Genomic DNA, 72,089 nt, shown 5'->3' on the forward strand with positions numbered 1-72,089 from the left:
CACCTCAACTATGGCTTCCTATGTCGTATTCCTGCTTTCTGGGTAGCAGGACAGGTAACACAGAAAGGTGCAAAAAAAAGGAAAAAAAGCAAATGTTAAATACCTTACCTTGCAGATCACAAAACTGGCTAAATAATTTCAGTTCAACAGGTCAAATAGTTTACCTATATGTATCTCAATTCTGTATTCAACTGTTAGTTTCCTGGGGATTCTGTTTAAAAATCGCACTTTAAATTTTGAGGTTTTACCTTCAGTGTGGTAACGGTGCTTGAGAATTTTTCAACACTGATTGGTAAATGTGAGCATGAGCTTGTAAAGCCAATCAGTGTGTACAATGATGCATCATGGAGGTATCATGGAGAAAATATAATAAATACTTTTATTTTAGTAACTACTACATATAAATGAAATATACCTTATCAGTTGACTTTTTTTAAATAAAATCTATTTCTAATTACTTATTAACCCCTTAGTTAAACTTAGTTACACATCCTAAAGTAACGCCTTCCTCCCCTTCACACCATAGTTTTAATTTCTGTTTATTCTGGTAATTTCTGTTCCTCTGTTTCCTTTTCAAACACTGCTAATTTGAAAAAGCAAATATTCTATTTTTTGTACTTAAATGTATTTGGACATGATTAAAATTGCATTTAACATATGTTTTTTTTTTCCAGGTTAAAAATGTATCACCAAATAAATAGACCGATAGGGAAAATTTAGTTGTGTTAATCATTTATTGTACAGCGCTGTGTAATATGTTGGTGCTTGTTTGTTTGTTTCACATAACCTATACCCACTTTTTCAGCATCAGCATTAGGAGGTCCACTTTAAGAGAATACCTAACATTAACCAGAGAAATAATTGAGGTGAAAAACAGTTGAACTGGATTATTTTCTTGGTATAGTGATTCCAGAATTGTCACAGATTTATGCTCTTGATTAAAGTCACCCAAATACACATGAAGGTCCACACTACATACACATGGGGCCCAATTTGGTTCTATAGAATAGAATGTGTGCTGATAGGTAAATGATGACTTTTGCCACTTTGATCAGTATCAGTACTAAATGTCAATACTTGTAAATGAAAATTGCAGCAGTCAAGGAGTTAAGTTTAATAAAAGGATCTTTCTTTTTTCCACCTCCCCAGAGAGAGAAATCTCACAGTTCCAGGCTGGTTTCCATTCAACACCCACATTCCAATGTGTGAAGTGTGTTTTCTATAAGGAGGCAGATTCTTTGTTTCTTGCTCCCTTTAAAAATTCACTTGGCTGATGTTTCTTCAAGAATGTCATCATACAAACTCAGAAGGGAAACCACTGCAGAAGAGAAACCACTGACACAATCATCTGTCTTTCTATCCTGGTCCTTGAAACAATGGTCTGGTTTCCTCCCCAATTAGATGCATGTGGCACAGAGAAATAGTGGGATGTGATGAAATATTGGTTCTGTTGTAATGGATAATTAATCAAGCTAGGAAAATGTAGATGATATGTGATTTATAATTTTTGTTCTGTATATTAATGATTTGAGTAATTATTCATAATAATATTATTACCGATCCTGCATGGTGCAGTTACCACTGGAAACACAATTTTTTATTAGTTCATAGTGAAAACACAGGTGTTGATTCAACCATAGGCATTTTAAATTCTTTATTTTACAACACAGAACACCCATAATACATAAAATTTGTAACAGTGTTCAGTGTGTGTTCAGTGTTCGGTTTATGTATGTGTAATTAGGTTAAAGTAGAACTTTACCCAAAACTTTGATGAAGAGTGGAAAAGGTATTGCTGTTTATTTCTTCTTTAATAATATCCTCTTCTAGTCCTGTTGATTTCTGTGTCCACATCATGGCTCCAAATCCTGGTAGAGGGGGTGGTTAGAAGGCCCTCGGGGGCAGTCCTAGTGTGGGTGATACTCATATGGGTTGCAGGGTACAGCCTTAGGTGTGGTGACTCCAGTGGTGCTTTGAGAGAGACAGAATGGCAAGTGGGGAAGTTGGTGGGGCTGCTGGTGGGCCTGGTAACATCCATAAGGCAATGTAAGGTGGTTGGGAACAAGCAACTGAGGTTGGCAGCCCCAAAAACGTTAAAGGTTGGTGATGGGGATGCCTTTGAGGACCTACAATTGAAGTGTTTTTCTAATAAGGGTCAGGGAAGTTATTGTTGTCATTAATAATAATCGCTATTATTATTATTATAGTTATTATATATACTGTATATATATATATATATATATTTATTATCAAAAAAATTGTAATAAACTGCTGCTACAGCCATTAAACTGCACAAGAGTGCTGTTAGGTTGTTTTCTTGAAAGTGTGGTAAGGGAGGTGTAGCGGTCGGGAGGTAGCGGGTCATCTGGGATCCCTAAGCCAAGATTTTTTATACAATTGACCTACAATTTTGTCCTGGCTACTGGGCATTTAGTACTTCAAAATACATCAATGACTACAAGTCAAGTTAAATTTACTTCTACTAATGTAGTTGTTTTTGGAGAGTTTAACAAAATAAATCATTTGTAAAGTTTATAGAAAGTAAAAGGAGACACATGGGGTACATTCTCTGCATTTTCTGCTGCAACTATTAGCAGAACATAAATCAGTGCATCAGTGGAATGTAAGTTGTCAGTCTCTGGTATCAATGGAATGTGAGTTGCCATTGTTTTGTATCAGTGGAAAGTTTATTGTCATTGTGACATCTGTCTTTTTTTGCCTATGCATTTCTGATTTATAGGTATAAGCAAAGCTAAATATTTTATTTGCAGTAAAAGACCGTTTACTTTTACCAATGTGTTTCTGGAAACTCTTTTTCACTCTTGTATATGACACTATAGATATTTATCACACCCAGAATTTGCTGCAGCCTGCAGCTGTTTATAATTTCTGTTTTTATAATTGTCCCCCTTCTCTCACTTCTACACCAATACACCATATGAACATTTACAAGCACATGAGTACTCTCACTACAGCTGAAGTATAAAGAATCATAAAAGTATATGTAAAGCCCAAACGTGTTCTGTAAAGAATGTGGAAGAATCAAGCCTCTCTCTATTTTAATTGTCTGCGTCCTCAGAACACATAAAAGCAGCAATGGGCTCTGATCCTAATCTTCTGTGCTTCAGTGACTGTCCCTACCACTGTTCCTTTTGGCGAGATTCTTAAACCTTCCTGTCCTTATGATCACACAGCAGGTGATAAATTATCCCAATGAGTATAAAGTTGGTAAAAAAAAATTAACAAAAGTTGTTACTCTTTCTATTAAACAATACAAGCTTTGTTTGGAGTTACATATTATAAAAGTTAAATGCCATCTAGCATGCATGTCTTCAAATGTTTTGTTTAGAGAGGTAGTCTACAGTAAAATCATTCTGCCTTGTAAACTAAAGTGACACAAGAGCAATTAATTCACAACAAAAATGAGAAGGGAAATTTGTCATGAGTCAGGGAAAGTGAAGGAGTTTTGAAAAACTGTGTCACAGTGAGACAGAACAAAGGTCTGCTTCATTCCTTTTGAAGAGAATGGATGCTTTGTGGGAATGCAGTGCCATTGTGTACCAGACCAAATCAGGAAGCCGGACTCAGCACCGCCATGATAATCAACAAACACTTACTGTCCTAAAACACTCTGGGTTTTATTAACTCATGTTCCAAGTTCCCTCACTGTATCCTGTGTGATACAACAACTAACGTTACATCAACCTTTCCACCCTACCTGCAAGGTAAGCCGTCCAAACACTTTTCTATCATTGTCATTTGCTATTTTAAATAAATAAATAAATAAGGTAAATAAGCATCTGGATGGAAGGGGGCTGGGATAACACCTTACCCTAATAATTTCTTTTATGACAGACACCTATACCCATAATCATAGGAGCTGCACTATATGCTTTTTGATTGAGTAGGGTCATCTTTTTCTCCTTTGCCATAGTTTATACTTTTACTGTTATAAATGCATTTTTATCAGGTGTGTCTCTCTTTACTGTACAATGCTGCAAAATATGTTGGTGCGTTAACTATAAAGATAGATGATGGTGATAATATTGACAGGAATAAATTATAATACCCACCTTCTAATAGAAACAACCGTCCAGGGCACATCTGTTATACTACTTCAATTGGAAAAGACTGTGTAAGTCTCCTTTTGTCAATAGCGCTTGCCATCCCCCCCCCCCAACCCAGCTAATCAAGGCTTCCATAGCCCCAAAACAACACTTGAAGAACATGGAAGTGGGGGTGAAAGAGTGACAAGGGAGATCACATTGGTTACATGGCTAAGCATACACGGCCCCGAGGACTTCACATTATACAAGTAGTTTCATTGTGATTTCAAGGGAAGTTCTTTAGTCTATCAACCTGATCCTGACTTTATAACCTGGCGTGTCACTGTTCTAACACATGGATACTAAACAGAAGCTGCCATTTACTCTTTAAGACAATGTTTCGTGACCTTTTTAACACTGGGAAACCATTGGAATAGCTTTCAGGTCTTCAAGCAACCCCTATTGTAATTACTATATCCACAGCTCAAAGTACATTAGCATGGTGGTCAGTGGTAAGAATGTCTCCTTCATTGTCAGTAAGGGGAATGCCAGCCTTGCATTTAGCCAATAATATCGTTAGTGTCACTTAAATTGACCTGAGAGTCACACATTTCTCATTGATCAATGAACCCCTAGCAACTTTTGGAGAAATGCTAGGCTTCAGGATCCTGCTTTAGGACCCACTTACCTACTTACTACAATGAATTAAAGGTGGAAATCAGACATGGCCTGATGATCTGAGCTCAGACACATACAGAACCTTGCTACAGATATTTTGATGGTAGTATCAATTGTATACAGTTTACCAGTAGTTTAAAAAACATAAGATTTACTAAAGAGACCTGCTGACCTCCAACTGTTTGTCAGATGATGATGCAGTAAGTAAAGTCTGACCTTACCTGCATTCTTCTATGTTTGAAACCATTGACTATGAAAGTATTTATGTCACTGGATAATTATGATGGCATCTAATATTTATATTGTTATACTCTGTACACCACAATCTTCATTGCAAAGAAAGTCTGTTCCACTGATTGTATGTGGATGAAGAAGCCAACAGTATGGAACATATATGGCATGTATTGTTCCAAGAATATCACAAAGATCCTGGTTTGAGCAGGAGCATGTAAATATGTTGTTTGTTAGGGATGCTGCAGGAAAGCTTTGGGTCCACTAAGGGTCCACCATCATAGAAAACATTGAAAAATATATAATATAAATAACCAGCACATATATGAAAGCCAGTGTCAAACAAATGTACTCTATTATAAGGAGTAAGTAGAAAATTGAAAAGAGGACAAAACTAGGATCTTTTGGTTTAGAATTTTCAGAGTGTTCATGGATAGAAAACTGACTTACAAAGAATTTAATAATGACCATGATCAATACTTTATACTGTGAATGATCCAAGATTTTCAGAGGTATATTCCCCACTCTGAGGTTTAGTTTTGGGTCCATTATACTCTAATGCGTTTATACATTTAATAGAATTGCCAGTAAGTACTAATAGTGTGATTGAAAAGGCTTTGTAGTGGAATGCAATCCTGGCAAAATGCATACAGACTGAAATACTAGGTGATTGCCATCTATGTGGCAAATGAGCTTTAGTGCATATACATTTAGGGGCTTGTGTTGCAATGGTAAAGCTGCACTAGTGAACAGGCCACCAAGACAAATAATGACATTTTACCTTAAAATACAGTTCATGGAGCATTTCATGTGTTTTACTGCTGAAAATGAAGTTCTGAAAAACACTATATGGTTTATTTAGAGTCCAAAAATACACATACCATATAAAAAACATCAATTAGCTAAATTAATAATGGAGCAGAATCTGAGTATCTTTGTAGATCATAGAATAAGTAAGGACAAGCAATGCCAGTCTGCAGCTTCCAAAGTCACCCAGACATTTTCAACCACTTAAAGAAGTATAGAGCCCATTACTGACGTACTGACATCCCATTTCATCTAGAACATGTCACCATCCTGCTCTTGGAAGCTTAACGTAGAACTAAAGTTTAATCAATATATATAAATATATATTTATTTATCTGACCATTTCCAGTTTCTTTTTTTTTTTTTTGCCCGGTGCCATATATTGATTCTTCCCAGACATGATGAGGTAATATAGTCATATAAAATATCATATTTAACAGAGACACAGATTTGCCTCTGACCATCTCCTGCAGCAATTATTTCAGTCTCTAACCATCTCCTGTAGACTTTCACTTTGTGCATGATCTGATAGCCTTCTATAACATTCTATTTACTGAATATTATGTGTAGCTATTTGGTGTTATCATGAGTACACTTGATGCCTCCTTTGCCAAGAAAGTTCTGCACTGTTGTATTACGGACCAGTTTAAGGACAGGAAAATAAGTAAAGACTAAAGTTAACATTAAAGTTGTAATATGTTGTACTAGCATTAAAGTTGTAATTTTTCTCTAGAAGCAGGATGGCATTGGGTAATGTTTACTTGTACCAGTATATTTGAGAAATGAGTGTTTATTGTAGTTTTGCTTTTTGAGGATTATAATGGGGGCGTACATGAAATATGTCTTTTGTAGATGTGCTATTGATTGTCTATTTTTATCTCTTATGATAAGATTTGTTCTCACAATAAAAATGTAGGAAGTGGCAAAAATACCAAACCCCTTTACTAGGTAATCAGATGGTATTTATGATTTCAGACTCTTTTTATTACAGTTATTTTCCAAACCCACGTATTTATAAGAGCGCTCATACATTTGATTCTCCGCGTTACTATGTAACCAGCCTGCAGATTATCACAGATGTCGTTTAGATTGATTAGTTAGTCAGAAATGTAACATGAACAGCAGGAAATCCCACACCTTGCCTTTCATTATTTAGCCCACGTGCTGTACGAGAAGAATGTCTGACTTCTAGCAGCCTCAGCGACCCCGCACAGGAAGCGAAGTATGGAGAGAGAGTGGACGCAAGGGCGCCCCCTGCAGTGCAAACTTATAAACTATCTGTGATACTTCTTACTTTGCACTAAAGGTTCAGGATGCCCTTTTATGGGTCTCCCCAGGGGTGGATTAACTATTAAGCAAAATAAGCACGTGTTTAGGGCATCAAGAGAATAGGGCACCACAGAAATTTACCATAGCCGAATTTACTATGGTTCATGGGCCATTTGGTGCAATACTGCAAATGGTGCAGCTCAACCAGGATCCGCTAAAGGGGCCCCCACATTAAATGAAAAAATTACATACAGATATATACAATAATAACAAAAGCATTCAGAGAGTGCAGAAAAAATATTTGTAGAAGACAATATGGAGTGTGCCTTTCCAAATGTAGACATTGGCTTTCTTATACTTTTAACAGTAATGGTCACAAATTGCTCAGCTGAGCATTCATTTTCTCAGTTGAAGTATATTAAAAATCCTATCTGAACAACTATGCAACAAGGCAGGCTGGATGCCTTATCTCTAATAAGTAAAGAAAAGATTAGTTTTGAGGATCTGATTAAAGACTTGACAAAATGTAGGAGAAAACTTTTCAAATATTAATAAAGTGGAAGTATACAAAAATAAACATTATTTTCCATCTTACTGTAAGTTTAGTTTAATTTCATAAAAAAAAAGTTATTTTATGGATTATTATTGTTTATATTTTGAATTACATATATATGGGGGCACCAAAATCTATTAAGTGCTTAGGGCGTCTAAGGGTCTTAATCCGGCCCTGGGTCTCCCCCACTTTTTCTCTGGTCTGAGCAGTTCCAATACAGCTGCAATCATTTTAAGCATGATGATGGAGATACTGCATGTAACCGCATAGAGAAGCAGTTAACCATCCTGATCACAAAGTGTACAGTTTGGACCAAGAAGAAGAGGGGGGGATCTCTGCTGTTCTTGTAGGTGCACTAACATGGCTACAATCACCCTAAACAAACAGCTATAGTAACACGTCTGTCTTTGTATGAACCATACAGCTCAGCAATATATGAAGCCTGGTACATTTATTCTATGTTCTTTGAGTATTTTTCACATCCTAAAGCAGGGGTGTCAAACTCACATACACAATGGGACAAAATTAAAAACTTAGACAAAGTCGCAGCCAATTTGGGTACAGTAAGGGAAGGGTGAATCCTCTGTTAATGTTTTTATAATTTGTATCTTAACAGAAGACAAGGGAAGTATTTTCAGTGTAAGGGAAATCCTCTTTTAGACAGCTATCAAGGTAAGAAATCTCTCCTGTATTCATGTCCTGGTGATCAGGATTGTTTGAGAGGGTGATTATTACAAAACAAGCAGTTGTGTTAATTTGCTTTCCCTTTAGACTGTGGTGATGACATATAACTGGGGTAGGGACATTAGATTGTGAGCTCCTTTGAGGGACAGCTAGTGACATGACTATGGACATTGTACAGCGCTGCGTAATATGTCAGCTCTATAAATACAAGTAAATAGTAAATAATAAAACTCCAATTTTTGAAATTCAGAAGAGAAATACAGTGTCATATGAAAATGAAAAATCTTTACCTTGGAGAACCTAGAATTTCAATTTTTTCTGAGATATGTTAGTTTAAAACATGTTCATATTAAAATGCATTTGGAAATAATACTGGATTATTGAGTGTTTCATTTTTGTGTTTTTGCGTTCTATATTTTGTTCTTTGTTCCACTTGGTTATTTTGTTTTGTTTGTTTTTCTGTATATGTATATGCAAAACTTTATTAAACACAGTTTGAAAAAAAAATGCATTTGGGAAGGTGTTGGCATTATTTCCTAGTTTAATATGTTTTATAATGGATCTGCAGGTATAGAACAATAGAAAATAAATAATTAACAATACAAAGTGAATATTAATCAATACAAAGTAGAATATAATGATACATCAAAAGGTTAAAGTTTAATTTTCTCTAATGTACCTTAATGTTATTCTCTGATTTCACTTCCCAATGTAAGATTCACACAACGTGAAAAAAAATCTGCAGCAAGTCAGATAAAGCCTGCTTCTTTTCCTAGTTGGAGGACACCCAGTGTAATTTCCCCATTTCCTCCCCAGCCTGGCTGTCCATGACCTGTCCTGTAATTTCCTACAATCATTGAGGTTTGGTTACATGTAGAATGTGGGGGTTACAGGTAGATATATACAACAGCTTGCAGGCCCCTCTCACCCGCCATATTCTGCCTTTATTGAACAGAGATTCACAAAACCTAGTGATTATACCACCGTGTCTAAAATAGTATATTTAATGAAAAGAGAAATGATTTATTTAGTACTTTTATTATCATGGTGTAAAGGAGGAAGGATAAAATATAAGCACATTAAACTCCTTGACAACATGCTTACCTGGAAGATGTCTGATTCTTCCCCACAATTTATTTACAGATTTATCAAAGACAGGTCACATGCACATGCCAAACAAAACATGAAAAACCCAACATTCATTAAGAGGGGTATTACATTAGAGGACCATATGGTACAAAATAGCCATGAAAGATGGAGGTTAGAGTATTAGAAAGAACAATAGTGTAGTGTTCACATAAGCAGCTTTTGGTTCTTTAATCTATGCAATTGTCTAGTAAACACTGGCCCTTTATTTATATGTTTGTAGTGCAGAGCACTCATATATTTTGAAAGACACGGTCACCACAATTATTACTCTTATTCTTTATTCTGGGGCAAGGCCCGTTAACACTCAAAGCTAAAAGGACCAATAGGTCACAGAGGGGTTCAAATAGGTCCTTCCCTTACTTGCTCACCCCAAGTTTTGCTGAAGCCCCCTAGGTAGCTGCCTCTCGTGCCCAACCCCTTTGTCTGACCCTGCTGGTTTTTGCAGTTTATTGAAAAATAAGTAATGAATGCTTTTTGAAGTTGCAGATTTCTAAGAAGAATAAAGGCCAGAACAAGGAAACTATGTGTCAGATTCTTCTCTTCCATGGCTGCCCACTGACTTCCCACTTCCCCAGCCAGTACGTCACCCAAATCTGTCAGCACAGTCTCGAGATATGTAAAGTGACAGAGCAGAGGATGTATTCAGTATTGTGCTGGGACAGCTGTCTGTCTGAGTATTAAGAACTTCAAAATCAGCTTATAAATAGGTTTGTAGTTACAAAAAAGCATGAAACGCCCATATGGGTACAATAACAAGAACAATGAAATAATTTTACGAGATTGTAAGCTCTATTGGGCAGGGTCCTGTCCTCCTCCTGTGTCATTGTTTGTACTTGTCTGGTATACAGGTTTGTCATCTGCAACCCTGGTTTATTGTACAAAATGTTTGCCCTTTATAAATAAAAATTAAATTGATACTATAAAGTGTTTCAGTGAAGCTAAGATGTGTGCTCACAGTATTGTTTAACTAATAAAGTGGCCCTATGTAATCTATTCCTAATTTAACATAAAACAGTTATCTCAGGTACATTTATTAGCATACATACAACTACCCAGCATGCCATATATCCCTGTATTGTGCTCTAATCATAAGGGTACCAGCAATCAGACAGGTGACACTGCATTGGAATTCCTTCCTTCTGAAAGTATGGCTTTCTTTATATATGCATTCTTTAGAAAGATAATAGGAAATATATGTAATGCTATATATCCCACTTTTACATACAACATAAAAGAGAATTTTAGTGGGAAAAGAAGCAGAAGCAAAGTAATGAGTTCACATGCTGATAATGAACATGCTAATAGGAGGTAAAAAAAAAGACTGACAGAGGGATAAGCTCATCCATCTTCTGCTTGTCCTTCACTGCCCAGTTACTGATGGCCCATGGTGGTTCAGAAAAATTAGGAAGACTGAAGCTGAGTGTTATTCAGGCCAGAATAGTTATGACTTGTAGTGGTTACAAGGAAGCAATGCAGAAGACAGCACAAGATTGGAGGTTCTCTTTTATTTCACATGTAAGCAAGCTTTCTTTCATTTTTTACTGGACTTGTGCCCTACTTTTGTCTCACGTCCCTCCTGATTACAGTCTTCTGAACCTGAAACAAAGAAGTATGTTGACAAGGATCTGACCCCCCAGATGACATATTGGACCTCCTGCTTTATGGAAAAGATTCCATGATGAAAATGTCTTTTGCCAGCCTATTTTATTGAGCACAATGTATCAACTTTTTATTTATTCATATGAAAACCACTCCCATTCAAGCGAATTGGAGACCCTGGGAAACATCTTGTGCACATATTTGCATGCAGTTGCGTTGGTACTGTAAGGAAATGACATTTTGCTTCTGGTTTTGCAGTTATTTGTCCTACTATGGAGGAAAAACGGCTCCAGAGCTGCAAAAGCAACAACAACACATGCAAAGGCATTGACCTGTGGTTTGGCTTATCATTTCTTGGCACATGGCAGCAATTTTCTATGCACCTGGGGGCAGCTTAGTGTGGTTTGCATCCATAAATGTAACTGTTCTGCTATTGAAACAAAATCCTACTTTCCTTCTGTCCTGCTTAGTTAGACCTGGTTTTGGTCTGCTGTGGCCACCAAAATAATAAACTATTTAACTCCCCACTAAATGTTTCATTCAACATCTAAATTACAGCTTTTGTCATTTTGAAGATCCAAGGTAAAAAAAAGCATGTGCAGGTAAAACCAATGATATTTTGAGTAATAATTAATTCATGTAATGTAGGTGTTTCGGTGTTTGGGGTGTGTTGTGTGTGGTACAAGGTGCCCCCCATCTCAGAAACATTTTGTGGCGTGCTGATTAATGGCATGCTTGCAGGCTGTGGCAGACATGAAATAGTTCATTTTGGTAAGGTTGGCATATTTACTGCACAATGTTCTTTAGGTCAGGTGTGAATTGAATGTCACCCCCAGAGGTGACAATGATTTGTATCTCTGCTCTGCATGGAAAATTGATAACCTCTTTCTAGTTTTATCCTGCTGAGATCTCAGAACATGTTATTTACGATTTTCTGAAAAACAGGTTTTTCCTTGTGCATCTACTGCTGCCTCTTCTAATTCCTCCTGTCCGAGGAAAGATCAGTCACTAATCTGCAATTTATCTTTCTGTAATAATCTCTAATATCCTTTTGTGCGTATTGTCTCAGTGCCCTCTTTATTTTCTATGCTTATTTGCCCCAATACTGTATTATTATTATTATTATTATTAATAAACATTTATATAGCGCCAACATATTACGCAGCGCTGTACATTAAATAGGGATTGCAAATGACAGACTAATACAGACAGTGATACAGGAGGAGAGGACTGTATTGAGCATTACTTGTGTTATGTCATTTACTCTTCTGCATTTATACCTTACATGAGTTGATGACATTCCAGGGAAATGGTGCAGCCATACCTTGCTTGTTGTGTACAAAATGTCATATATTTTGAGCTGAAAAGAAACATAATGTGAAGATGAGGTATCTTGGCCTCCATTCACAGTATATACATGGATGGGAGCCTTTTTACTTCTTTAAGATTTGTAATTGCTGATAGTGATGTCCAGGACCTTGCCGGGTAGTACAGCCAGATCCTCAGCCCCACCAGTAACAGAAGTTTAACTAAGAGCAAATCTTCAGCCTGCTCATTGGACAGTGATGGAGCAGCTGCACACAACAAAGTCATCCCACTCCTCCGTATAAGGCAATGTTTAGACTTCCAGATTTGTAAGCAGTTAGCTGCCCTCTAATTATGATTATCATTGGGACAAGAGGTTTGTTTTTTCCCTTTTTTTTCAGGCAATTTCTTGCCATTGTGTTGCTGCACGGTTGTTCAGATGCTAGATACAGCATCACTTAACCATGCCAACTGCTTCTGCTGATGATGTTTATTCATATATAGGTTAAGTAAATGCCATAGAAGGCCCTGTGGTTGCCACCTGTAACGATTGCCAGGTGTCTACTGGCAAACACTTGGCATCTAAGAGCAGTTATTGATACATTTTGTAACTGCTAATCTGAACATGGGTTTACTGTTAGCATGTTTGCTGCAGATGATCATTACAGAAAAGCATAAAGTGCATGCCATCGCTGAGTATGATCAAGTTCAAGTTCCTACACTAGTTATCTTATGAAGGACATTTATTAAAGAGGTGTTTAAGGTTGTAAGATTATTTATTTTACAAACTGCCTGAATCTAATAGTCTCCAGTAACCCCTGCATATAAGCATGATATATAGATGGAAACTCTCTGAGCTACTAACTAGGCTCTCCTGCATTACCAGTGCTGCCTGTTCAAAGAGAGCATAGAGGTGACTGTCAGTTACTTCTGCTCTCTCAATATTCTATCACACCAACTGTCTAAATGCACCTACAGAATTATACATTCTTTGGAACTTGGCAGTTACAATATATAGCATGCAGTGTATATTTAGCTACATATCTGCTTTTACATACAGGTATAATTTTATACTAAAGCATAGGATTATTTAGGGGTTTATGTCACTAGGTGGCGCTGTGTACATATTAATTCAATAAACAACACTTGTATTCATTGTGAATGAAAATGGACACAGTGCCACCTAGTGGACGAATTTAGGAAGTACCCTTTAGATAAATGTGCCTGTTCAAAGCCATCTTAGTAATGCAGCAGATCTCTGTGTTAGTTTAGTTTCACAACAATCTAGTTTCTGACAATTGGTACAAATGCAGTAAGGGGTGCAGCACTTGCAAACTGGCTGCATAAATAATGCACGACTGTGTCCATAAATGTCCCTCATATATTACGTTTGTAAAAATACGTTTGTGGTGTTTGCAAACTTGGCACACAACTGTGCTCACAATTCTTCTTTGCATTACAATTGCTTGGATTGCTAGAACTTTATTCCTCAGATTCACATTAATTATAACAAAAATATGCAGTGGGAGCAGGGGATTCAATGCTGGTAGATGCAAATCAGACATTAATTCCCAGATAATGTGTGCAATGAGTGGGAATGGAGGGGGAAAAGTCCTTCATAATGATCAGATCTATCAAATCAATGACTTGCCCTCTCTAACCAGTGAATTACAGAAGAGAATAAGGCTTGTTGGATGTGTCCCAGTCTGGCAAACACATAAGCAGTGGGTGTATTTTTAGCTTTGACAATGACCTACCTGGGAAAATGAGCTACCGCCATTGTGTATTAAAGCTTATCTTTATACTTAGGATCTCACTTATTTACGCTCTCCCCTCTCTTGGTGCACCCCTCAAACCTTTTTCGTCTTGAAGCTACCTCTTGGATGGAAGATAAATTTACCTAAAGATAAGTAATAATAGCAGGATAAAACAATGGACCAGAAGTATGTTTAAGTTCTCGGATGAAATTCAAGATCCATTGAAATGTTTATTAACTTTTATTATATGAATTGGTACAAGAAATCATTCACATGTGATGAATCCTCAGCTGTTGGATGTGTGTTAGCAAGCAAGTTGCCATTTGAGAGTTCCGGGTGACCACAGCGTCCTACCGCAGGCTCAACCGTGCTTCCAGCTGTTCCCGTTTAACTCTAAGGGAGCAATTCAGAACCATATTGCGCACACATTTGCAACTGCGGTTGTGGTGGATTGCAGCAGTTTCTGAAAGCAACAAGTTGCTTTTGGGTGTTTAGACGCTTTTCCTCCTTTGCCGGTGGAACCACAAGTTCAAGGTCATTGCCGGCAAACACATTACCTTATATTGTAGTGTGCCGCTCCTTGGCGCAAAGCAGCGTTTTACAATATGCATTGGAGTGGCTAAGTGTGTGGTTTTCCACCACAAGTGCGAAAGGGGCTTGCGTTATCCATCTTTCTCCCTACACACCGTTAAGCACTCTACTATGCACTAAGCAAATCAGAAAAACAGTTTGATAATATCAAAACACCAATCATTTTCGGCATGAAGAGAACTTGATGGAATATGTTGTATCCTGCCAGGGAGCTGTGGTTTATGTGGGAAAAGCCACTAGCCCAGGATAAAGAGATATCTGAACACAACGTGTAATTCATGAGGTTTTATGAAATCCTTATTAGAGCACCACAGATTATCCTGCGGCTAGACAAGGAACAAAGCAAAGCAATTACATGCCACTGATGTTTTATCCAAGCGTTCAAGGGGTTTATTAAAAAAAAAAAGGCACTATTTAACTGTTATTTGGAAGCAAGAGTCAGTTATAACATAATATTTCTCAGAAGTCATTGGCGTGACACTAATATAGTTTAATTTAAATCTATCATTTTTTGGCAGTATTAGGCTGAAGGAAATTCTTCTTTTTGTTCTAAATATTTAATTATATATTTCTGAAGTTGGGTCATCCGTTCTATGAACTCCATCTACTTACAGCCCAACTCCAGCTTTTCTTTTGTAATTATTCATTTTCATGCCGTAGTTAAAATTAAAAGCAGCTGTTGCTGCATTACTCCAAGATTCACCACTCCTTTCCCAAACTACTATACCCATTTTTTTTTTTTTTTTGAATAGGGGGCCGTGACAGGGGTGGGAAAGGCCAGGGTAGTATCAGATGAGTGGAGAGTGTTTTTATAACCTGATATAAGTTACGTTTAAAGGCAATAACTAAAAGTAAAAGGAAACTTACATACTGGTCATCCTTCTTTGCTAGTCGACAATTTTGTACCTATATTTGACGGGCCAGATTAAAAAGCCCAGGGGGCTGTAGTATGCCCATGCCTAGGTTTAAACTTTAGTCAAGTTTTAATTGCTGTCTTCTAAGGACAGTCACTCTATATTTATCCTGGTGACCACTCTCAACACAATTGAAAGTGAAATATGGAATGGAAGGTAAATCCTCCAATAGAGACATTTACTGCAGTAACAATTAAGGAGCAATTTTCCTAAATTTTAAGACTGTTTTATCTAGAGTAGGAAAAAAAAGAAAAATTTCCCCAATAGGACAAAGATTTAAAAAATATTTTTTTTGGCATTTTAACCTTTCACCATCGTATATATGATTTTTAATGTGAATCATAGTGAGAATTATAAATGTTGGAAACCCCACTCGGCCACATTATTTCCAATGTAGCGTTTTTCAATACAGAGTGCACAGGTATATTAGAGGAATTTTCTGTACACCAAGAACAAATTGATTTTGTTCTTGATAATGTCAGTAAAGATGTCATAACGCATATAAGATTACATAGGAAGCTTTTGGGGGTGGGAGACAGAAGAAGTAAGGCTATCCCAAGAACATTGGACCTTCCTATAACAGGCAAAGGGGTCCAATAATGATAACAGATTTTGGTTGTAGAAAAATAGGATGTGATTGGCACAGAATATTTTATACTTTAATAACTACTGAGTGGGGATATGTTTTTCATAAATACCCAAATGAAACAACAAATGCAAAAAATTTAGTCTGCTATCTAATCGCTGATGGATTTTAAGAATAAAACTGTTACATTGTAACTAGTAAATACAATACACTCATTTAAATGCACTGTGTTTAAGGTTTAGAACATTATTTTATTGCTCTTTTCCTGGCAAATATCTCTGTCTTTTTTTTTAAAGGTCGTATCTTCTTAGAAAAATGGTTGCAGACACCCACTCACCTTCTGCTTCTTTTGTAAGAATAGGAAAACATTTTTTTTTCCCTAATACTAGATTGCCCCCCTCCCAACTATCAGAAGAAATGCTGCAAATAATAAGCACTTTAGTTCTTAATATTAATATGTTTTAAAAAATACAAATGTCAAGTTTAATTAGAAGAAGAGATGTGCTGCAAAAGTTTGGTTGTGTCAGGGATGTGAGTAAGACATGAATAAATTACCACTGCAATGTCATTGAATTCTAAACAGAACTTATCTCACACTTCATCTGCAAAGGTGTGTTTCAGCCAAATCAGAGATCAGAGAAAGACAGTATTCAAGATGCTGGGTGTTACATTGTGCAATCCAGATCACACTGCATAACATAGGAAATTAGTTTGAACTCACCCCTTCAAAGTTATTTTACTTACTGCTCATGAAAGAAGTAAATAATAAATTAGGATCAATTTACAGAGCTTTAAACATGCACAAACCCATGAACTGCACCCAGCCCACCACCCATTTTGCCGATGGTTCCATACCTGCAACCCAAATAGGTGTTTTACCTCTTCTAATAAAAGACAACTCATAACTAAAATTTTACATATGAATAAAGTATACAAACTATCAACGCACCCATGTGTGTGTATAGTCATACAAAACCTTTTTTTTTTTTCCAAAAAATTGTTATTACAAACAAGGAACCTCCTTGTTTGACCAGACCACTGAAATGAAATCAGAAATGATCCTAAATACTACGTTCACAGATCATACAAACACCTTGAATCCACATATATATATTTATGTTAGGGTACTTCTGGGTGTGTTAATTTTCTGGGACCCCCACAGCTCTCACTAACGTCTCACTTGATCATTCATCAATGCAGGTTACAGTAGTGACATGAACTCAGAAAGAAACAAGTGAGGTGAGGTGAGGTGTGTGTGTTACTGGACACGAACACTCCCAGGTGTCAGTTTTTTAGTGCACATTGTAGGCTGTAACCTGATAAACAGAGAGACATTTACATTTATTGTGATACGATTGCTTTAAGCTAAACATTTGCTTTTCCTAAACCACGAAAATTGCTGTATATAAGGCACAAAAACAACAGTGCATAACTGTAGTGTTGCAGAAAGCACCCTCAGTGCACACCTGAGGAACCAACAGTTTCTACACAAACACTGGATTTAAACAGGCATAGGCGCAGCTATCTGGCAATGCTTATGTCTACACAGGCAATTCAGGAGCCAAACCCTGCATTGTAAAATGGGGTGTGCTAGAAGTCAGACGTTTTCAGTACACAATGATAGTGCTGAGAACTATGTTGAATCCTAAGCAGCAGCAGAGCACAAATTTAGATTAAAAGCAAAAATGTTAAATATGCAAAAGACAAAAAAATGTGGTGCTATACATGCATGTCTTTTCCAGTGAATCCAGTGAAAGAGGAATTTCATTTTTTTTGAAGATACTCATAAGTGTTAAATACTTCTAGCAGGACGCATACTCCCAGTTTTTCTCATTATAACAATGGAAGTTCACATGATCATTATGAGTTTGAGTATGAGACTTGTCCATTCAGTAATCAGTTTGGAAAGGACATGGTGAAACAAACAGCTTTTTCTTAAAAACAATACAAGCAAGAAAGAATAGTTATATTTTAAGGTATGCTGTAAAACATGAAAGGCAAATATTTTGTTTACTTAAACGGATCTTTATCTTTGATACAGGGCCACAAAATAAACAGAAGGGCTAAGTCACATATATCAAATACATTTTTTATTTTTATACTTAATTTTAGAAGGGGAGTGATGAAAGTAACCCATGCTGACAGAAATGCACTGATCTGCAAAAACATAAAATACCACTGAAAGGTGAAGTGAATAACACTGATTATCATGTTACAATGGCACCTGTCAATGAATGGGCACCAAATGAACGGTCGTTGCTTGACAGTGATGTGAGGAATAAAAAAAAAAGGACAAAGCGTAAGGATCTGTGCGACTTTGAAAAGGGCCAAGGGGTTGTCTAGCAATCAGGGATTGTGATGACTAGACAACTTGGTCGAAGCATTGTCAAAATGTTTGCTCTTGCTGGGTGTTCTAAATATGCAATTGTTCATAGGGAAAGAAAAGGCAGGGCTGGCCCGCACAATCCAATCCCATGGAAGAAAAAATGAAAAACAAAATGCTGGTCATAAGAAAAAAGGCCAGCATAAATACACAAAACATGGGCTATATAGCCTTAGACAGTTGAAATGTTTATATCAACCACTATCCACTGCCAAATATGTTTGAGATGTGAGCATCGGAACTGAACCATTGAACGATGGAAGAAGGTGGCATGTATAGTGAAATCATGCAGATGGCCAGGGGCTTACACAGGTGGCAACAAAATGTTTTATAGGAAGAAGGCAGATCTGCATAAGTGTTAGATTAAAGAGAATATTTTTTGAAGGGAGTTATCTATATGGACCATTTATATATTTACATTGCAATCTCAGCAGTCTTTACCTCTTTTATTACAAGAAAGTACTTTGCTAGTTTTAGAAATTAGCTTGGCTGTCAAAGTTGGGCATCAGTATCACAACATTGCTTAAACAGAAGCACAAAGCTCTTAGCAGGTAAGACATGTAACACATACAATATGTATTTAATAGCATAACCGTTTACATGGCATTCAGTTTTGAAAGGAAAAAATATTATGTGTACCTTTAAGCTAAAATTATACCTAAAGCTGCATGTTCTACCCCGACAGGTTAAGGTTATCAGCTGTTACAACAAAGCTCTTGTTACTTATCTCTTACTAATGTGTACTAGCACATTTGCTTTTATCAAACATAAAATGAATTAGTGGGCCCTTTCACACTTTTGTTTTTAGTAACTTACGCTTTGTTACTTTTTGTTCTCATTCAGTGAAGCACACTTACCCTGACAAATGTAGATGGTAAAGCATGTAGGATTTATAGGAAGATTGTTCTGAGCATATTAAATTGTATTTTAAGAACTAGCAGAGAAAGTAATAGAAATTACTATTCTTCTAGAAATAGAAGTTTAGTAGTCTTTGTAGTAGCCTGCATATTTTTTTTGAAAATAATCCGTGCTACCACTTCACTGGAATTTGTACTGTTCCAAAGACAAGTGTCCAGTGTCTGGATTATCTTCAGATCATTTTTGATTTATTATACTTTCGGGGTTTTCATATGCAGAGATGGCATCAGGGATGTTAAACAACACTTATCCAAAGAAAGAAATTTATCAGCACCTTATGGGCATCAGACAAAACATGTGCCTTGGTTGCTATTAGCCAATGCCCTTTGCATATTAATGTTCCAAGCTACCATGTTGTTTGTATCATTTTTTTTTTTTTTTAAACAGAAAGCCTTTGTCCAAGGATTTTTTCAATGTGAACCATTTATAAATACCTCTACAAATCAACAAGCACACATTTGTTATCTGCTTACAAATAATTTTTTATTACTACATTTAGCCATGTTATAGGAAAACTTACAATATATTACTGATGCACATGTTTAAACATATATATAAAATTATATAAAATGCATTGCTAATGTGGCAAGGTTTGTAGAAACAATGTGCAACCAGGTATTGCGTTTGTAAAGCAGCTGTGAAAATCCCAGAAGTAAAAAATAAAGGTAACAGATTGTGTTCCCTGAGGAATATTGCAGAAAAGACAGCACAACTCAGCGGACATTTCATCAGCGGTAATGCATCCAAGACTGAGGTAGGTGTTAAGGTAGCAGGTGCAAAAATGGTAATAATGTAGTGTTTTCCATTTCTTTTAATGTCAAATAAGATTTTTAGTTGGAAAAAGTAAGCTAAAGCTGTTCACTGTCTGTTATCTAAACTTAGTCATCGATATAGCCCTTTATAATGAAAACAATACCATTTAAATGTCTTAGGAACAGAAGGTCCCGGTCTTATCTACATATTTTAAGCTACGTACAGACACAGTTGGAAGTCTTCCCATAACCAAAGGCACAGGACATAGAGGCAGCACATTCTGACTGTTGGCAACAATGTGAAGCGAGGTAGTAAATACAGCGGATAAAACCAAGTTATTTGATTTGAAATTACTTAAACCTGCAAATCATATGCTAATGAATATAAATCTTATCAGAAATAGCGCCAGGCATGTGTGTCATGATCTGCATCCTTAGCCACCAATAGTAATCCATAGGGTGATAGCGAGTATAAGGAGTAGTAGCAGTTAGAGCATGGGAGACAGAATTGATCACAGGTGATGTATCTGTAGAGCCGCTATTACAATATGTGTGCATTCTGGCAATTTTCTCATCAAAGTATTTTCTCCCATAGTCATTCTTCACAATTTCAGGTAATTCATTCCACATCTTATCAGCAATAGCTTTGATTCTTTCTGGACTGTAGAGGCTTGTGGCTGCAATGAAATTTCCAGGTTCAACCACACTGACCTTTACTCCCATTGGGTGCATTTCGTAGCGCAGGCAATCAGAAAAGGCTTCAACCCCAAATTTGGTGATACAATAGGGGGAACGAGCTGGATTAGCCATGCGTCCCAACATGCTGCTAATATTCACCACACGGCCTGAAGGAAGACATACCAAGATAAGATATACATACATACATACATGGCCATAATTTAGTTATTATAAGTAAACACTTGGTCATTATAATTATACAGTAGTTTACCTGCACTAATATGTGTCTTATCTATGCAATAGTGAGATATATTAACACCTAAACTATGAGAATGTCAGTAAACAATGTGTATATTTCTGAATACATTGCATAAAAAAGACAATTCTCAAGAGAGACCTTTTCTCAAGTCTGTTTTGCAACCTGTTTTAAAATGATGTATTCTGATATACAATGTCTATTTTACACATTACACATGGTTGAGACACACAAAAAAAAAAACTGATCTGGATCTTCTGGATTGTTTACATTGCCATTAGGCCGTCACATGAACTCCTTCTGGAGTTGATATGACTGCCGAATGATGTGAATACTTATTATTGGCTGTCCAACTGCTGGGAGTTGTTTAGCATCCAGAAGATGTTTCAACATAAAGATAGTTACATAGTAGATTAGGTTGAAAAAAAGACATAAATCCATCAAGTTCAACCACTAGGGAAATAAACATATCCCAGATAAAAAATTCTATAAGACATAGTTGGCCCAGAGGAAGGCAAAAAAAACCCTGGTACATTTGCTTCAACAGGGGAAAAAAAGGATGGCAATCGGATGTTTTCTGGATCAACAGTCACTGGTATTTTTTACTTTAAAGCCTTAATACCCAGTTATATTCTGTGCTTCTAGAAAAACATCCAGATTTTTCTTAAAGCAATCTATAGTAGTTGCTGAAACTACTTCTTGAGGCAGATGATTCCACATTTTCACACACCTTACAGTGAAGAATCCCTTCCTTATCCGGAGCTTAAACTTCCTTTCCTCCAGACGCAAAGAGTGCTCTCTTTTTCTTTGTAATGATCTCAATGTGAATAATGGGGAAGAGAGTTTTCTATATGGACCGTTTATATATTTATACAGGGTGATCATATCCCCCCTTAAATGTCTCTTCTCAAGGGAGAATAGATCCATCTCTGCAGTCTATTCCTCTTTTAATACAAGAACATAGTTTGCTAGCTTTAGATATTGAAGCTTGGCATTGCATGCTGTTATTAGGTCTATGATCTACCAGAACCCTCAGATCCTTTTCAATTTCTGACCCCCCCCCAAATGTATTACCCCTAGACAGTATGAAGCATGCATGTTGTTAGCTCCTAAGTGCATAATTTTACATTTATCTATATTAAATGTCATTTGCCACTTGGCTGCCCAATAAAACAGTACACCCAGGTCTGTTTGTAGATTATAGACATCCTGTATGGACTTAATTCCATTACATAGTTTGGTGTCATCTGCAAACACAGAGATGTTACTTTTCCTGGGGTACACCACTAATAACCTTGAACCATTCAGAGTATTAATCATTAATTACAACTCTCTGGATGTGATCTTTAGGCCATTTCTCTATCCATTTACAGATTGACTTTGCTAAACTTATTGACCCTAACTTGCATATTAACCCTCTGTGGGGTACAGTGTCAAATGCTTTAGCAAAGTCCAAGTACACTATATCAACTGTTATTGCACTGTCTACCGGTTTACTTACTTCCTAATAAAAAGAGAGTAAATTTGTTTGACAACTTCTGTCCTTCTTGAGCCATGCTGACTATCACCTTTATTATTATTTTCTAGCAGAAACTCCTCTATGTGGTTCTTTATCAAACTCTGTAGGAACTTTCCAACTATGGACGTTAAACTAACCGGTCTGAAGTTACCTGGTAATGACTTTGCTTCCTTTTTGAAAATAGGAACCACATTGGCCTTACGCCAGTCCATTGTACCTTGCCAGTGACTAAAGAGTCTCTAAAAATTTGAAATAATGGCTTTGCAATAACGGAGCTCAGCTCTTTGAGGACTCGTGGATGTAATGCATCAGGTCCTGGTGCTTTGTCAACCTTAATTTTTCCCAGCTGTTTCTCAATCATATCAATTCTGAGCCATTGTGACTCATTTAAGGCAGTGACATTGCTATTATGAATTTGGACTTAAGCTGATTGGCCTGATTTATTAAAGCTCTCCAAGCCTGGAGGGATACACTTTCTTCAGTGAAGACTCAAAACATATGCTAGCAAAATACTTTGAAGAAATCTATTTCAGGTTTGCTGGATCACCCAGCTTCACTAATGAAAGTGTATCCTCTCCACATAACCAGCATACTAACTAAGGAACAAAAGGCATGCTGTGGGAGTAAATGTGAGTGGGGTCAATAATAATATTACTAATACGAAGAGGAAATGGTTATTTTCTGAAGCAACTGGAAGAATCAACATGTATGTTGTAAGTTTTGGCTTTCTTTGCACTTTAGGACAAAAAGCGGCTCACAAGATGTTAACCTACTTTATTGTCCATCTTTTTTTAAATGTGTGGACTGAATCCCAGGCATAAATTTTAATGCCTAGATATAATACATATACCATATTTAGTAAAGAAGTGGCACAAGAAAAGTAAACCCTCCGATCACTCCGCTTTCTCCTGCTGTTTGCTCCTTCCTTGTCGGCACGTTTCCCCTTCCATACGCTAGATTAGATCCTAGCAGTGCCCCTCCCTCACCCAACATGACTGTCGGGGGATTGCAGTTACACTGGGTTCTTTTAGAAATAACTAAGAATGATGTGGTAATTATTATACAGCTGGATTCATTTTCAGATTTGCCTGGCATACAGCTTTAAGGTCTTATAGTTACCTTTAGCCCTGCGGATGAGAGGGAGACAGGCTTTGGTAACCCTAACTGTGCCCCAAAGATTCACTTCAGCTACTTCTTTATAGGTGTCCATACTGGTGAACTCCACTTCTCCAAATGTTGATATTCCAGCGTTGTTAACAACACCCCATAAACCTATGCAAAATCAAAAATAATGTTACTTTCAGATTCACTGTATTTGAGGGCATCAACTTCAAAAGACAACAATTAATAAAATCCTTAATGTTATAAAAATGGTGTTTAAAAATAAAAACTAAAAGCTACATTGTTTTAAAGGTAAAAAGTGCTACATGACTGGCTCTTCAGTAGGGGCCTAATATACAATATCTAATAAAGAATATTTGTATGCTGTGAGCTAGAAGAAAATGATTTTTAATGTAAACACATTGCTAGTTGTATAAAGATTTAGTCATGTCTATATCGTGTAAATAAAATACTGGTGCTTAATATTTAAAACAATTAACACAACCACATACAAAATATTTACCTTTGTCTGGGTCAACCAAGTTTTCTTTAATAATCTCCAAAGCACGGTCTATCTCTTCCTGATTTACCACGTTCAACTGAACAGTCTTCATTCTATCGCTTTTCATATCGTCGAGTTCCTTTACACCAGCATCTCCCTTGTTCTGCAAGTTGTAAAGAAGTTTTTTTTTTTTTTTTTCTTTTCAACAGCCTGTAAATACTGATGGAGGAACACACAAACAAACTATAAAACAGGCCTTCAGTTGACACAGTAATCTGTTGTCTTGGCTCCAATTCACACAAATCAGAAAGGTATACCCTGATGAGTTTATTTTTTGCTGCATGTATTGATTTTCTTTCACTTCCTGTTCTTGAGATGCAACAGAAGGTAAAAGGCAATTTTTACAAAGTAAGGGTGGGTCCCTACTAGTCTATGGGCTCTCTGCTTTCAGGTTTTATGTAATTTTCAGTCCTAAAATTTGCATTTTAACATGCAGTACAGTTTTATTGCTCAAATGCAGTTTTTACATGTTGGAAAACTTAACACTAAAAGGTGGTGTCTGAAAGGGTCTGAGACACTCCATTTTGTTACCCGAGACACTCCATTTTGTTTTCCATTCTAGTTCTAGTTTTTGAGATAGATGTATTCCTTGTTATTGTTCTGCCAAACAAGTGTCCTTGCTGACATCTGCTAAATTCGGATATTGCTGACAATTAAAGAATAACAAGATGTCTTGTACGTGTCTGAAACAATGTAGCAAAGCGGTATTGTATTAGAACAAAGATACTATTATCTCTCTACTGTGGTAAATGAGCACGCACAGTGATATTTGGTTATGTTATAAAACTAGATGTTTGTTACAATAAAGTTGAAGATTGCTTGATACCATACGAGTGTATGCGTCGTTGACCAATTCTTCCCAGGCACCTTTTCTGATGCACCGAGGGACACTGGGATGGTGAGAGATCACAGAGGAATAGAGCCAAGAAACCTGCAGATCCTTTCAGTGTCCTAGTGAAATGAGTATAAAATTCTGTCCTCTGTAGAAAGGTGAATTACTCCAGAAAGTGCACATACAGATACTTTACACCTTTCCTACCTAACTCAAAAAAAAGTTTTAAACAAAGGTAAAACAAGCATTTCTGCAGACACCTGCTCTGTTTGCAGTGTGTTGTGGTGCCAATTATTGCAGATGGAAGCTAATATAGTGTACAGATGATTTTCAGTTCCACCACAAAGCACATACTGTGCATTGTAGTGCACTGCATTGCAAAACCAAGGGTTAGGTACAATACATTTTTTTCAAATGTTGTAATCCAAGAAATTTGGAGCATGCCCCTTATGCATATGCTCACATTGAAGGCATATTCTGCATTACTATGCTACTGTTCATGTGCATTGCCATACCTAGCCCTAGGTGAGTTAGGGTTTAGGTAAGCGTTTTCAGCAAAGGTTAATACAAGCAAGTGGCCACACAGTAATGCATCACATGTCTTCAGTGTGGGGAGATGCTAAGGTGTAAACAAAATGTGTGCAAACAACTAGTGTTCCCTTTTTCATAAATATAAAAGTTTTTAAAGATATTTTAATCCCATACCTTGAGCAGGCAGCCAGCAAATATTGTGAATCCTTTATCATGTAGATTCTTAGCCAGTGAAAATCCAAATCCTGAGTCACATCCTGTGATAAGAACAGCTTTATTGCCCTGTACAATGTAAATAAATGTTCAGAAATACAGTATGAGTAAATAACATGTACACTAGTACAATAAGCAACAAATATTACATACCTGATCTGTTTGACTTGCATAAGTGCGACTTGCAACTAAGGAAGCAGCAGAAGACAGCCTCTGAAGAAGCCTAAACAGAATCATTTCATTAGATTATGGATTAGGGTTGCAGTATAATGTAACCATACATCCTATGTACTTCTGTTTTATTTGAAAAGAAAACTAGTAGCACAATACAGTAACCTGCATGTGAAGAGCTCGGGGCTAGGAAATTAGTCGGACACAGCAAAGGATAAAAGCACCCTGGGATGAAGCCAGCAAATAAATCTAACAACTCCAATAAACTAGAGATTTGTTAATCTAATGATATGCAAGAACTACTATTTTGTTTTTATTGTATTTTTTTGATGTATACAAAGATAAACTACACACGTGCACATGTGCAATAAATGTTGTTGGAAAGGATCTTTTACGATCCTTTCCAATGACAAAAGCCGATGCATGAATAAGTGCTGTACATACAGCGCGTTCTGCTCTATGGAGAGGGGAGGGGGAGAACGACCGACCGGCACCCAGTGGCACTCTCTCCCCTCCACTCTTATTACTATCATTCATCGTTCGTGGATCAGACAGGTTGGATCCATGAACGATGAACGACGAGCACTGTAGACACTCCAGATTCAAGCCCAATATCAGACCTGGGGTGAATATTGGATGATAATCATCTGATAAGTGTATGTAGCCATAATGGGGGATTCTCCAGATAGTCATAATTGCATACCATGGGGATAGAGCCTCTGCTCTTGGACAGCCTTAGTAGATTCACCCCCAAGATTTTCTTCCATTTAGATTAATTACTGGAGGTGTTTACCTGCTGGCTTCATGTGAGCCCAATGTGTTATCTTTTTGCGGTGTTCTTTTATCATAGTAATAACATAGTCCGTTATTTCTGGTCTAATTAATAAAACAGGCCTGGTCGGGTATAGATCAGGAAGAGGTATTATGCATTCTATGGCCAGCTTTCAATGCAAAGGATTACAACAGCAAAACAAAGAACAGGAAGAAATTGTGTCCTGTTAAATATGACTGCCCGTCACACTCTTGCTTGTGCTTTCAGTCTTTTATTGGGTTTGTAAATGTGTACAAATGCCCAACTGAATCCAAAATGGTAAATCTCTAAAACAATCATGTTGACTATTGTAATTCTTTTTAAAATAAAAATTAAAAAAAATTCAAAATCAGTTGTATAGCTGTGCTTGTGTGTAGCTGTGTAATAACTCTTTACGGTATTTGGCCTTGCTGACAAAAAGAAAAGCGCAGGAGGTAAAAATCAGTTGAACCAATCTCAACATTTCACATGATCAATAAGGTATTGCAAATAACTTTAGATACATGTCACTCCATGTCAGTATGACTTGCATTTTTTACGAAATGTGACCTATGGCTATTCTTTTTTCATCATGTGTACAGCTTTAATTTCCTTTGTCAGCTTTGTGCAGCCTTTTAAAAAATTAATTCTGTCCAACTAGAAAAGTATATAATTTACTTGATACAATGGAAGTGAGAGGCCACCTATAACCATAGAATGTTCATACAAGTGTAGCAGTATCTTGTTTCTACAGTCATCCACACAGAGTGAGGAATTGTCTTGTTTACATTAGTTGGGACTTTTTCTAAAAATGCAAAGAAACTAAAAATCTGTAATTTATTACATAAATGTTTGGGTTAATTAACAAATTACAGATTTTAGTTTTTATTGACTTTTTAGAAAGTGCCCCAACTTTTTGGTAAATGTGGTTTGTAATTAAACGTCAAAATAAGTATTATTGGCCTGGTTATCTATTATCAGTTTCTTGGCTGGTTAAGTATTGAAAGATGCCAGGTAAACTGAACTTTGATTCATACATTTTGTTTTTTTATAGACAACAAGCAGCACTCAAAAGGAATGTCAGATTGGCCTTTTTGAAGCACTGCCATTTTCCTAATAAAAATGCTGGATATTTTCCCCTTGCACAGATCTAACTAACAGCTTAAATAGGTTTTCTATGGGGAATGCAATTTTGAGCCACCAACAGGGAGAGGATTAAAAGGGATAACTTGTTTCTGTGACTGTATCCCTCACATTATAAAGATTTTATCTGTTGTGTGTCTGGGAGTGAAGGAACATTTTCCCTATGCTATACAGATGGCCTACTCATCCCAAAAAAATACTCCAATAAATATGAATTGTTACAGATATGTAAATTTAGACTTTTTGTCAAAATTTAACAGCCAAGTCCTTATCTCTAAGTCATCCTCCTGTTCTCTGAGATAGGCAGACAGCAGTCACACAATTGTCACACAGTCGGCTCTACCATGGGGAGCAAGTGAAATGCTCCATTATTCATGGAAAAATCTGGTATTCTCAGAAGCTGCAATCCAATTAAATCGTGAATAATATGTTTTTGCAGTCCTTTCACAATTGTACCATGTTTGGCCGGCATTGGAGCTACACAAACAAATCTACTGCTAATGAGCAACTGAACCACTTGTTAGCAATGAGATTTACAGCACTGGAAATGTCAGTTACTGCAAACTGTTATATTATTATTACTGTATTATTATTATCAATAAACAGTATTTATATAGCGCCCACATATTTTGCAGTGCTGTGCAATAAAAGAGGGTTGCAAATGACAGATACAAACAGTGATACAGGAGGAGGAGAGGACCTCGCTCCGAAGAGCTAACAATCTAAGGTCACTGTGATGTGAATTTGTTGCAAATTAGAACAACCTGCAACAATTTTTTTTTGTTACCAAATCTAAACCGCCCCTTGTAAGACCACATGTATGATTTTAGTCTTATGCTGACTCACAATCTCAAATATACAAAATTATATTTTGTATATTTCGCATTTTGAAAGCTAAGCGTTACATAAAGTGAATACCAAGATGTTCAACTATTTATATGAGTACCAATGCAGAGCCATATAAAGGGTTATTGTGAAGGTAATGACATTGGTAATCTGCAGAAAGGTTGGTGCGATCAGAGCACACATACATGTTCAGTGATATATGAATGTAATGTTTATTTTGTAAATGTTAAACATTATAATATCATTATAAATATAAAGTCCTGATCTAGCACAATGTAAAGACAAGCTGCTGTCTAGAAGTATAAGCAGCCCTTGCAATGATTCAGAAATATCCTTTCCATAAGCAGCATACCTCACATGACTGGCATGATCCTTCAGTTGCAATGTCCTTGCTGGGAAATATGAGCAGGTCCTGGCAGCCAGCATTGTTCTTCTATGTCACTTCCAATTCACCTTGACTTCTACAAAAGAATAAAACCCGCCTCAACTTTATTTAATCTGCAAACAGTTTCTGATTTCTTTTTCAGATATTATGCTGTCAGAAATTCAATTCAATATTCTTTTTATACTTCCTGGCAATCTGGGCTGCATATTTCTTAAACTGGTTTTAGGAAGCTGAATCTCACAACAGCTCCAGCCTTGAGTATATGGGATGCGTGCATCTGCGATCAATTTGGGATGCTTTTCATGTGAATTTCCATTGTGAGAAGACAGTAGTATAAAGCCATCGAAGCTATTTAAAGTCTGCCTAAACTGATTACAGCTAAATTAATTTAGGGTATTTGGTCTTAAAGTTTGTTTTCTATACAAAGTGTGTATGAATATATATATATATATATATATATATATAATCCTGTCTCACACCTCCATGCTGCAAAGGAACTATGTTTTGCAGCAGTCGGCAGAAAGACTGTGTGGAAGCAGCAGTCTTTCTGCCGAGATCTGACACACACATACTGCCGAGTCCCAAATCTCTCCTCCAATCAGCAGCATGAGCTTTGCTGATTGGCGATTTAGCCTATTAAATATTAGAATTATAGGTTTGTGTGGTCAGACCAATGCAGAGAGACAACTGATTACACACAGAGAGTAAAGGTCCTTCTCTGCAGCATGCTGACCAAGGCCAGGCTTTTTCACCAGCTGTGCCTGCCGGAGTAGAAACACTTTCTATACAGTTTATTATTAGGCACCAGGAATGTATTTCGAGTTAAGATGAATTGGTTTTAACAGTATTCTATACATTGCACAAGGACAATTCCAGATTCACCTGCAGTTTTGAGATCTTTTATCTGAAACTATATGACCTGATGATCAGAAACCATTTCCACTGACAATGATCCATCAAACAAAGCAAATATCACCTTTCATGATGTATACATCCAGCTCAATGGTTTCCCGGTACTAACTACCCCCAGGACATATCTAAACTTTGTGCAGGGTAAAAAGCCAGCAATAAAATTGTGAGTTTACAGCCTGCTGATGGCGGTGATCTCTCACCTGGGTAAACATGTCTTTTCACACAGAGTATGAAGGAACGCCCAGATAAATAGAATCGGAGTGGTGTCATTTCTCCTGGATTATAAAGGGCATAATGGGCCTGATTTATTAAAGCTGACGATAGACTATCATGGGGGAATCTAGGTGATCCAGCAAACCTGGAATGGATCTAGTCCAGGATTAAACACATTTGCCATGTAAAAGCACATCCTTTTTAAGAAATGTTACATGTTTGCTGGATCACCCAGGTTCCCCCATGATAGCTTATTGAACAATAATAAATCAGGCCCACTGCTTAATGTGGAAGAGGTTATATGCAGAGAAGAGTATGATGTGTGGTATCCAAAGGACCTAAAGACCGGGGAGGGTGGTTGTTGAGCTCACATATGCAAGGACTGTTTTAAGTGGAATTGGCCCCAGCCAAATGCAGCTCCTCTATCCCTGCCACTCTGTCATCTGGGGCCCTTAAGAAAGTGAGGGCCCCGCATGACCTACCCTGCTCATATCTTACACTGGGGCCCAGGTGTGATAACTTTTACCACAATTACCAATGCATGTGAAATGGCCAACCAAGCATTCATAGCAGCCAATCAAAATCCGCGTTCTATTTTTAATCTCGGATTAAATGAATGATACATGATATGTGATTGGTTCCTATGGGCATCATATAAACCCGCACAATGTGCACCTATCATGGCATGTTGCCATAGTGATCCCAGCCTCCTAATTATTAATAATGAATGAATGAGCAGGGTGCCGCCACGTAGGAAGCCGTGCACGTGTCTGGCAGGGTTCACACAGCGGGGCCTCCTATAGTAATTACATTGCATAACATTATACAATACTGACACAGGGGAGGACAAACCTGGCCGCCGCGCTCCTCAGCTTGAACCTGCCCTTGGCTGTGCCCGGTAGCGGGTGACAGTTTTGGAGGGGTGTCCTTCTCTCGGAAGTGATATGCAGAGTCCCGGCTCCTCCCCCTCTGTATATCAGCGCTGGCAGCTGCAGGTCTATGGGAAGAGAGGGGACATGGCGGGTGTTCTGGCTAGTCGTAGCACCGTCCTGCTGGTCCTCCTCTCCTTTGGCCTGACCCTGGCTCTGGGCTTTGCACTCCCGGAGATCCTCAAGCTGCTCTTTAGGGTTTTGGGCTTTCCGAATGATAATGCGTCACATGCCATTGTCCTGCTGTACTTTGTATTTGTGCTGTTTGTGGCCATGCCATCCATACCCAGGGGCACATTACCAGTGAGTACAAGCATCTTACCCATTTACTGTTCATTGCAGCATCTATAGGACCATTAGCAATGTTTCTGATTTCTTGGTGGCATCATCAGTGCCCAGATCATTGGCACATTGCAGCATCTATAGGCATTGTTGTGGTTGTATTTTATTGGTGTATCTGGGGGTGTTCTGCAGTCACCCCAAGCATATATCCTGGATGTAAGAATGTCACCTGACCCCTGGCATTCCTATACATCACAGTACACTTACACTGTATTATTATCATTATTATTATTATTATTGTTGTGTGTTATTCTGACTGCATATGGGCTGCTGGAAGCAAATTATCTCTCCTAAAAAAAAGTTGCACATGTCATTCTGTTCAACCAAAACATCTCTTTGTTGCTTCAATTTTATTTATTTTTTTATTGATTTATCACCTTAAACAGATTTGTTTGCAGCTTCAGAAAGATAAAATCAGCCACCATCACAACATTTTTTTCTATTGGTTTTATTATATATAAATTATCCTATGGCTTGATTATCAATCCAGGGCTGGGGCATCAATCATCAAACAGGTTAGTAAGAGAGCTGATGCTGATCTATTATTCAGACTCTGCCATCATCGTCTCCTTCTCTTTGTAATGAACAATATCGTGAACAGACAGAAGAGATCTCTAATAGAGAAGTGACAGGGGATTACTTCCTGGCACAGAATGAAGTTAGCTCTTCCTTGCTACTTATAGCAGAACACGATCCACCAATTTAATGGTTTCCCAAAGAACAAGCTCAAACTAGGAAATCAATATATCCTAGTAAATATAAAAACCAAAACACTCATGTGCAAAATGGTTAGCTGTAGGTGAGACTTCGTATTACTAGTTATTCACAATCCTGTCTAAAAATCCTAATAAATCTTGCCTTTTAACTAGGAAGGGCTCTGTGACTTTGGGAAAACCCAGTTTAAAGTTTGTCTATGGTGTATGGTACGTTAGCATGATCAGGAAGTTGTTCATATAATAAAGAATGAGAAGTACCTTCTATTACAGTAAATCGCACTTGAACACCCCACTACTTTAATCACAAAATATTTTAGGTAATATATATATATATATATATATATATACTTTTTTTCTTTTGCAGGCAACAGTTTTTATTTCTTTCCCAAACTGTTTTCCTTTTTCTTTATTAATAGTTAGAGTAAGGGCAAAAAGCTAAGCTGCAGGTATGAAAACTGTATTAACCCTTTACATTGGTGGTCAGTGGAAGAAAGGTTCCTTATGAGTGAAGGTTAGTAAAAAGAATGCCCTGTCTTAGGGTGGGTTGTGGAAAGCATGCCTTTTTTTATTTTTTTTTTTTACAGAGAGCTACATTGCACAAAAAACAAATTCAGTGGTTACTTACCAGAGAATTTAGTGGAGAGCCCTTACTGATCCATGTCAATGGCTCTGCCTTTGCATTTTAGCTACAGTTATAATTGCACAAACATCTCTCAGGATATATCTCATGTCACACTTCTCACACTGCAGAAAGGTTTTGGATCCTTGTTGCTTAAGTGTTTCTCTGGACTTGCAGGGATATAATGAATATTATGCTCGTTATCTATAGCCTTTGTTGCAGTATCAGGGATGCTCCAACTCATTACGCCCTTTCATTTACTGATAGTGGATTTGTGGCTTGTGAGCTTGCCCCTATGGCTGAAGTGTCTTTTCTTCTTTTCTCACATTTGGGCATTTTTTGCCACCCTTCTCCCTCCATATTGTGGCAGGGGAGATGACCATGCTCCAAATACCATAAGTTGCCAACATAATGGCAGATGTCTATTCTGGTTCCTCCTCTGCATCTGAGTTTGCCAAGCAGAATGTATATGGGTGGGGAGTAATAATCAAAGCTGAGGGAGTGCTTTGGGCAGCAAGTGTTATGTTAAAGTGGGCTTCTCTCCAGTCTCTGTCATCAGGGTGGAGAATAAAATCCCTTTCCCTGCATTTGCTGAGCAAGACACTCATTTCAATTGTTATTCCCTCTATAACTTTGCATTGTCCCTTGGTACATGTTCAATGAATTCTTAGAGTATACTCATATTGAATTTTTTCATTTTTAATAATTATATGTCCTCAGCTTTTTAATATTGTCTTATTAAAAGGTTTTATTATCCCACAAGCCCCAGCTCCAATTGCCCACTCTATCCCACTATTCTGTGAGCTTACTGATATTAAGGGGAAAAAAATAACTTAATTGTGTAAGCTTTAGTTTGTCATGTGTTCACCTTTTGATTTCATCTAGGTGGAAGGAAAGGCAGTGCTAATCACAGGCTGCGACAAAGGGTTTGGATTTGCCTTGGCAAAACACCTTCACAAACTGGGATTTAAAGTGTTTGCTGGATGTTTATTAAAGGTTAGTACCACAGGCATGGTTGATGATCATTATTTTATACAGCATTTAGTGAGCAACCTTACTATAAGTCAAGGTATAAGGGTGATAAGAGAATCATGGAGTCTGTCATTGCTGGCCTCTAGTGAGAACATTCGTTTCCTGGCATTTATGCCAATGTTTTGCCTTCCTTGTTTCTTTATTAGCCCAAGGCTGCATACACACGTGCGATAATTGTCGTTGGAAAGGATATTTCACAATCCTTTCCAACGTTGAACGACTGCACGATGCATGACGGAGTGCTGTACTTACATCACCGTTCTGCTCTATGGAGAGGGCAGGGGGAGAACAACGGAACCGCACTCTGCTGCGCTTTCTCCCCCTTCAATTCCAATAAGATCGTTCGTTGTCCATCGCCCGTGGATCCTCCAGGACAGGCATTCGGATGATGGGCGCTGTACACATGCCAAATTCTCGTCCGATTTCGGCCCTGAGCCATTGGACGTGTGTACCTAGCCTTAGACTCTTGACTCACAATATAGATTTCTGACACTGCCTGGAACTCACAACATTCCAAAAGGAGATCAGCCATGGAACCCCTATTGTTTGTTTTTTAAATAGAATTTAGAAACAATGCTCACATAAACACAATGCTTAAAGATATCACTTTCTAAAGCTGCACTTGCATATGAGTTTTACAAGTACATTGGGTGTTCCTTTAACCTTTTGCACTTCTGGACAGCCTTTCCTTCCTGCTCCTGTCCCAAAGGGTGCCTGCCTGTTGGTTGTGAAGTATTTAGCATTCTGTGAGTGATGGCTGGAAACAGGCTAAGTTTTCTTTGTCTATGTGAGATGTTATAACTCACCTTTGCAACAGTTTATGTGCAGGCACTCTCCCATATGCAGCTTAGAACATTGGAAGCTTCAAAGACAGCAATAAGCAAGAGATGCTTGGAACCCTATCTATCAGAAGGTGAAGGAAATTACAATTACAAATACATCAGGCACTTGCAGGCTCCTGTATATGTTGAATAAAAAAGCATGACTGCAATACATGCACATTTTACAATATTTTTCCCTTTAAACATGATTCACGTACAGCAAAATAATGGTTTATGTGCTAGAAACATAGTGTGCTCCATCAGTCTTTGAAACCTAGAACATCTGCCCTGTCTCATTTTATTTATAATGCATTATCTTTATCACATACCTCCTCACCATACTTCATAACCCCTCCATCTGCATAGAGAGCACACACTCACAAGTTTTCTGGCTAAATTAGCAGGTAGTTTTTTTAAGGAAGGTGCAAGCCAGTGTCTTACAGTTACAGTTTGCAGAACTGAGCATCCTGTTTTGGATATGAATAACCTTACATAGACATTGTTGGTCAACAAGATGTCTCTAGTTTTAAATTCACCAGAAGCCTTATAGGTGCATTGGTTAATTTTCTCCTGAGATTCTTAAGCCACACTTCACTAGCTAGATTGTCCTGTCCACTGAATTCTGATATCTAATAAACCATTTATAGCCAGCTGGTGGCCAGTAATGCTCATGGCCTGTCCTCCAAGTGCCCCTAAAATATTTCTTGCATCATGATTTTTCTCTCTTCCCTTCAATTCCCAGTTTCTGTGAGGGTGAAGAGTAAAACAATGTGATACCCCGAAATTCAGTTCTTGGCACTGTTGTTGCTACCATTTTGTAACAGGTAATATTGATACTTGAATGCTAACCCAATGATGGTACCTATTTCTACTTATGGCCTACTACTCACTAAGCATACAGCTGAGCATTTTAGGTAATATGCTTGGCATTGCCCATTTAATATTTTGCCAAACAAGGTTATGAATGCAATTCTCATCCTTGCAATGAGTCACAGGCTAGAATTTACCAAAACTTCCTAACCAGAACAGGTCTGTTTGTAGAAAATATTACCTTAGTTGCATTACTCCATATTTTAACATATGGATAATTTGTAAAAGGAACTATAGAGCTTTCTATTGTTTGTATGCATGTGACACCAATTAAACTAATCTTCTTATCTTGCTACTGATAGAGCCTTGGACTCTCTGCTTTAATGACTGTTCACTATATAACACGAGGCCTAGACTTCGAAAGAATAAAACTCCTAGTCTAAATTTTTAATGATCAGTCCTTGGTAAAGTAAACCATCCCTAGTTTTACTAGGCACTTGTTGGTGGCTTATCTTACTATGTAGTATCCTTGCATGCCACCCCATTCCACACTGCCCATTGGTTTATAATTTTAGTGCTTTTATGTGTGGAAAAACACAGGACCTATGCAGTTGCCATTTGCCATATCTGAAGACTGTCAAGTGAGACATGTGCCCGACATTGTGCGAAATCCTCATTTTGAAAGAAACAGTTTTACAGGATCTTTGCAGAGAAGGAAACGGCAATAATACGTTAAGGTACCTGAGGAAGCCTAGCACAGAGTAGCTGGTGTTCGGTTTTCATTAAGCCTCAAATCAGTTTTGATTTTAGATATGCACTGTCACTAAAGGGCAGCCTAGCTTGATCAAGACAAAACCCAGAAGGATATGGTGGTCATCACACAATTAAAGCAAATCTACTTTTATTTTATCATTTACCTTTAAAATTATATGAGCCCTCTTTTGTTGTCCCATAATTTCTGAGTAGGTTAAGAGACTAGAATTCCATATAATATCAACTTCACGAAAGCAGTAGACTTTTGATCAGTCTAAGCAGAAAACTGCCAGAGCAGTGAAAATAAAAATGAGGCTTTGTAAGTATGCTGGCCTGTTAATCAGTAGCAGCTTTGTACATATCTAATAATAAAGAGGATTTTTAGCACAAGGGGTCATATTCTAACAAACACATAAATCACGTTATTCAAAAGAGCTGCATTAAGCTCTGATTTTTTTTTTTCTGTACATTCACAGAGTGAATTTAACTGCAAGTTTATAAGAATAACAGCTGTTCCTCACAGAAATCCAGCAAACTTTTAACCTATAAAGTGCACTTCTTTAAAAGTGACTACTTTATATTGGCTCACTAATATTTGCAGGTAAAATGTTCATTCACAAGTGCAATTTTGTAAAAAGCTTACTACTTGCTATAGTTGTCTGTCAAATATTGTGGTCAGGTATTTGTATTTTAAGGGGTTTATGGAGTATGAATAGTGACGTTTACTTTATACTTCAATTGCATTTTACAAATCACTTACTAAAAAAAGGATACAGAATAGAAGCTGTTGCATTCCATTAAGTGTTTTCTGTTAAAAAATAGACTGGTCACAAGCTTTTTAACAGGTCATGTGAATGGGCTCTTTTCCAAATAATTATTATTTTTTATTGTATTTGTTATTCTATACTACTTGTAAAGCCAACTGCCTCTAGCAGCAGGTTTTTGAACCTTGAAGACTAATTTAGCCTAATGCACAATCCCCTCTTCTGTCTTTCAAACATCCCTTCTAGCTGCATCTGGGTGCATCTTCCCAAGCAATGCAGTGGAAGGAACAGAAACCAGGAGAATACAGTTATAGTGGGTTGGAGGGGGAGTATGTACACCGATCACACGCGCATTGGGGGTGTGCCTATGACACCCATTATTCAACCCTGAATAGCAAGGCCAGTTAGAGAAGTTAGGGGGTGATAATCGTGTCGGAAGGAAGGTAAGTACTGCAGCAAAAGCTGTTTATTTGTTTTTAAACATTAAGAAATAATCACAAAGAATAACGTGTGAAGCCAGTATTTTTATTTCCATCTACAGAACTACTGTAGTTTAGATAGATGTTTCAGTTACACTTGTTCATGGTCATTATCTTGCTATGTTTGTCAGCTCTATTTTATTGTAATTAATGTACATTACATTGGTAAGTGCACATTTTTCTCCAATACTTTTAGGATAGGAATGGAGAAGGAGCTCAGGAATTGGAAACATTACAGTGTGAACGCTTGAAAGTCATTCAGCTGAATGTCTGCAGTGATGAGGAAGTTTCCCGTGCTGTGGAATTTGTGAAGAAGAACCTTGAGGACACAGAGAAAGGTGGACAATGCATCCATAAACCTGCCATGTGCACAACTTTAATCTAAATATCAGTATGTTTAAAAGGAACTTATTTTTTGCTTTTTCATATTTATAGGCTAACAGATCATTTCATTATGCCCATACTAAATATTCTTTTGCCATTCTGAAGATAGCAGATTGTCTTTGTAGAATACTATACAGTCTTCACTTTTCTTGTTTTTGTCTATTTGTTAGCCTATAAAAACACAAAGCACACTTTCATTAAGGTTCCCAAATAAAAGCCTGTTTTATAGGGCTATAGTCAGTTTAGCCATTTTAGTATGCCCTGGTTAAGTTAGGCCTGGCCATCTATACATGCATGAGCTCTAGTCATAGAGTGGTTGAAAAAATACCCACATTTGGCAGTTATAAATTACATAAAAAGGTGCATATAACTGAAGAGAGAACCATGCTGCTTGTGGTAGCCATTGGGATTCCGGTTAGAAGGTTGGTAAAGATCTTGCAGGGAATAAAAGGTATCATAAAAGATATGCCAAATTCCTGTATGTCCAAACCATTTGGAGTTTATATTGTAAATATGGGATTTTTAAGGCATTGTAAATTTACAATTCAGTTATCTTAGACATTTCTCTCATACAGACATTTTTAAGATGTTCATTGACTCAGGATTATATTTGTCTTTAAGAAAGAATTTTCAATGTTCTCTTTGACTAACATTAAAAAACAGTAGGCCAGTAAAGCAGTCCGGGTTGTAACCCAAGATAAAAAAAAGAGAAAAAAGATAATGGTAGTTAAGATAATAAAACTAATGTAAAAAGTAAATGGAAACTAAAAGCAATAAATGTTATCATAGTATTACATAGAAGGTTTATTGCTGTATTAGTGCACTTGCATATACAGTTAAATGCGAATTTTTTTTAATATAAATTTTTTTTTTTTTTATAAGGGGCTGGTAGGTGGGCACAGTACTACTTAAATACCATAAAGTTCCTTACAAATAACTGTGCCATACATTGCTCATAGTGTATACTTGTGAACTTGTTACATGCTTACCTATAACTCTACATTATTTTTTTCACAACAGTCTCTTGTTACTGCAATTTAATAGCTTTAGTAATTCCAGCCTGCTTTGGTAACATCTTTACTAGCTCATGGACTCAGGGTTTTATCTCATGGCCCCTAGAAAACATTTAGGGTAGTGGAGAGGCTTCAACTCACAATACATATACAGATCTGAAGAGCTATTTAAACAGTAATCATAAATAAAATTAAATCTCATGCAAAGGATAATCACATGAGACAGCAGCTAAAAACAATGGTGAAAATGCCCACAGCCACAAAATAAAGATAGAGAAAAAAAGAAAAACAAAAGACAGAAGGTTATAGAAAAAGCATGGGGCTATAAAAAAAAAAAACAGGGCAGGCATAGCGCATACACACCACCAAGTTAAGATGAATATTGAAGCCAAATACCAGGCTAACTTCCAAATACTACAGTATAAAGGTGATGGAAGAAAGGTATCAGGGCAGATGGGATAGACACATGATGGCAGACTACTGCTGGAGCCTTCAACGTGATTGTCCTGATCATCAGGATAAAAAGAAATCATACAAATGAAGTTTTTAATGACTCAATATAAAATGTATTGACATAATATATTGACACAAGTATTTCAAAAATGTATTTTTTATACGTAGGCATATCTAGTTTAATTTTGCTTCATTTTAATGTTTCATTAGTTTTCTATGAGGTTATTATTGAGGTCATCATTTCAAAAACTAGAGCCAGCCTATCAAAACCAATACCATATTTGGAATCTGTGCGTCAAACATGACCTAAAATGACTTTATTCTGTTTAGCAAGACAATGTTTGTTGACCAGTGTTATTAAATACAGTTGTTTTTCGTGCCAAAAAACCCTACTGTCTTTCGGTATTGTCTTTAATGCTGGTTTGGGGTTGGCAGCACCCTCCTATTGGGGAATTTTTACTATTTTTGAACACTTCTCCACTGTTATACTTGATCACATTCTTACTGTTACTAGATTTGTTAACTTTACCTCTGGATGAATGCATTGATAGCTCTAGGTTTTATTGCATCTTTTTTATGCACTTACCAGATTTGTTGTTTCCTTTGTTTTGCAGGTTTATGGGGCTTGGTTAATAACGCTGGCATTGCTACATTTGGAGAAGTGGAGTTTACTAGCCTTGACACATATATGGAAACTGCAGATGTAAATTTGTGGGGAACTGTTAGAGTGACAAAGGCTTTTTTGCCTTTAATACGTCGCAGTAAAGGTAAATCATTGAGATTTTTTTTCCCCCTTTTACATTTACAGTGGTAAGAGGATAAATGGAAGTATTTCACGATAATCCAGTCACACATGTTTTCAGTGGAATAATGAACATTAGATGTTCAGTTGGATATTAAGACATTTGTTTGTATTACAAAAGAATCTTTTAAAAATGCCAGTACAGAGATTGATTCTTACATCTATCAAACCTCCATGTAATGCAACCCACAATACATATTATAACAGGTTAATTCTGCACACAAAGGTAATGAATGACAAATTATACAAACTATACCACCTTAGACATAATGTAATTTAATTTTACTCTTTCGAATAAAGCATAATTTTATAGTTATGTCCATAACCTTTAACATGTCATTCATTCAGAACACCAAAATTTGCTGCATACCACTTTGTGACTAGGCTTACAGATAGCATTTCAGAAGTACACCTTGTGTGGCTGTAAATGGTCTTTTACAACAAAGTCACCAGAATAGGGCCAGGGTCATGCTTTGCATGCCAACTCCTAAAGTGCAACCGCACTATAGAAGCTGTGCCTTTTAGATAAAAGTCCTTCTGCATGTCAGATACTTCAAGTAGAACTGTGTGCAACAGTAAAATCACCAAATTCATTTGAGATGTCTAGATAGAAAAGTCCAGTTCAATGGTACCTTGTATCCCACACTTAAATGTTTCTTCTTCCTAATATTAAACATTATTTACAAAGCACCAACATATTACACAACCCTGTACGTTAGAGGTTGCAAACAATAGATAAATACAATAAAGCGGAGAAGCAGAGCACCCTTCCCTACAATACTTATATTCTTCAGCCATGTGGTTGTAGGCACAGGGGTTTCCAGGCACACTGATTTACCCCATGTACTGCTGTAAATGTTTAAGGTATTGCTTAACCACCCGACCGGTAAACCGGACCTTGGTTCGGGTTTATCAATTTTGCAAAAATCGATAAACCCGAACTTTTCTCACTGTGTAAATCCCATCACTTACCTGGTCCCCGCTGCGATGATCCCTTCTGTCCAGCGTCGATCGCTAAAAAAAAATACTCACCTTCTCCCCGCAGCTCCTCCGGACACGTCTGTCCTCTTCTTTCTTCATCCGGCGCGTGCAGTGACGATCACCGGGATTTCCCGGTGACGTCGCTGCATGCGTCGGTGCGGGCGGGAGGCGGGGCGGGAAATTCAAAATCCTTTGCATTGAACTCAATGCAAAAAAGCTGTATTGAGTCCAATACAAAGAAATCCTTATATATATATATATATATTATATAAATTACATAACATACTGTAGAGGTACATTACATTATACACTATTTTTACTTTTTTTTAAAGATTTTTTTTTTATGTTTTATAAAAAAATTTTTATTAAATTTATAAAATTTTGGACATATTTCGGTGAGTTATGCGGTTATTCGGTGAATTATAAGTAAATATTGAGTAATTCGGTGAATTAGAGCCTACAATCTAAAATAAATTTCCATGCAAAAAATTTAACACTTTTTGCATGGAAGTTATGAAAGAATTAGAACACCCGGCCTTCGCGTACGCGACCCTCGGCGATTCCTGATGATGTCTGTGCGTGCGCCCGTCGATGGGGGTTGTAGCGGGAAATTCAAATATTTTGTATTGGATTCAAAACAAAGTCCTGTATCCAATCCAATACAAAATAATACAAAATATATTTATGTGGTTTTGTCTATAGGTATGTGACGTTGGACACTAGGGAGGTGTTTTAGAAAAATATATTACTATACAGTATACCGAATTATCGCATTTTCAGTATTTTTCATTTATTTATGTATTCTTGTTTAAGCTGATTTTTGTGTACTTTATTTAATTTTATTAAAAGTATTTTTTTTTTTTTTTTTTTTTACATGATTGTGTGTTTCAAACATTTTTTATATTCATGATATCTACTAGACCCTTGTTCGGACATATTTCTGTAAGTTTCAGGTCTAAAATTTAAAAAAAAAAAAAATTCGTGAAAAACAGTGTACCGCTTGGTACAGAAATCTAGACATCAGTGTAACGCCCAGGAGGTTAAGCATAATAAATAAATAATAAATAAAGCAACAACATAAAATAAGTAATGCACAAATTAAGAGTCAGTCATGTTAGGGAGGGGGGCGATATACAAGAGGTTATCAGTGATGGTTGCGTGTGTTACACCAGCCTTTCGCTATCTTTTTACTCTTTAGGAGCCCTTAAAATAAATTGCAGGTCTTATGAAACCCCTGCTAAAAGCAATTTATTGTTGGTCAGTGGAAAGATTTCTCTTTTTACAGTGGTATCAGTCATTCAGCTGGCTCTATCAAGTGCTGTTGGCTCCAGAATTATGAATAGCATTGGAGATCAATTGGCTACAGTTTGAGGAACACCTAGCAACCTCTAGAGAAACCCTGGTTGAGACTGGCAGTGTTAGACTGTCATTACTTATAGTAAAATGGTAACTCCTCCTCACCCACTCTCCTCCCTGTTGATGTTCCCCAAGGGTCAGTCCTTGGACGGTTCTCTTTTCTCTGTACACCTCCTCTCTCGGTAGTCTCATATCCTCCTTTGGCTTACCTCAGTCCTGGATAAGGTCTCATGCTGCCTGTCAGCCCTCTCATCATGGATGTCTGACCGATTCCTGAAACTCAACCTGGATAAAACAGAACTCATCATCATCCCCCCCTCAAATTCCAAATCTACCCCGACATATATCTGTTAACAACACTGTTATTCGGCCCTCCCCTCAGGCACATTGTCTTGGTGTCACCTTTGACTCGGCCCTCTCATTTACCCCCCATATTCAGAACATTTCCAGGTCCTGTCACTTTCACCTACGCAACATCTCCGAAATCCGCCCCTACCTGTCCTCTGAGACCACCAAACTCCTTGTACATGCTCTTATCATCTCTCGTCTGGACTACTGTAACCTCCTTCTCGCTGGTATTCCACTAACTCCACTCTCTCCTCTACAATCTATTATGAATGCTGCAGCCAGACTCATCCATCCTTCCCTCCGCTCCTCTTCCACTGCATCTCTTTGTAGTTCTCTCCATTGGCTTCCATTTCACCTTAGAATCAAATTTAAGCTCCTGTGCTTTGCCTTCAAATCCCTACACAGTTATTGTCCCACTTACATCTCTGACATGGTTAAAAAATCCTCCCCCTGCCGCTGTCTCCGCTCCTCCAATGACCTACTAATGACTTCCTCACTCATAACCTCATCACACGCAGGGATACAAGACTTCTCTAGAGCTGCCCCGACTCTCTGGAATGGTCTTCCTCGTCCTATTCGGCTTGCTCCTACTTTCTGCTCGTTTAAAAGAGCGCTCAAAACCCATTTTTTCAAACTTGCCTACCTGTCTTCTTCTGTTTTTTGAAACCACCACTACTTCCCACCACTACATATCTCCCATCCTATTGTGTGTGAAATTCCCCCACCTACTAGATTGTAAGCTCTTTGGGGCAGGGTTCTCTCCTCCTGTATCACGGTCGGTTTTAGTCTGTTATTTGCAATCCCTATTTAATGTACAGCGCTGCGTAATATGTTGGCGCTATATAAATCCTGTTTAATAATAATAATAATAAAAGGAAATCTTTTCTGAAGAAACAAATATTACTGACTAAAATTTGCCTGGCTGACATACTGACCTCATAAACGTTGAAGTATTTTCAGCAGTAGGTCATCCTTGGCAGATATAGGAAGTCATTCAGGGCAGGTGTACTGACTAGGTCAGGTTAATTAAAAAAAAAAGTGCTAAAATAGAGAAAATCCAATTTACACCCGTAACCTGCCCATTGGTTTTGAATATCTATTGCAGCAATCTGATATAAAAAAAAAAATTGCCACCAGGAATAAGGAATTAAAAGCTACCGGCAGATTTCTGCAATGGGTTTACAGCAGTAATAAGCACACACAATATTTGACATTGGTAGCCTGTCATGCAGAAGTAACATTTTGGTTTACTGACACTTTGAAAACTGTTGTAATAAACCATGACAGACTCGCTAACAACTGCGTCTTGTTAACCTCTATATTCGATTATCAGACTCGGAGGTCAGTCAATATAGTATTTATAATGCATGGACATGATCTTGCATTTCTTATGAGTAGCCTATGGGTTGCTTTTGAGTTTATGCAACTAATTTTGCATTTGTTATTATTAAAAGCTGTTCAGATAAAAATGCCCTTGGTCACAAGCAATCAGGTAAAGCCTATAGGATAACTGTACATTTAAAATACAGTTATTGCATTTCCTTTCTCCCCTGCATTAAAAAAAAATAAACACCATGAATACACAGAATTATTTTTACAGAGACCTTGATGTTTCCTGGTGACCACCGCTCCTTCCTTCCAGCAGCATGGGCACAGTAAAGCCATGTAGAAATAAAAGAATGGTTAGACTGGCCCATCTATCTGCTTTATATAAGTCTATAAGGCTTTACTGCTTACATTTTCCTGAGGAAGAGCCACAGCTGTTGGGAAAAGCTGATATCTCTGCAAATACAATTCTGTGGAGGGAAAGAGTTATTTTAGGTCAGGGAAGGGAGGAAAACTGAGCTGAGTTTGACAGTGCAGTTATCTTTTAAGAAATTTACCTCTTGCAAATAGAGTACAGTATTTGTATTTCCAAGATTTATTGAATGAGGTAGTTTTTTTTTTCTTTCTCTTTGTCTTGTCATGGCTTTTTTGTGAATTATTTGACACCAACATAATAATAATATGACAATTCATATCTTTAAAAGATCTGTTTCAAGCACCATACTGAGGCATTGTGAAAAATCAAACTGCTTTAGAGAAAAACCTCTTTGCTATACAACCAGTAACATTGGCAAGTGATTACATCATGAGCTGAATGAAAGGGTTGTATTTAGTCATCTCAGTTGGAAATAAAAGGATAGAAGGAGTAAGACATTTCATTATTAAGGCTATACTTTCGTCTAAAGCTGGCTACTAAAAATAATGTTTTGCCAAAATAAAGGAGCACTTGTGTCACAGCTTTGCAGGATTTAAAGAATAATAAATTCTGACAATTGTGTTTTAATTATGTGTTTGACACGGTGACTCCAGGCAAATTACGTCTGCACCACAGGTCACTTCATTTTTGAGCAAAATGTAGTTACCTACAGTGCACTTGGTGCCCTGAGTGTGTGTCCATATATACCGGTATGTGTGTTAACAAAACAACAATGAAAGTTGAACTTTTTTGGGAGTGTTTGGTGGCAATGTTTTCAGGAGGTCTTTATGCTCAGCGATTGCCAAAAAAAATAAAGCACCCATCTACCCCCTGTGCAGCGAGAGGGTGTTGTCTTGGTGGTGGGCACAGTAACAACTCCTAAAGTGAAGTCAGACTCTGGATCAGTCTTCTTAGAAATAGACTATAGGGCCCACCACATTCTCTCCAAGTGAAGGAGTTGGTGCTCATTTGGGCCAGTGGATTTTGAGACAAAACCTCTCCTCTGCCAAGGATTTCCTAATTTGTTTGATGACTAGTTCCACAAGGAGGCAAAGCTTATGATTTGGGTGTTTTGTTATGCTACAACATTTTGTACTATCCTTTTTAAGGAGGGATTTACTAAAATGTGTGCAAGATTAGGGTTACTAGTTTACCAGTGCATTCAATGTTGGGCCCACATTTGCTACTATTAACAATTTCTGTCTGGAGATATATATATATATATATATATATATATATATATATATATATATATAACACACATCCCCTGCACTTCTTGAACTTACATAACAGCATCACTTGATTGCAGTCTTGCCCCTTGGCCTAGCCATGGCTCCTCTGGTGTTCACCAAAACATGGAAGCTAATGTTTAATCAAGGGGAAACCAAACTGGGGGATAGCTGGGTAACATTTTGTTGGCAAAGTTGTTTGCATAGCTGAAGTTCAATCTGTCAATTATTAGACAGATTAGGAGGAGTTTAAATGGATCTTGAACCTTGGGAAATCTTGGAATACTGGGTCTCTAGACCATTCAGGGTTCATTTTATCTTTGGGTAGTCCTAGCTGTCTGTCATTGTTAAATGATCAAGTCTGCTCTGTTTGCTAGATGCACCTTTTGGAGAGACACGCTGTACAGGTACAGTCTGACAATTGCAAAGTGAAGGTTCGATTGTGTCTACCACTGTAAAAAGACCTGTTGTCTCAGGAGCCTATTTGTCACCTTTCTTCAGTCATTGACTAGTTCTGAAGTACAGGGGGTTATTGGATGCTGTCTTTCACACAATTCCTAGGACATATAAGGCCACTTTACATGGGAGACATGTTTTGCTTAGTGCGAGTGCTTGTCTTCTAGTTTTCCTTTTACCAAAAGATGAATCAGAGATTGACCATGGTGTATAATCAGATCAGGTGTCCTGCATTACCGCTGCTCATGTTGACCTTGATTCATAGAACTTAAACCTGGAGAGTATTCTAGAACTTGCATAGAATATTAGGGAGATGTGGCAACTGACATTGTCAGAGTAATATTTTTGGTGGCCAGTATATTACCACATAGGATGAATGATTTGGCTACATTGTTTTCAAACCCAGGTTTTAGTTCTTCATCAGGAAAAGTAGCTGTGTTTAAGACTTGGCTTGGAACACCAAGACCAGCTTTTGTAGAAACCAAACAAAGATATAGTACATTTGTGACTTTAGCCCAAGCCTGCCCACCCTAGATTTGTCACCTGGGCAAATTGATAAACAACGTTGGGGGACTGCTGGACAAGTATAATACATATAAATGAACATAACTAAACATTCAATATTAATAATGAACAGGAAAATACTTTACATTCCAACCGCTCTTGGTTTGAATGAAACATTAGGCGTTAAGACTTTCTTCTTATGTATTCACGTGTAGCCTATCATTGCAATATCTGGATATATCTGTACAGATTTTGATCATTCCTATTTTCTTTGTAATGGCTTAGCTGAAGTCATAATCTAATAGCACTATAACATGAAACAAAGTATCACAGGTGACAATAACCTCATGTTATGGGTACTTTTACTATACTGTCCAGTTTGTGCTAAACACCATCTGCACATATCCTTAATTTTTTTTTTTTTTTGTCTGTTTTTAAGGTCGGGTGGTATGTATGGCAAGCATGCTTGGAAGAATGGGCAGCCCATCCCGCTCAAGCTACTGCATTTCCAAATATGGAGTAGAGGCTTTTTCTGACTGTCTAAGACAAGAGATGTACAAGTGGGGTGTAAAGGTCATCACGATCGAACCTGGAAACTTTATAGCTGCCACTGGAATATTCACCAAAGATGGAGTAGAAAGACGAGGAGAAGAGATGTGGGAGCAAGCCTCAGAAACTATTCGTGTTGATTATGGAAGAGTTCATTTCTCTCATCAGGTTGCCAAAATGAAAGCTTTTATTAGCACTGGTGTAAGAGATATGACTGCAGTTCTGAATGCAATAACAGACGCATTGTGCTCTAAATACCCATACACGCGATACAATCCTACAGACACCTACTACTGGATAAAGCTGCAGCTTATGTCCCACCTTCCTGCTAGCATTGCAGACTGGATTTATATTCACTGAGAACAGAATGTTTGAAACCACTGATGAAACAAAATGTGCAAATTTAAATGTGCTTTGTTGAATACTATGTATGTCGTTTGCAGGAAGATCATTAAAAGACCTGGACCAACTGCCCTAGCACCTGAATAAATTAACTTTTTGTGACCAAATGTGATTTGGCCAGAAATGGTTACATCTTGTTCCTTTCAAAAAGCATTAACAGTCACCTGCAAGATTCCCTCACACTTAAACTTGCCTAATATGGCCATAAGTCTTGAATCAGGGCCTGCAAGGAGGCAATTTTACCTTCATGAAAGCTACAGCAGACAACCAACCAAAAATATACAGGATGTAAATGCCAGAATATAATAAAATATGTAATATTTTCACTTTTGGTCAGCACACATTGTTCCTTTTTATAATTTATTCCAATCTATAATAATCTGTACACCTGAGGCTTATACTGAAATCTTCAAAGATTTTTTGGATGTTAGGGGTAAATGAATTTAGGCTGTTCTCATGGGGAATCATCACCTTTCAAGGGATAATAACATTATGTGGTGTTAGTTTACTTTGTAGAAAATACCCAGTCATGGGATCCCTTCTAGACCCATACATTCATTAAGACCTAGTACGCGCCATTGACAAAATCACGGGTGTCTTTTTATTGACATATGTAGAATTGTAAATAACTATGTAATGATAAAGCCCATGGTTGAAGTTTTGGGTTTACCCATGGCGGGCAAAGAATCCTGTTTACCATACTTTTAACCTTCCCAGCAAAAGGTATTCTAGGAGAACGCGGCCGGAAGCCAGCATGTATGGACAAGTTTGTGCCAAACTTGGACCGCGGCAGTGTTGACAGATTAAAGGTAATACACAGTGATTTTGGACTCCTTTCAGCGGCTACCTAGAGGACAACATGGGAAAAAAGAGGGACTCCAAAAGGCAACAGAAAGCAGGCTCATTTTCTTCTCAACAGCAGAGACCAGGATCAAAATGGCAAATGGAAGTCATCCACAATGAGGAGAGCTGAGACTTCTCAATCCCTGCAGCAGCCACAGGAATCGCCTTTCAGCAGCAAAATAACAAACCAGTCTCCAGTTTCATTTACAGAAGTAAGTCCAATGAAATCTAAAGCCAAGCCATGTCCACAGCATAATACCTGCAGGGTAAGTACAGAATCTAAAGCTCCAAATGATACCAGGGAGCATATTGATCCCATAAACTAACCAGCCTGTGTCAGAACACTACAATGAAGGATATGTTAGGCTCTTTACCCAAAGATATCGTGCTTTTGTCTCAACAATTTAAAAGAATTTACAGGAGAAGGGAGATAAAGTCACAGAGAATAAGATGAAAGATTTTGCTAAAGCAGATAATGAAATGGTGGGTTTGCATAAGGACACCCAAGATACCCTTCAACAGTTCCAATTAAAGAAAGTAGACCTGGAGACCAATCTAGGGGAAACTATTACATTCAGAGGCATTGCTAAAAAAAATATCTGCCTCAGAGCTAACACTATATATACAAAATATGATTGCCATCGGCAACTAGCATAGAACACTAGACAGAGCCCACTGGTTAATACAATATATAAAATAGGCAAGAAAGACAGGGTTCTTTTGGCAAAACAAAAATATATTGATATAAGTGATACAGCTCATAAACAACAATACATTACATTACAGTACTGGTGAGCCACTATACCAGGTTGTGGTCCCAAGCAGTACAGTTTGGGCCCTGGAGGGCACTATACATAGGACATCATCTACTTTTGTCAACACATATATACCAATATCTTGTATTACTGCAGAAAGGTATCAGTTCAAAGTAGATGTTTTTATATCCGACACGTTTTCGCCCATCAGCTTCTTTAGTGTTAACGGTACATCAGCAATTTACATGCATGCAGTTATAGTCTCTAAATCTATAAACATACAGAAACACTCGTTTTCAATATTTTGAAAAAAACCTAAGTTCAGAAATATAAAGTACTTCTTTGCGTGTGTAAAATAGATTGCAATTTCAGAAGTTGATAAAGGGAATAATAACTGAGAGAGGGAATATTAATTGAGATTTTACAAAAGGCTATCCAATAGTACTATATAGCGTAGAGGTTTTGGTGGAAGTATATCAATAAGAGTAAAATTTTAATATATACATAGTAATAGGTTAAACAGATGACTTACATGATATTGATGCGCGACTTGATTCAGTAGATGTAGTTAATGTGAGAAGGTTTCCAACATTTGGGGTCAAAAAGGTGATGTTGTTTGGGAGAGGGTACACATGGAAAGTGTACTTAGAAGCACCACAGTAAAAGGTGAGTAAGTCTAAAATATACAAATGCTCATTATAACATATGTAAAAAAAACTCCTAATGGCAAGTGTGTGAATATGGTAAGGTACTAACCTATGGTTGCTGAAGACTACCGTGTTTCCCCGATTATAAGGCATCCCCATCAAATAAGCCACCCCCGATTTTTGCTAAAATAATTAAAATAAGGCACTCACCCACGAATAAGACATCCTCCGATACCTGATACTGTGTGTGTCTCCTTGATGCTGGCTGCAGTGCAGGGTGAAACTGAAAGTAACAAGCCGGCACATGCGCCCCCGCGATTCTGCATCAGGAAGCAAGCTGCTGATCCCTGCCCTAACGGAGTTACCCGGCCGTACAGTAGAAAAAAAGGTAAGTCAGTGAACAGAAGGGGACAATCAATGGCACAGAGTGATCAGAAGGGGACAATCAATGGCACATGAGTGATCAGAAGGGGAATACGGTATGAATGGCACATGAGTGATCAGAAGGGGAATATGAATGGCACATGAGTGATCAGAAGGGGACAATCCATGGCACATGAGTGATTTTCAACAATAAATGTGTACTGTAGCCTTCTTCATGGAAAAATAAGACATCCTCCTGAAAATAAGACCTAGGGCATATTTTGGCATTTCAAAAAATATAAGGCAGTGCCTTATAATCGGGGGAAACAGGGTAGGAATGCAGTCCTGACTGGCTGAAGTGCGTGCTGCTGCTGGCATGCAGAGGAGCAGGAAGATCCCTGGCACCACCTCTATAAATAGGACGGGGTTCCAGGGATCCTCACCCGCTCCACGTGCACCCTGCCGACGTCTGGGGAAGTCCCAGAGTCCGACAGAGTGACGTAGACCAGGGGGACGGATCCGCCCATCGCCTACACTCAGTGCTGAGACCGGTCATAAACAAAGCATCCCCGTCTAACAAGACAGGGATATATGGGGGCCAACCGGGGAAGGCACACATCAAAGGATAGGTGCCGCCGTCCCTGCAAGTGATTACAGTGATTTCTAAACAAAACTACATTTGTATATACATATGTTTTAATGTATTTTTGTTAAATCACTGTAATCAATGGCCTTTATGTAAACACCTTGCACTCCTGTCTGATCTCTCATACATCAATCACCACCAGACATACAAAAGCAACAAAACCATTCTTTCTCAGTGTTCTAGAGGGGAGGGCGCCTCCTCCCTCCGCCTCACTTGCAGAGATGGGGGGCACCCATCTTTTGATGCGTGCCTTCCCAGGTCTGCTCCGCCCCCCCTTCCTAGGGATGCGGCTGCCTCTCCCCCACATATCCCTGTCTTGTTAGACAGGGATTCCTTGCTAGGACCAGTCTCTGAGTGCAGGCGATGGGCGGATCCGCCCTCCCTTCTCCTAGTTAGTGGTGACACCTTGTAGGGGGCGCCCTAGACGACGCCCCCCCTGGGCTTCCTGTTATGGTGGCTCACCAGCACTGTAATGTATTGTTGTTTATAAGCTGTATCACCTTGATCAATACATTTTTGTTTTACCAAACACATCTTTTCTTTCTTGTCGATTTTATATATTGTATTGATTACTAAAGGGTTGGCATACTGTCCTCAAGGACACAAAATTTATTTCAACTCCAAACCACTATTCACTCTCCTACCTTCTAATAGAGCCCATAGGTTGCCTAAACCATTCCATCTTTTAGAAAGAATAGCAAGAGATGTACTACCATGCATTCACTATTTTTATATAAAGGAGAAAGTGGTGTATATGTCTGGAAGCGGTGCTCCACTACCTGACCCATACTCATATCTCACTATTTTCATATCTATTACAAGCAACCATAGCTGTAATCCCTGCAGCAGGGGAAATTTTGCACCTATCACACAAATGTGTTAACTCACTACAGTCTGGTCAAGATCTTTTAGCAAAATGGGGTTTCCAACCTACCCCACCTAACCTACTGAAATTTACTTCTGATAGGAATAAGACATTGGAATGCCTCTCAGAGTGGAATATCCACAAATAAAAGTATAAATTATATCCTTTAGCTTCTCTGTTCCCCTTCTAGTATGAGTGGTCTTAATTTACATGAACCTCAACTAGATGCTTTCACTAAATCTTAAAAGGAACCAGTATCTGGAGTTCTGCTTTATACATTCATAGAATCATAACAGCTTGGGGCCGTTTATGAAATCCTACCCAAATACTTTTTTCAAGAAAGTCCTCAAAATTGTTAAACATGTTCAACAAGGATCTGTGTTTTTTTGCAGAGACTTTAAATTGTATATCGGAGAATACCATAGATACTTCTCCCACTAGATTGAAACCAAGGACTACTATCAAAACCTTTATCAAAAACTCTTATATGTGTGACACATGGAAATGCTTTCACAGTAACAAACAGGACTATATTTTTTATTATTTTTCCCATAGATCATATTCTATAATAGATCTGTTTTTGATAGATAAATGATACCCTAAATACTAGCTGCGCAATCCATTACATACCTTGGTCTCATGCTCAGATCTCATAGATTTGGGAAGCCTTGAATATTCCATCAACTGACATACAGGAGGTCAACCCCACTACATTACGGTACACTCATTCATTAGAGGGAGTATGCATTGCTAGGGAAAGAAGGATAAATCAAAAAAATCTAAATTGCTTTATAGTAAAATTGAGAAAGTAGAAGCTGTACAAAAAAAGGCAAAAATAGCTGCAGAATAATTGGGTTATAAAAAGAAATTGAGGACCCTTTGGTTAGGCAATGAAAACAAAATTTATTAAAATCCTTAAGTCAGGTACCCTCAAGACATTGCAAGTACATTGAATTAGCTCTAAAATCATCAGAGGACAGATGTTGGATTGAAATAGAACAATCTAGAATTCCTGGAAACAGCTACGGACACTAGTAGCAGCTTAAGTTTCACCATGTGAAAATACCTTGATTGCTAACCATACAAATTGCCAGCCAAGCGTGGAAATAAGAGTTTAAATAATTGTTTAGAGTATCCCAACTTATTTTATGCTCCTCTTCCATTAGATACATGTGAATTTCCTATACCTCATTGAAAGGTATTAGAATGGCATAAGAAAGGATACTCAACTTCAGACCTGGCAACATTTACTACATTAAAGGACCAATAAATTGGTTCAAATGAATAATTTCTACAATAGTACATTGGTTTCTGATGTAAGTATATACCTACAAAATTGTGGTTGCGCTTGCAAAACCCTACAATTTTTTAAAAAATGTCCTTTTACTATAATTTTTCCACAAGAAAACGACCTATGATTAGTTTTAATCACACATTTTAGGGCTTCAACATGTCATGAATCAAATTAGATTCCCACTTTAACATGCACAAAACCATGTCATTTGTGTTCTTTAGCCCATTTCTCATGTATTAGGAGATGATTTCCTAATTTAATTTGATTTTAATTTTCCTGATTTAATCAGGTCCACTTTCTTACTGTTATTATCAGAAAGCATGATTAAACAAATATTTTTCTTTAAAATCTCACTATTTTTTTTTTTTTCAAACGTTAAAAAGTAATGCAGTTCAGTACGTATTAAAAAAAAATGAATCTGTCATTGAAGTGCCAAATACATCCACTAGATTCTGTGAATTAGGCCCATTTCCACCATTGCGGAATGTTAGGTTGCCCTTAGTGTTGTTGACAATATGTTATTTTGGAACATTTTTCAGATCTAAGCAAGTTTAAAATAAACAACAGCAGTTGTGAATATGTACTACAGTCCAAAAACTTTTAATACTAGAGAACAGTTTTGGGAAAAATATCTGCAATGGGAAACAGAACAGCAGCTTTCCATTAAAATTATTTGTTTACAAATTTGGCATCCAATATTTGATTCTGCCACATAGCCTCCCCCCAGATCACTACCCTGGGCTGATATAAGCCAAAGTCTCTTTTCTACCATTGTCACCTACAGGTTAACTGATCTTTCAGTCTTTCATTAAGAGCAAGTCTCTGCAATACTCTTCCTTTCATTGCTAGGTGTTACACACCCTTCATGTTACCTTTCCTGCCACAGTTCCAAATTGCCCATCATTCCACCAAGAATCAGTTCATTGTGGCTACACGTTGAATTTGTGAACATAGGTTCTGTTTCCCAGTAAGGAAATCATTTTTCAACAGCAGAATTTTTATGAAAAGATCATTTTGCACATTTTCACCAGTATAACAGTCAATTTGCATAGAGTTCATTGCATTTTCAAGAGAACTGCAATATATCAATATATTCACTACCTGTGCACTGTATGTAGCCTCTGAACCTGATTTATATCATGTATCTGTAAAAAGGTTTTACCTTGTTCTGGAAAACAGTTTCAGACATTTTATTGGTTCATCTGTAACTTTTTTGCCAGTCTGTACCTTACATTTTGAGCCAATATTACCATCACCATCTTCATTTTGCTGATTTGGTAACATAGCACTGCAGATTTGCATCTGGCTTGTGGCTGTATCCCTTGCCAGTGTTTTGCTCAGTCAGCTGAACCCAGAATTGTAAGTCCCAGACAAGTTAATGCCAGTTGCCCCTAGCAACAGCATACTTGTTACATTGCTTTGACACCACAAACCCCCAGGACCACAGACAACTCTTTTAGCTTTATATTCCATGGCGACATTACCTGAAAAGTCACATTCATTCCAGTCATTCCACTATCTTGTCACTCTACTGACGAAGCAAACCCATTTCTTTTAGCACTACTAGCTAGTTACACTGTGGAATAGAGGGGGTTTTGTGAAGCCTTTGCTGCACTTCTACAGCCAGTACCGTATTTTAGTGAGTTGGAAAAAAACATGTCTCTTTCCTCACCTTGCAGGAAGCAATATTAAGAACTGCAGCCAAAACAAGTTGATGCATCTCCGTTGCAGTGTCTGAAATGCAGTCTGGCTCTTTAAATTGCACAGTTTATTAACCTGTTGAGTTTGGCACTCCTTTGCAGGGAAGCTTGTACCCACTGGCACCCCTCCCACCCACAGCATGGATTGGGTCATTGCCTCAGCAAAAGCAACTGGGTTCCACTAATAGCCAACTGGGATGCTAACAGTTTGTTGAATATCCCATGGGCAGCATTGGCCTGCTGGTGCAACTTCTGCAGAACTGCAGTGTTTTCCAACAAGACGTTTTTAAAAGTCCTCCATAAAAAAAAAATGTCATTATAAAGTCTACTTGTTCCAAACAGAAAATACCTTTTAAGTGCACTGTCTCTTTAAGGACATTGCCCACATCCAAGCACCAAATGTGAGGAATTAGCTTCAAACACTAGCTGCAGAGAGGTACCTCAAACTTCAGGGCACTCCTATCATTTTTGTTTACAAAAAAATCAAAATTCCAAGGTTTACAAAATGACAATAAAAGCACAATTTTTTTGTCTCCTGGCTCTCCCCAGGGTTGTTGATCTACCAGACCTAAACTGTGGGAGACTTTTTCCCAAATCACAGGCTGCACACACCCTTTCTTCCTGAGCCAAACCTGTCCTCAGGCTACAACTCCTCACAATTCAAAGACAGGTGCTTTTTTATCAATGGCCAGGTGAACCAAAGTCATTCTCTTTTTCTTGCCTGGAAAAAAAGAAAAGTGCCTGGCCCACCCATTCCTTCCAGAACACTCTGGGCCTGGATGACAAATAAGGAGCTGCTATCCTGCAGCAACACAATTACTAATGGCCCTATCCAGGTCCTGTAATATCCTTTCTATACTGAAATATATATATATATATATATATATATATATATATATATATATATAAATATACCCGAATTATGATATATATGATATGATTTAGATATATATACACTATATATATATGTGGGCAGCACAGTGGCCTTTGCAGCGCTAGGTCCCAGGTTCGATTCCCAGCCAGGACATTATCTGCATGGAGTTTGCAGGTTCTCCCTGTGTCTGCATGGGTTTCCTCCGGGTACTCCGGTTTCCTCCCACATCCCAAAAACATGCAGTGAGGTTATTTGGCTTCTCCCTAAAAAACCTTTGACCTTAGACTACAATAATGACATATGACTATGGTAGGGACATTAGATTGTGAGCTCCTTTGAGGGATAGTTAGTGACACGACTATGGACTTTGTACAGCACTGCGTAATATGATAGCGCTATATAAATACTGTGTATTAATATTAATAATATATACATATATGCACACAGTTCATTAACTCTTTCATTTAAAATGGAGGAAAATCCTGCCAAATACTTTCTAAAACATCTCACAATGCTACATATCTTACTCCACAGATCATAACCCAGGCAGTGATCTAATATGGGGCGAGGTGGCCTAACCTTTGTCACTAACTGGCTCTCACGTGCAGACTATTAAGGGCAAAACTCTGCATTTTTCATTCTTTTTAGCTTGGCATTCTCAAGATAATTTAAAACTTTTCCTTACTTAGTTTCTAGCCACAGCTACATATACTTCATCTGGCCTCTCAAAATTGTTTTGTACATTAAGATCAATATTACCAACACTTTTCCTAGTATATCTCTCTATCTCCTTCTAAAAATGAGTGCAACTTACTACCCACAGCACACTATACGCAGCCCATGAACTCTCTGACCTGGAACATTGATACATTTTTCACATTGACCAGATCTGCAAACATAACCTCAACTTTGACTCAATTTTCCATGCAGTATTTATTTGTGCTGAGTTGTGAAACACCTCACGTTGTGAAATAGTTTCCAAAGTATTTATTACTGCTTCATCAGACACTTTTCTATTTTTCTGTACCTCTGCACATTTCAGGCCGACTTCAATATTACCATTTGAGGTCTCTGACAGGGCTGGTCTGTTTTTTTTGGATCTATCCATAACATGTTTGATCACAAAGCACATAATTATACTTAGACCAGAGACATCAGTTTCTAAATCCTCCCCTGACTTCTCATTAATAAATGCACAGGATTTGTACCATTTCGTAACTTTACCTGCTCTATTTTTAGGCTCTCCGGAACCTGGTCGTCACTGTGCCTCACATTTCCTATGGCTTTCACATTTTTTAGCGAATTCTGCATTGCACCATTACTCTTAGGGCCCTATTTATAAAACAGGGAATCTGAAATTACCTAAAACATTCCTTGGTGGAGAATCTTCCAGGTCAATGTGTTTTAATAGCATTGATTGATCCCCACCAGAGATCATTTGAGGGAATATCTGATTCCCTGTTTTATAAATATATCCCTTAGTGGTATTGCCAGAGAAGTGGCATCATCCCTTCACCAGCCTCATTACTCCTAATGCTCATTGAGGTTACTGCCTATCCCTACAGTGGTTTCATTAGATACATGGGACTAATCAGAAACAACTTTATACAGGTGGTTGGTAAAATTGTCTGATTTTACAAGTATAGTAGACTCTCAACTATCCGGCTCACAACTATCCATCCTCCATACTATCCAGCCTAGTTAAAAAAAAAAATAATTCTCCGTAATAAAATGCCGGGGCGTTGCGGGCAGGCATCTACTGTAGTCCTCCTGCCCTGCTGCCTGCTCTTCACTTCTCCGGTTGTGTTAGATGGATGCAGAGTGCTGGCCTGTGGAAGTGAGTACTGTATTTACTCCGGCCTATCCGGCTTTTTTGTTATCTGGCCTGCCCTTCTGCCACAATAGGCCAGATAGTCCAGAGTCCACTGTACCTTACTGGGACTAGCACCTGTCATCATAGCACCTGTCTTATAGTGTTTAGGAACAGCCAATGCATCACTTTTGTGTCCTGGACATTTAGTAAATTGAACATTATTATTATTATTATTAACCACCTGAGCGTTACACTGAGGTCTAGATTTCTGTACCAAAAGTGTTTTACTGTTTTTCATGAAATTTTTTTTTTAAATTGTAGACCTGTAACTACAAGGTCTACAATTTAAATATGTCCGAACAAGGGTCTAGTAGATATTATGAATATAAAAAATGTTTGAAACACACAATCATGTAAAAAAAAAAAAATTTTTTTAATAAAATTAAAGGAAAAACACAAAAATCAGCTTAAACATGACTACATAAACAAATCAAAAATACTGAAAATACTGAAAAAGCAATAACTCTGTATATTGTAAAGTACTATATTATTCTAAAACACCTCCCTAGTGTGGCAATTTTTAAAACTTTGATTGTGTATTTATTGGAGTTTGTTTTGAATTATTTTGTATTTGATTGGATACGGGAGTTTGTAACCAATCCAGTGCAAAATGAGCGTTTGAATTTACCAGTTATGTACTTTGTATTAATTTTATATTATTTTGTATTGGATTGGATACACGAGTTTGTATCCAATCCAATTCAAAATATGAATTTGAATTTACCAGTTATATACTTTGTATTTATTTGAATTATTTTGTATTGGATTGGATACAGGAGTTTGTATTGAATCCAATACAAAATAAATGAATGAGTTTAAATTTGAATTTCCTGCACACGCGCCGACGTCATCGCGCACGCAGGGAGAAGCCGAGCGGCTTTTTTTTCTCCGCCGGAGGGCTTCTCGTTTCAGAAGGCACCCGGTGCTAAACGGAGAACGACGCAGGACGATCAGCGGGACCAGGTAAGATGCCAGCCGGCTTCTTACCGGTCCCCCTGGTATAGGAGAAGGCACCTGACGCTGGAGAGGGAGATCGACAGACGACGATCGACGGAGGACGACGCTGGAACACGAACACGATACTGGATGAGCACAGCGGGACCAGGTAAGTGGGGACTTTAATGTACGGAAAATCTCGGGGTTAACCATTATAACACTTTTTTTTAGCCCGTACAAAGGTCGGGCTTAACGGTCGGGAGGTTAATAAACAGGATTTATATAGGGCCAACATATTACGCAGAGCTGTACATTAAATAGGGGTTGCAAATGACAGACGAATACAGACAGTGACGCGGGGGGGGGGGGACCTTGCACTGAAGAGCTTACAATCTAGAAGGTGGGTAACGGTAACACACAATAGGAGGGAAGATATATAGTGGTGGGAAGTAGTGACGGTATCAAAAGAGAGAAGAAGATGGGTAGAATAGTCTTGCCAGTTCCAGATGAATTCCTCCTGCATAGCAGGGCATAGTCGAGGTGATGTGGAGTAAAGCATTTCTATCCTTCAGTCTTTCTTCTTCCTCACATTTTTCCCATGTTTAGTATATTATTCCAGAAATTTGGAACATTGCTGACCTTTTCTATAAACTCTTCAACACAACTCCCTCTGCTGGCCAGTGCTCTACACATTCTGATTTTTTTGGTTTTACACAGCAATGGTATCAACTCTCTCTCTGCTAGTTTGGCAACACAAAACTTTAGGCTTGCAGAGATTTTGCATCTGGCCTGCAATGATCCTGTTACTTGACATATCTTGAAGTGTAGGACTGGGAAAGGAGGATGCTTGCACATCTGCTAAAAGGATGACAGAGCAGACAGAAGACCTTTTTAGTGTTTTGCTTCTCCTTTATTTTCCAGTTTTTATCATACATACAGAGATAAGCACATAATATGATGGCCCTGATCCTTCCCTCAATCCTGTCCCGCGTCGTCCTGGAATTTCTCTTCGTCCCAGCTCAGAGGAAGCACCGGGCATTGCCATCTTTGATCTTCATTTCCTGGTCTTCTTCTTCGGTCTTCTTTCTTCATCAGAAGAAAATGTACATTTTGATTGGTTATTGAGAGAACTTAGTTCTCTTAGTTCTAATTAGTGTCACTGGGATAAAAATGTCTGGACTTCTAAAGTTTACAAGGGGTCTGTCCTGATTCAATGCTGCCCAAACTTAAGTTCTTGCTCTTTAGAAGCAACCTGCCCCTCTAACTGTGGTATATTGGTTTTAGAAAATCAACAATATTAAACATGTGTTAGACCTTCCTTATTCCCCTAAGGATGCCAATGACAACATTTGTGTTACATAGTTTTATTGGTTGGAGTTTCACCTTTCTTCCAATTACAGGTCTTTCTGAACCAAAGAAGGTCTGACATCCCTTAAGTGGGAGTTACTCTCTTCTCCACTTTTACATTCTCACTTCTCTATTTCCTTGTCCCTCTACTATCTTTGCTTTATAAACATGTTGTTTTATCTGTGGTCTTGTTTTCTTTCCCTTTCCTTACCCTGTTCTTCCATGTTTAATGACACCCCTTTAGTGGGGGAGGATGCATTTTTTATACTATGCCTCCCTCCCCATAGGACAACTTTAACTGATATTCTTAGAATTTTTGTACTTGCTTGGGGACTATGGTCCCATTCCTTGGTAACTGGGTAACTTGAGAATTTCTTGGTAACTGGAGCATGCCAGCCACAAAAGGTGTCTCATTTTGCTGTGCTCCCCATTTTGCTTAATAACTATGTCCCTCCCCCGCTTCTTTTTCTAAATAGTAGTAAGTAAGTACTTACCTGAAATGGTTAAGCTGGAGTTGATGTCCTTGAGCCAATGTTCGGTTGGGGTCTCACACAACAGGAGCCTACAAAAAAGAAAAAGTACGGTTAAGCCATAAACAGAAAAGTTTTGAGTTGAACGTCTCCTGTCCCCCCTCCCCCATGCCCTAGACATGGCATGAAGTTATGTGGTCTAATCTCTTTTTTTGCATGAAGGAGAGGACTTTAGGTCATGTGTTTTTTATGAGCTTGAGCTGTGGTGGCTAAGCTCTCATTATTTGTGTGTGTTTTGTGTTATTCGATATCAGTTTAATATATATATATATATATATATATATATATATATATTTGGTTATTAAATAAATAATTAAATAAAAGGTTTATTTAAAGCCAATAATAAAGGCTATGGCCATGTTGAACAAAAACTACAGCTAAAGTTTAATGTTTTAATCATTTAGATAGGATATAGAGTGTGAGATGCTGGATATGATCCCATTCAGTCCCTTCACATTAAAACAAGTGGACCCTTACTGTGCAATGTTCCAACAGTCTGGTGCTTGAAAAGTTGTTAATAAATCTAGGTAAAGGCAAAAGGCTGTTAAGCGAAAGTTAAAACATTATAAATATATAATTAAAATTGATCAATCTGGAGTATTTCATACGAAGCAATAACAGCAAAGTATGAAAAAGAATTTGTAATGGTATGAATAAACCAAAGCACTGAAAATCTAAGAATCCGGGAGTATGACCTACTAAAGACTAAGAGGTGGCTACACAACTGTGTGAGAGGACAAAACTACAACAGGGAGTGTATGAACAACTTGCATGGCTTACATTATGTTCATCAGAAGGATTAAATGTTGTAGGGATTGAAGGCATTGTAAAAGGGTATGGTTACCCCAAAAGGGGCTCATTGGTGGTTAAAAATGTCCAAAATGAGAACCTGCATTTGCTTTAACTGTTGGCTATTCCCATAAGAGTATGTTCCTGTGAGACTCTGCATTGTAGTGATCTGGTGTGTTTGTCATCCACCAGTAATAATGGATGTTCATGTGCCAGCTTATAAAGTTCTCTGATGTTAAGGTGAGTAGTGACTGGTTATAAAGTTCCTTGTTTGGACAATCTGATGGCTATATCATTAAAAATTGTAGCTGTGTTACCTTGTTAAAAAAATATTGATTTCTAGGTGAACAAACATGTATTTTCCCCTTAGAAGTGGAATATTACAATGATTTCTCAAGGTCTGCCTCTAGGTAAATGGTTCAGGAGTGCAAGGAACCTAATGGGAAGTGTAAGGTTCTATAGGCCAAGGTCAAAGTGTTTTCCAGTGTAGCAGAACGATGTGGAAAGGTTAGATAGAATCCAACTTAGTTCCCAGGAAAAAGGTTTTGTAGTTTTGATTTGTGTGCCGCATTTGAAATACAATGGTGCCCTCAGTACCCCCCTAATCCCCCAGAGTAATTATTCCTACTTTTAAAAGGGTCCCCAACAACTTTTCCTGGTGTTGAAATATAGTATGAAAGGAAAGAAAGTACAACTAAGATGGAGTCAGATTTTCTATGGGCTTTTATTAAAGCTCTTCATCTGTGAACCTGGATGATCCAGCAAACCTGGAATAGACTTCCTAAAGTCATGTGCTATTTGTTAGCAAATGTTTTTAATCCTGGAGCAGATAAATGTCATCACCCAAGTTCACTGATGAAAGTGTATCCTCCCCAGTCTTGGAGATCTTTAATAAATCAGGTCCTCTTTCCCACACTTTCTGTTCCTACCTAACATCTAGATTTCCTGTGTGTCATCACCCTGACTGATCATATTAAATCTATAAAAAGCTGCGATTATCAGGAGGGGACACCCACTATGTCCCCCGCTATGTCACTACTCATCGCCTATTGCTGAATACAGCACCCATGTTAAATTTGGGCTCTGTCCAAAAACTTTGTAATCTATGTATAGGGAAGTCCCAGGCATAGCACCTGCTCTCTCTCTCACTCTCTCTATATATATATATATATATATATATATATATAGTGTATAAATATATTGTATTAACCCTCTACCTATTGTGAAATAAGGAGGACCTGCAATATGAAGCTGTCACGCTATGTCATCAGGCCATAGTGCTTTATAGAGACTGATGACCCAGGCATCTTGGTGATGATCTCCTTCATTCTTTTCCCTGCAGGCTGGGACAGGATGCTGACTGAGCTAAATAGAAGCGGTTATAATTGGGCTTGTGTATATTTGTCGCCTTATTAAGTTTTACTCTAAAGGTGGGAGGTCACCCGAAACCCCATTATAGCTGCCTGAAAAGGCAAAGGCTACGTACACATGTCAGATGATAATTATACTTCAGGGCTGGTATTGGACAAAAATCTGACGTGTACAGCGCTCGTCCGACGTCGTTCGTGGATCTGTCCTGGTGGATCGAAGAACAATTGTAATAGAAATGAAGGGGAGAGAGTGTAGCGGGGTGCTGCTCGTTCGTTCCCCCCCCCTCCATGTACAGGTAGTCCCCGGGTTACGGATGTCTGACATTAGGACGCCTCCTAAATTCGAATGGGGCTTCCCTGCTCCCTGGTGTGCAGGACAGAGGCTTGGAGGGTGGATTTGCATGACTTGCAGAGGAAATCTTTTGTTAAACACAGCTGAGCAACCTCTTGTAACTCTTTAATGACCAAGACAAACTCTGCAGTTGTTTCTTTTTGCATATCATGACACAGCTTGCTCCAGAAGTTAATGACTAAAATGTCTAGACTATAAGGTTTTTGTTTTTGCTTTGTTTGTGATTACCTCACTGTAAGGATTTCATACAGTAATTGACGCCATGCTGCCTAATAATATGTTGAGACAAACATCTGTCCTAATTGCATTTATTAAAATAATGTACCTGTCCTGACTTACATACAAATTCAACTTAAGAACAAACCTACAGTCCCTATCTCATATTTAACCTGGGGACTACCTGTATATACAACGCTCGTTCATGCATATTGCAGTCTTTTGTCGTTGGAAAGGATCGTGAAAGATCCTTTTCAACAACGAAAATATACTGTGTGTACGTAGCCAAAGTCCCACATTTATGAGTAATAATAACTGCAGGATTTTGAAGAGTGTGAGGATAGCAGCTGTTCCTAGAATTAAGTCACCGTGTTTTAGAAAAGAGTACAGCTGCTCAAGTCCTTAGAAACTTTGTGCTGTATACCACCTTGGTTAGGTGCATTCTTTTATTAGATAAATGGATGGCAGGCAAACATAACCTAGCAAACCTGGTTAAAAATGGAAGATATTTCTTGTAGCCACTTTTTGTGATTAATTTTAATACATACATAGTGTGTTTGCATCTTCTTACTTTGGTTGAATTTTGCTGGCATCTCTATAAGAATACAGTGGATAGAAGCTGTGTATTCTACTTACATCTATCTCAATATTCAAGCTACAGAAATCAAATATAAATAAAAATAACACCTTTTTATAATTTTTGCTTCACTGCAGAGCACCTGAAGATTGGAACACTTTGTAGTAGTAGATCATTTAGCTTTACTTCCCTTAACAGTTCCAAGAGTTATCTTCAAACTAACAGAAAAGGGGACTTAAATATGGATTTGTTCTCCTAAAGACAATCCCATGTATTCCAGCTCTGTGACTTTTTATTTTAGTATGTCCTTGCCCTATATCTACGTATTTAAATACCTTCACTTTCACATTTAGCTTCTAGAGACAATGGTCATGTAGACAGCACTAAGGGTCTGACACAGAATAAACATTCTCTACAAGTGAATCTCCTCGGTACATGTGGTTCAAATGACAGGGATTGATTTACCACCAGTGATTGTTTTATGTCAGATTTTCTGATAGATCGAATTGTTTTTATAAAAGACACTCTAGTTGTTATGAGACAATTGGCTGTTGTTAGGTATAACTAGGCAAATGTAATATCTCATAATGTGAAGTAAAGCTGTCTTGTTTTTATTGTGAACTTTATTTTATGTTTGTGTTTCCTTGTAGTAAAAAGTCACAGAAGTGGGATGAAATGAATATTCTGGCAACATACCACCCTTCTGACAAAGACTATGGATTAATGAAAATAGATGAGCCTAGCACACCCTACCACAGGTAAGGATGTAGGACTGGTGAATATACTAATGACTTCACAATGACAAAATAACGGTATTTGTATGTTCCCACCCGAAGCCACTTACCTTTACTTTGTTTCTTTGATGTCCCTTTGCCTGCAGACTGCTCTCAAGAAAGTGCTACTGGACATCCTAGTATCTCACCAATAGTATATAGACAAGATATTTGGAATTCATGTACTCTGACATTTATTTTGTTTAACAAACCAAATTTGTACTAAGAGATGTATGTAGGCTGACTTCCTGGCTGTTGTGTTTATTTAATAAAGGAGTTCTGACATACTGTATGCTTTTACTGCATCAGTAGGTCAGAGTATTAAAGCTGCATACCGTCAGAGAACTAACATTTTCAGGAGGATTTAGTATTGGCAGCCTCTGCATTTCTCACAGTCCATGCCTCCTATCAAATTCTGAAGCTATTGCTAAGCCATCAGCTTTATGCAGGTTTCCTAAGATTTTCCCATCTCATGAGACTACATGAGAATGCCTTACCATGGCCGTACTTGGCCGTACTGCTGCTTTAACACAACAGGCGCATATATAAAGCTCAGCAGTGTGCTTACAAATGTTATTTCTCTGAGGCTCCAAAAGAAGTGAAGTTTTTGCGTGTGTTTGGAAAAGGTGGGAGCTGTTCTACAATTTGCATTGTTAGGTAGGGAACATTTTGTGATCATCACAGCTTCCATGCTTTGAACGTAGACTTCACTGCGGAGAAAACACTACAGTGTCCACCGCTGACCCGAAAGCCTAATGCTTCTTTACTGGTAAAAACTGGGATATACTGCTTCCAATAAAGTTGGTGCCATCTGTGGCAACAAATCAGAGATCTGCTTTTAGTTTTTGCTAAGTTGCTATGATCATCTGCTACATATTGATCAATTTTTAGTTTGTTATTCTTGAAGGCTTGGGCTGATTTACTAAGTAGGATGTTTTTGCCCAGTATTTGATTCTGAAGTAACCTCATTAAATCTTTTATTTATTTTTTGTTTCACAGAATGGTTGGAGATGATGATGATGAAGGAGCCATGAGTGATTCAGAGTCAAATGAAGCCCTGACAGCTGATGTCTTGGCACAGAAGTAAGAATTGTTGTTTGAGGTTAGACCACAATAAAAATTGTAGTCCGAGTAATAACATTAATCAATAGAAGGATATTGCTTCCAAACCAGACATTAATTTTTTTTAACTGTGCCTGAGGCTTTTTTTTCTTAAAATTTATTATGTGTGGTTTGTCACCACTTATTTGTTTGCAGTTTCGTGCATGGCCCCAGTACACACAGGTTACCTGACAGTACCCAAATCCAGGAGATATGCATTTCATACAGGTCTCCCTCTCCCATCAAGATCAGCAGTCTAGTACGCACATCTCACTGTCTAGTATCCATATCATCAATGAGATCTGCCCTTCAGCATGTAAAGCTTGCTTACCAGCATTTATATTATCAGGTAGATCTGCCACCCAGTACACAGAGCTTACTTGCATCAAAGAAGGTCTGCAGTCCAATACACACAGCTAACTTACCCGTGAGCTCTGCCCCCAGTACATACAGATCACGTACTAGCATACATGTCACCTGTACAAATGTCTCAACTCCTATCTTCTGTGATGTAATATAATTTACACCTTATTCCTTTGTGCAGTAGTGGCACCCCATTACACACAACCTAATAGTATTCATGCTTGAAAATGCTTACAAAGAGACATATAAGAGAAACATAGGTTATTTACCTTTCCATGATAAACACAATTATAATGACAAGTAAAGTTATTCATGTATATGTGTTCTGCTGTATGTTTAACTTTTTTGATATTCAGCTTTAAAGCTTTTAATATGTTTGTTGGTATTATATGCTGTGTGATGCTACTAAATATATAATGTGCAGTCATTTTTAGCTTTATAAACCCTGGTGTGTGTTTTAGGCTAGCTGCCGCAGAAGGAACGGATCCAAAATTCCTGGCAGAAGAAAGCAGTGAAGAAGAGGAGGAGGAACTGACACCAGAGGAAAGGGGTACTGGAGGATACTTTCTTTTATTAACAAACTTCCTATCCATCATGCAAGCATAGATATAAAGACTTATAGAGGTGGGTGGGGGTATTTTGTGCGAATACCAGACCATTGTTGGGCTGCAGTGCCAAATTTTGTGATTTTTTTTTTTTTTTTTTTTTAGTTTTTAATTTTAGCTTTTAATTTTAGTTTTTAAATTTTGTGATTTTATCTTTTCTTCAATAGTTACCTTTAGTGAAAATTAAGTATACCACCCTTTAATAAGGATTTAAAAAAGGATTTAACAGTAGCTGTACATTTCAATATCTCAAAAGGCAGTAATTTATAGCAATCCATTGATAGTGAAAACTTGAGTTTACCAGACCTGCAGTCTAAATCTATGTTCTGGTTGCTTGGATACAACAAAATATTTTGTATCTTTTGCCAGTCTTCCAAATTCAAGATGGTTTGCATGCCAATATCAATTTTTATTACCATGTTTGGAATTGTGCGATAATTCACCTGCGATGTGCAGTACTGCCCGACTACCAAACAAAGCACATATAGAAACATGGTGGAAAGGCTTGTCATCTAGACTGTGACTTAATAATTGTAAATGAAGTGCTTTGGGACCCTTAGGTTGTTTAGAAAGATACAAATAGTATATGCTTAAGGGCATACCTAAACTCAGAAATTTCACTTTACATAAAAGGGTAGACAACCCTTTAAGTGGGTGGACAACCCTTTAAAAAAAAAAAAAAAGGTATGCAGCACCGCCCCCTTATTTTCGATCGCCTAGGCCAGGGGTCAGCAAACTTTTTTGGCTACTAGGCCATTTCAGGAGGTCAAAGGCACACTAGGCCGGACTTTCTTTCAGGCCCTGCGCTGATGGCTCTGCCTCCTACCAGGAATGCCCCTAAAAGGAAATCCCTCTCCTCCACAATGCATACAGAGGAGAGGGAGTGTCCCCTTACCTCGTGGCAGAAGTGTGGAAATGTATTATTTTCAAATTATTTACTATTACCTAATTAAATATATTAAGGAATTTATCACAGCTGGAACAGTGGACATCAAAGTTGGATCAGACTATACTCAGATACCCAGTTTATTCAATAAATGTTCTTACATTTAACCTTTACATTAACCCTCTCCTTATCGAAGTATTCCTATTTATGCACACTCTACTAAATCCACATAGTCCACCAGTTGCAGAACAAGTCCTTTATCTGGTCCTGGGTATCTGGCTGTGAGCACGCTGGGGGCTGAAGTTACTGCATTGAAGCAGGCAGAGAGAGCCGATCACAGCGAAACGGAGAGCGCAGGACATTGGCAGCTACCAGAAGCAGCGGGATTAGGCCGGATCCAACATTAAAAAAATAGGGTGGTGTTAGGCTGGAATGGACTACTGTCTAGGCAGTTTCTGGCCTAATGGCCGGAGTTTGCCTACCCCTGGCCTAGGCGATCGAGAATGAATGGGAGCGCAAAGCCTCCCCGTATACCTATGTCATGCATCCCGGGAGGCTCTTGGGTGCTCCTTCTTGGGAGCATCTCGGGCATGAGCAGAGGGAGCCTTTTTGTGAAAGAGAAAAATTTGCCAAGCTCACGCATGCGCAGGGAGATCGGCAAGTTTTTTTTCCAACCTACGTCACCTCGTGCCAGCGTCGGGTGACGTAGGAAGAAGAAGGGGCAAAGATGGTGTCGCCTGGCGTGCCAGCTCAGAGACAGATGCCGGGACGACGCGGGACCTGATGGAAGACACCTCCGGATGGATAGGACTGCCCTGTGGCATTGAAGGTAAGTGTATTATTTTTTTTTTTTTAAGCATTTTTCAGTTTAGTTCTTCTTTAAGAGACTTCTTTCTTCCTGGTATTACCTCTTATTTGATGACCTATGACCTGTACTGAAAGGTTATGTAAACTGCCATTGCTGACATGGTTTAAAACATACATTTTGATGTATGCGAGTCAGATGCTTAGCTTATTGCAGCACAACTTATGTAGGAGTAAAATTAAGCCAAGATCATCTTTACATCCAGGCATCTAGCAATCTTTAAAGTTCAGCAGTAGCAGCTTTTATAATCTGCCAGTATAGATCTACTTAAAGTAGTAGTACCCAGCAGAAATAATGGCTTCCTGGGTACTTGTCCTGTACCAGTGAGTCAGGAAATATTAAAGTGAGAGAACATTATTGGTGCAGACTTTGTATTTCTTTTATGGCAGATTTACTTTACCTTACATTTTATTGCCTTTTGTTGTCTACTTCTTTCCCTTTACAGTAGGATCTTCACTGTAAAATTGTCGCTCCTCAAAATTTATCATTTTGCTCATTTAGAATCTTTTATTAACTTTTAGAAAAGAAAAAGGAGTTTGAAATGAAACGAAAACACCACTATAATGAAGGCATGAATATAAAGCTGGGCAGGCAATTAATAGCAAAAGAACTGTCAGGAGCTGGTGAAGATGAAGACGAGGATGAAGAAGATGAAGACGAAGAGATGCAAGATATAACAGACACAGATGGTAACGATGGTGAGGTTCTGGAGCTTTTTCTGAATTTTATTAATAAACCAAAAATGCATGCCAGTATGAAGTACACCAGTTTACCTCTGTTCTGGGTACTGTAAATGTAAATAATTACACATATCTGTGTGTATTGGAAATGCTACTGAAAAGAATGATTCATAACCTAGGGGGTTAGGATTAACAAAAATTGCAGAACAAAATTACACATTTATTGTCAGGTAAAAGGATTTGCACTTCTTGTGTTTTAACTGTGAATTTAGCTTCACATGTGCATTATTTATTTAAATTTCTTTTTTGCCCCCTTGGATTATTTTATCATTCATTGCTAAATATGCACTGCACGTAATAAAAACATCAATTCATGTTAAAAACAAAAACATTCACGGTATTTTCAAATGCAGTCGGAGCAAACGGATGAAGTGCTACGGGTTGTACCATCCCAGGCTTGTGTGGCCTGACCAGATGTCTTAAATCTTTTTTAATTCTATTGCAGTTGGGGTTGAAGAATTGCTGTGCAGTTTAGTAAGGGTGTTTAGATTGCAAAGCCAGCCCAAACAAATTACCAAATTAATGACTTTTAAGTAGCTTCCATGTATGTACTACTGTGCTCTGTATGGAGCTGCTTGCCTGGCATTTGGCAGTTTTAGCTAGTAGAAGTTCAAATGTTTTTTGTTTTTGTACTTCACAAATCTTAGATGAATGCAAACTGAAATGTAACAATAATTTGTGACTCTTCACTGCCTCTGGCTTTGACCACTGCCAGATCACATTGCACACTTTGAAATAGCTAGTTATCCATACTACTTAGATATATGAACCTGACTTAGGCCATGTACACCCATTAGATTGATGTCACTGTAAATAATCTTTCCTGCTCTTTCAAGAGACTGTAGAAGGAATGAGCACTGTACAGCTCTGTGGAGGGTTGAGAGGAGGAACCCCACTGCTTTCTCCTCTATAGTAAAGTAGGGTAGTCATCCCCAATTAGCCATTTATTGATCCACCAGAACATATGAATAAATGACATTGGGGACCACTGTACACTAGGTTTTTAGCCGAGATATTTGCATTCATTTTATTTCAGAGGTACCTATCGTGTGTACATAGCCCTAGGTGGTTTCCAGATATAGGGCCAAAACTGATGTGAAACTATTCCTTTTTAACAAAACCTTTAATTCACAATTGTGTGTGCAGGGAGTTTTAAACACAATATACATTCTTGCCTTTTTTTAAATTTTAGGAAATTGATTTTAAATTTAGGAAACTGGTTACATTTAGGAAACTTATATTTATTCATATGTCTTGTCCCTAAAGATAATTGATCATAAAAAGTCCAAAAATAGCAATAAAGCTTATTCAGTGATTTTTATTTTCTCATGCTGCTTTAATATTGGGTAAGGATAAACAATACATCTTGGCCCCCTCTTTGTTATCCCAGACCACAAGGTAAGGGAACCATGTGGGAATATTTTGCAGCACCTGTTCTGTGCAGTCCATTGCAAAGGTCACAAATGCAGCCTGTTTTGGGTAGTTTGTTCAGCAGTCTTTCCTTTACTGGTTTGTGCTTTTAATATGTGAGAATTGTTTACCCCGATGACCAATAATCAATAATTGAAAAAATGTTAGGAGAGGGAATGGGTCCTGTCAATACTTGTCAGGTAAGCAACAGAAACTAATATTAATATACACTCTGTTTGCTACTCCACTATTCACACAAAACAAAGTTGGTTATTTTTATTTTTAATTGAGTTGTATTATATATTTTTAATTGATTTTTAATTTCACAAAACCAGCATTAGAGAATGGCAGAAATAGAGGTGTGATTGGTCACAGATGCTATGAAAAGAAAAATTTTCAATTCTGGGACCTCTGATCACACCCCTGCAATTACTATTTTTATAGTATTACTATGGAGAGCAATGCCAAATACTTTTTAGTATTTATTAAAAAAAATGTATATAACAAAATTGAAACTGTAATCATTTTAGCTGATCAGGAAAGCCAAACTATAGCTGTCTAATGTTTTGACACATGCCTTATTTTTCCTTTTATATATATTTTACCATAGTGCAGCTGTCTTTAAAATCTTCACATTTTTCAGTTTTATTCCCCTCAACAACTTTATCAAGGACAGTATATCTATCTTAGCAAGCGTGTGTGAGTGTGGTACAGCAAAGCAATTACTGCTACCACATACTAATGGTTTGTAGGGGATATTGCCCAAACATTTTGCTACATTCAGGCTACACATTCAAGTAAGCATTCTTATATGCAAATTGGAGCCAAAACACTGCATGTGCAGTTCAGTAAAGTTTGACAGCTGGGCAGTAATCAAGTTAACAAAAGCGGTTATTACAGAAGGGGCATCATCTGTCCGTTTCTGCAACAACCACCTGCCTGATCGAGGAATTTTCAAAGTCATTCAGGGTTTTCATTTAGGGTTTTTAATCTTCCCTGCAGTAAATATATTGTTTTCATATAACCCTATATATGTGGTAGCAATACTTATTCATTCATGGGCCTTTGATTTTCATCAATAAATAATGTTGAATTTGCCCATTTGTTCATTGATGAGCAGCTTTGGGAATCTCAACACATGTACTTAACTTTACAGTTATATTCCTCCTATCAGGCATTGCAGCTATGATGTTCATTATCAACCTCATGCTATCTGATACCCATCTGGTGGCAGTGATGCCATGCATTTATATTGCATTTATATCATATTAAAGCCAGCAGTGTTTGCTGCGAACAAAGTTCTAGTGTTAATATTTTTCACAGCCTTTTCTTTATCTAGATAGAAAAACATATTTGTTGTGATTATATATGAAATAAAAGTAAAGACTTGTGAATAATTCCTTTTCCAGGAATCCTCCATGGCAGCACCCATCTATTTTCTTTGCTGCTTACAATAAGCAGTTTATGGTAACGTAGCCATATTTGATCATGTTCCAGCGATAGAAAAATTTG

General features: G+C 37.8%; 3 protein-coding genes across 6 annotated transcripts in view; 2 read left to right on the plus strand and 1 right to left on the minus strand.

Moving 5' to 3' along the window:
* Positions 1-19,927: 19,927 nt before the first annotated feature.
* On the minus strand, positions 19,928-31,333 carry BDH1 (3-hydroxybutyrate dehydrogenase 1). Of its 2 annotated transcripts, none has more exons than XM_072408192.1 (7): positions 31,227-31,333; positions 29,217-29,325; positions 26,068-26,137; positions 25,876-25,983; positions 24,300-24,441; positions 23,795-23,947; positions 19,928-21,067 (listed from the first exon to the last, which is right to left on the minus strand). In XM_072408192.1, the coding sequence occupies exons 2-7, from the start codon at positions 29,288-29,290 to the stop codon at positions 20,598-20,600; spliced, it is 1,017 nt and encodes a 338-aa protein (XP_072264293.1). In that variant the 5' UTR covers positions 29,291-29,325; positions 31,227-31,333; the 3' UTR covers positions 19,928-20,597. The 2 variants fall into 2 exon arrangements, with proteins under 2 accessions (XP_072264293.1, XP_072264294.1); XM_072408193.1 differs by having other exon boundaries at positions 31,211-31,243.
* LOC140328524 (D-beta-hydroxybutyrate dehydrogenase, mitochondrial-like) lies at positions 31,332-47,925 on the plus strand. Its single transcript, XM_072408191.1, has 5 exons — positions 31,332-31,606; positions 33,866-33,976; positions 37,836-37,977; positions 40,104-40,256; positions 47,346-47,925. Exons 1-5 carry the CDS (start codon positions 31,391-31,393, stop codon positions 47,813-47,815), a joined length of 1,092 nt encoding a protein of 363 aa, XP_072264292.1. The 5' UTR covers positions 31,332-31,390; the 3' UTR covers positions 47,816-47,925.
* Positions 47,926-64,436: 16,511 nt separating this feature from the next.
* Positions 64,437-72,089, plus strand: part of PPP1R2 (protein phosphatase 1 regulatory inhibitor subunit 2) — a 9,638-nt gene continuing 1,985 nt past the window's right edge. For 2 of the 3 annotated variants that reach the window (XM_072408194.1, XM_072408195.1), the window contains exons 1-4: positions 64,437-64,592; positions 65,607-65,690; positions 66,533-66,621; positions 68,949-69,125. In XM_072408194.1, the coding sequence (XP_072264295.1) occupies positions 64,465-64,592; positions 65,607-65,690; positions 66,533-66,621; positions 68,949-69,125 (478 nt within the window). In that variant the 5' untranslated portion in view covers positions 64,437-64,464. The remainder of the gene's footprint in view (positions 64,593-65,606; positions 65,691-66,532; positions 66,622-68,948; positions 69,126-72,089) is intronic. The other variant, XM_072408196.1, reaches the window with a different exon arrangement.

The sequence above is a fragment of the Pyxicephalus adspersus genome, chromosome 4 (assembly GCF_032062135.1).
Source record: "Pyxicephalus adspersus chromosome 4, UCB_Pads_2.0, whole genome shotgun sequence".
Lineage (NCBI taxonomy): Eukaryota > Metazoa > Chordata > Amphibia > Anura > Pyxicephalidae > Pyxicephalus > Pyxicephalus adspersus.

Excerpts from the sequence above, each read along its gene's own strand:
- LOC140328524 (XM_072408191.1), top strand. The coding sequence starts at position 31,391 with ATGGCGGGTGTTCTGGCTAGTCGTAGCACCGTCCTGCTGGTCCTCCTC. Across the intron at positions 37,978-40,103 it reads CCTTGAGGACACAGAGAAAG|GTTTATGGGGCTTGGTTAAT; the intron begins GTGGACAATGCA and ends TTTGTTTTGCAG. Across the intron at positions 40,257-47,345 it reads TTTAATACGTCGCAGTAAAG|GTCGGGTGGTATGTATGGCA; the intron begins GTAAATCATTGA and ends TCTGTTTTTAAG.
- BDH1 (XM_072408192.1), bottom strand. The coding sequence starts at position 29,290 with ATGCTGGCTGCCAGGACCTGCTCATATTTCCCAGCAAGGACATTGCAA. Across the intron at positions 24,442-25,875 it reads TTGCTGGCTGCCTGCTCAAG|AACAAGGGAGATGCTGGTGT; the intron begins GTATGGGATTAA and ends TACAACTTGCAG. Across the intron at positions 21,068-23,794 it reads TCTCATCCGCAGGGCTAAAG|GCCGTGTGGTGAATATTAGC; the intron begins GTAACTATAAGA and ends GTCTTCCTTCAG.